General features: G+C 47.2%; 4 protein-coding genes and 1 non-coding gene across 9 annotated transcripts; 2 read left to right on the top strand and 3 right to left on the bottom strand.

The window, feature by feature from the left end:
- Window positions 1-31,850: 31,850 nt before the first annotated feature.
- LOC119210228 (bromodomain-containing protein 1-like) lies at window positions 31,851-44,305 on the bottom strand. Of its 3 annotated transcripts, none has more exons than XM_037460015.2 (13): window positions 43,558-44,305; window positions 41,045-42,446; window positions 40,640-40,796; window positions 40,218-40,349; window positions 39,986-40,114; window positions 38,858-39,170; window positions 38,401-38,766; window positions 36,357-36,974; window positions 35,976-36,117; window positions 35,709-35,842; window positions 34,726-34,835; window positions 34,042-34,196; window positions 31,851-33,477 (listed from the first exon to the last, which is right to left on the bottom strand). In XM_037460015.2, the coding sequence occupies exons 1-13, from the start codon at window positions 43,574-43,576 to the stop codon at window positions 33,294-33,296; spliced, it is 3,861 nt and encodes a 1,286-aa protein (XP_037315912.2). In that variant the 5' UTR covers window positions 43,577-44,305; the 3' UTR covers window positions 31,851-33,293. The 3 variants fall into 3 exon arrangements, with proteins under 3 accessions (XP_037315912.2, XP_037315911.2, XP_037315913.2); XM_037460014.2 differs by having other exon boundaries at window positions 36,357-36,977; window positions 43,558-44,301; XM_037460016.2 differs by lacking the exon at window positions 43,558-44,305 and adding an exon at window positions 43,169-43,533 and having other exon boundaries at window positions 36,357-36,977.
- trnak-cuu (transfer RNA lysine (anticodon CUU)) lies at window positions 39,347-39,419 on the bottom strand. The gene has a single exon. It is a non-coding gene; the product is annotated as a tRNA-Lys (tRNA).
- Window positions 44,306-44,364: 59 nt separating the features above from the next.
- Window positions 44,365-51,331, top strand: zbed4 (zinc finger, BED-type containing 4). 3 transcript variants are annotated; one of them, XM_037460017.2, is made up of 2 exons: window positions 44,365-44,541; window positions 46,514-51,331. In XM_037460017.2, exon 2 carries the CDS (start codon window positions 46,698-46,700, stop codon window positions 50,517-50,519), a length of 3,822 nt encoding a protein of 1,273 aa, XP_037315914.2. In that variant the 5' UTR covers window positions 44,365-44,541; window positions 46,514-46,697; the 3' UTR covers window positions 50,520-51,331. The 3 variants fall into 3 exon arrangements, with proteins under 3 accessions (XP_037315914.2, XP_037315915.2, XP_037315916.2); XM_037460018.2 differs by lacking the exon at window positions 44,365-44,541 and adding an exon at window positions 44,568-44,669; XM_037460019.2 differs by lacking the exon at window positions 44,365-44,541 and adding an exon at window positions 45,336-45,620.
- A 55-nt stretch (window positions 51,332-51,386) lies between these two features.
- alg12 (ALG12 alpha-1,6-mannosyltransferase) lies at window positions 51,387-54,536 on the bottom strand. Its single transcript, XM_062560303.1, has 9 exons — window positions 54,351-54,536; window positions 53,828-53,960; window positions 53,571-53,744; window positions 53,282-53,476; window positions 53,072-53,174; window positions 52,705-52,929; window positions 52,345-52,514; window positions 51,906-51,981; window positions 51,387-51,814 (listed from the first exon to the last, which is right to left on the bottom strand). The coding sequence occupies exons 1-9, from the start codon at window positions 54,507-54,509 to the stop codon at window positions 51,586-51,588; spliced, it is 1,464 nt and encodes a 487-aa protein (XP_062416287.1). The 5' UTR covers window positions 54,510-54,536; the 3' UTR covers window positions 51,387-51,585.
- Window positions 54,537-54,811: 275 nt separating this feature from the next.
- creld2 (cysteine-rich with EGF-like domains 2) lies at window positions 54,812-58,527 on the top strand. The gene is made up of 10 exons (XM_037462521.2): window positions 54,812-55,192; window positions 55,353-55,435; window positions 55,714-55,824; window positions 55,912-56,003; window positions 56,126-56,302; window positions 56,433-56,531; window positions 56,643-56,726; window positions 56,852-56,947; window positions 57,803-57,943; window positions 58,198-58,527. The coding sequence occupies exons 1-10, from the start codon at window positions 55,049-55,051 to the stop codon at window positions 58,254-58,256; spliced, it is 1,086 nt and encodes a 361-aa protein (XP_037318418.2). The 5' UTR covers window positions 54,812-55,048; the 3' UTR covers window positions 58,257-58,527.
- The last annotated feature ends 11,795 nt before the right edge of the window (window positions 58,528-70,322 follow it).

Here is a 70,322-nt window from a genome sequence, read left to right as displayed (position 1 = left end):
CTCTATTGTGGATGGGAAATTAAAACCAAACACTTACATTTGAACATGAGCTCAATTGACCATTCACTAAACTAATCCCTGCCAAATGGAGATATTACAATCATAGCTTCGTGGATTGCAGGCCCGCTGAGCCCTGGGTTTGCCTTTTTCACAGTACACATTTGAGCTTGTCATAGTAAGAAAAACACAGATGCTACTCACATTAGTGATGGATCAGTTCTATTCAAGTCAGAAAATGTGCTGAAGCTTTTACCCTGCTGTGACCTGCTGTGTTTGACTTCTAACTCTACTGAGATACATTTTCTAAACACATTGGCAAGTGATTATTCTCTAAGCCTTTAACTGTTACAAACATGGTAGAAAACAAGCATTGATCGTTGTGTCTATTGCTCTTAATATTTGGGGTAACTAGTTCGTACCTGCAAAACGAAGCTAGCAAGCTAACAATATAAACTGGAAAACTAGAGCAGTACAACAAGGTGCCGCAATGACCATTCAGAAAATTCCCCCAGCTTCAAGTTGGGCTCCCGTCACTATCGTTAAATGAAACATAGAACAGTAAGAGTTTCCTTTTCGCATGTCAAAAAGGAAAATACATACCGGCCTCCCAACCCTTACAGCTGAGGGGTCTGCGCCGTGTCCAGGGCCAGCAGAGTGACTGCGCTGGTTATGACACTCATGCATAATAGAGAGCGCTCCGGGCCCGGAGGAAGTGACAGACATCGAGAACCAGGCACGGGGAAATGTTAGGGTGTCTGGCCGCCAGGACGACGTCGCGCGCTCTGCCCCCCCATCCACTCTCCTTCCATCTCAGTCCGACGCACGCGCCACATGCAAGGCCAGATCAAAGCTGTAGTGTAGCCCTTATGAATAAAACAGAACAAACCATCTGTGCGGCTGCGGACATAAAGAGGGGTTCTAAAGCATGATAAAAAGCAAGCAAACTACACATCGGGGAGGGTTTTTGGCCACAGTGGTGCCACGGCTCTCGGCCCCTCGTGGGACCCGACGAGCATGTCGAAAGCTGTCATGTCTGTCGGAAACCAGCGGCAAAATCAGTATGTTGCAGAAATGGAAACAAAGTATAGGAAGATTCTGGTTAAGGAAGTGATTTTGAAGCGGTATTTTATCATAGATTGAGGGAGATTTAGTAGGAGCTTCACGTAGAGGCAGCTCTCGTAATGAGGTATCTGAACGCTTCTGTCTTCTGTATTCTGCTCTGTGAGCTTCTGGAAATGGCTACATTTAATGTACGGCAAGTGATGTAGGAGTACTAAACGCCGGACTTACTGCTGTCTCCTTTCTTTTTTTCTTTTCAACCTACGCCTTTGAAATCCGCCTTGCCATGGGAACAATAAGTGGGCTTCATGGACACATGCCCAAATCGTACATCTTCCACCACAGAAGAAGACTGGGCAAATCATTTCTTGTTCCGTTCTTGTTTCCTAGCCACTATGACTGAAGCATGGAGGAGAATGGTTTATGATGCTAAAGAACGCTAATCACGGCCATGCCAATTTTCCTAAAAAACAATTCAACATATCTTGACAAGGCTCTGCGTGATTTAGACTTGGCAGGAAATTCTCACGGTTGGCAAAAACCTGCCTCAGCACCGCTGATGTATTTTTACTGTGTGCCAACTGGTGAGGACATGAAAGTTGGTTGAAGGATGAACTTGTAAACACTGTAAAGCACTATCAATAGCAACATAGTTTGATTTTTTTTTAAAAAGGACAAATTTGGTGATATTTCAATGTTTCTTATGGTGCTTTCTAAGAACTATAAATTGATAATCAACGTCTGTGCAGCCAAGCATTATGAGCCAAAAGCTCATTTTACTATGCTATTATTATTCACACCACTGAGCCATGCTGTTGCATTGGGTTGAATTGTGAATATGATCGCTGTATTTCCTGGAGCATCAAATGCAACTCAAAATAGTGCCCAACAAATGCGCTGTTTACGTTTGATCACCTTTTGCTTAAGATTTTAAATTATTAATCAATATTATTTAAAGATATGTTGATTATATACTTTTTAAGATGGTAATCCTTTGAATGCGGTTGAAAGTTATTGCAATGTTTTTCCTGAGAAAGACGCGCACAAATGTTTTGATAATATGTTGTCATTATCATGAATAAATGGCTTCAAAATTATTAATACAGAATATTGGCTTACCTGACAAAAAACATCTTTTTCTAGATGGCTATATTTATTCAAAGATATACATTGATGATATCCATTTGAACCACTATTGCTATTTCATTTTGCTGTGAGACATAAAGACGTAGTAAAATGCCTCAAATGTCACAAGGTGCATGATTTTCCCACATTGAAAGCAAGCTGAGACGCAGTGCTCTAATATTGGACTCAACATCACATCACATTAGCTGTCATATTGTAATAACCTTGGTTTTCTAGATAAAGTTTCAGCTAAATATAGCACAATGTTGTGCAGTGATTGTGCCATCCAATATTTGACTCCATAACATTTGAATCCTGCCCTGATATCCTCAGGTTGTGTGAATTCTATCACTGATATCACACGATTCAAACCTCATAATGTTTTGTCTCTAAAAGGTAACATTTTGCACTTTTCTTTTAATGTCCTACCAAATAGTGATTCCCCAGATAAACACCATTACCAGAGCTTTGCTTTATTCTTACCCCGAGGAAACAACCCAAGGCAAGGAAATACCCTCTGATGTGTTCCGCCCAGCACATTTACAGCGTGTTATTAATCACTGAAAGATCATTTTCTCCTCCGAGCCGCCCAGGAGCTTAATTTCATTTGTTCCCATCGATTTAATGGCCATTTCAGAAACGGGAGGGATGGTGTTGGGAGTGTGCGCTCAATACAAGCTATTGATCAGGAGCTAAATGACCTTGTGTACACAGTGACCGGTGGAGAACCGACCCAGGTGATGCAGAAGGAATGGCATCGTTGGGCGGTCTTGGCGGGTTTAACGTGGCGCCGTTGTGATGTAGGAGGTTGTGCGTGGTCCAGACTTCCGCTGATTTGCACATGGACTCTTGGAAGCACAGATGGGCCACGACAACACACACACACACACACACACACACACGCGGGCGAATGAGCAACATTCTACATTTACACCTGCCCACACAAGCGTCAACACTCTTCTCCTGAGCACAATTCTATCAATTAATATTCACGGTCTACGCCACTGCAACCCCCCCAGGAGCATCGCCATGACGACACATTCTACCCCAGCCAGTTATTTGCCACGCTCCACCTCCTACTTGGGACGGGGAGTCAATTATGAAGACCTTGCGACCTTTGGTCCTGTCGCACACAGACTACTATTCCCAGGTACGCCGCAACATCACAACTAATTAGGGCCTTGGGGAGGGAGGGGGGGGGGGGGCACTCGCTCTCTTGGTGCTCAAACAAACATTGTTTACAAGAATTACATGCTATAGGAAATGATTAACTACCCAGCTGAACCCAGGCACTGCTTTGGCAGCAGTCCCACAACCCAATTTATGAGGTTCTGTGCGTGTGCGCGTGTATGTGTGTGTGTGTGGTTGTGTCTGGATGGGTTAATAGAATACTAAGACTGCAAAGCTGTGAAGCCACCAAGTAGGAATTAGTGGCTCTAAATGAACCTCTCTTTTGTTTGAGGCCGTTTGATTACTTGGGTGGCAGCAGTGGGTGTGATTTCACTCATTTATAATCCTAATCTTGTTATAGTATAACCCACCACCACAGAAACTCTCACACACACACACACACACATGTAGACAAACACACCCATATCCACCCTCACACACATACCCACATTGGCAGGTAAGCTTGTCTGAACTTGTGACTGTGGGAGCAGTAAGTAGGTGAATGATGGATATATCTCGTTGCCTGGCTTACCTTATCAGCAGAAGGGCCAGTGTGGGTTTCATTGGGAGGTTGATGAAGTTGGAGATACAGGTAGACCAGGCAGCTTTTGAAGGGAGGGAACACACACACGCACACACAAAACAAGATTGGCTTGTCTTCACAGCAAAATAAATGGTGTTGTTGAAGCTGAGATAGTCAAAGAAGAAAAGGGGAGACTGCTTTTAAGGTGAAGCCCACTTGATAAGGGCTCCGGTGTGATTAAAAAAGGGAAAAGGGGATAGGCAAAAGTTAATGGTGTTCTCACTGAACACTGAAAACTGTCGAGAGCAAAAACTGCGCAGTCTTTGAAAACATGTTTGCACGGCTGCAGGAGAAGAGTTGTGAGCAGAAATAGTTGCAGGTATGAATTTAGTTTTTGAACTTTTTCCTGATTTATCTTTTTAATGATTGAAAATGTTTGGACATTTTTAAATATATAGTTTGGCAATCGCCATCTGGTTTCAGGCCATTACCATCATGTCTGTTTGGCAAAAAATAGGGTGGAGTACAACTGATTCGCCTGCACCTTTTTCAATAGTTTAGTCTAGATGCCTCCAATGAATGGGCGGTGTGGGTGTGAGCTCTTGTCCATGTGTGCGATTTTCTGCATCCAGACTACTTCAAGAGACAGTATACTCCATTAGAATTGTCCTTCAGGTGGTTGAATAGTTTTCAGACAAGCTCGGAAAAGACATCGTAAGAGTTTTGCATGCCCTGAGGTCTTGAAGGGAGATTAGTGAAGAGTGGGATACTGTCCGACAGAGGTGGGAACAAGTCACTGTTAGTCACAAGCAAGTCTCAAGTCATTGCCCTCGAGTCCCGAGTCAAGTCGAGTCAATGACGAGGCAAGTCACAAGTCGAGTCACAAGTCAGAGCCAACAAGTCTCAAGTCGAGTGACAAGTCTTGACATTTTAGTTTCGAGTCATTTCAAGTCTTCTGATTATAGTGGGGACGGGGAACCCTGGGTGATGGTGCGCTGCCTCACAGCCCTAGACTACGAAGGGAAGGGTAATGGTGGATCGACTGTGACTGTGTTATAGTACTGTAACGCTCACCCCAATGCTGCAGCGTAAATAAGGAGGCGATGACTGGCTTGCAACTGCGCTGCATTTATTTATATAAAACAACTCAACTTCGGTCACTGTTGGCCGTCACCACGCCGAACGAACACTTCCGCATTCACGGCCCCCCAAAACTCGGGTTGTCTCGCGTAACTACAGCTGGTAACAGAGCATAACGTGAACACATGCAACATCTGCATAACTGATTAACTAATAACTTTAACTCAGCTCATTACACTACTTTAAAACGGACGTTGACATAATGTTGGCGAGGATTTCCATCGGAGTCTGAATCCGGGTTCAAAAATCCCGATTTTTGTAACCATGAACGAGCTGTCTCGTTGGTACGGTCAAATGGACTGCAGTGATTGGATGTCGTGCAGGCAGCGCGCGCTCTCTGCATACAGGTGGCGCACATTTTTTTGACAGATGCAGATAAACAGAGCGGCGCGGTGGTGTGAAAATGTTTTCCCCCAGTTTTCATGCAAAGTAGCAAGTCTTCTCGAGTCAAAAGGCTCGAGTCCAAGTCAAGTCACGAGTCATCGGTGTTCAAGTCCAAGTCGAGTTGCAAGTCCTTGTACGTTTTGTCGAGTCGAGTCTCAAGTCATCAAATTCATGACTCGAGTCTGACTCGAGTCCACACCTCTGCTGTCCGATGAAGGCCGTGACTTCCTGGTCAAAAAACGCAACCTCATGAATGTCTTCATGAAAGTGCAGTCTGCTAAACATTTATTCACGGAAAATCTGTTGCACAAAGGATGTTCCTCTCTCATGTGCAGACCTTCATGTTTTGAACCGTTCTACATCATTGATTTTACATTATGTTAGGATCTTGCGTTCCAGCATCCCTCCATGCACGCGCACAAGATTCATTCTTTCATTTCATTCTCACCTGACAAAGCCTTCCACCAGCCCACTCTGCTTTTAAAGACACCTTAAAAAGGTGCCATTTTGGGGAATATGTATAACTGTCATGACCCAGAATTAAAGCGCTTTAGTGTTGACATCAGAAAGGAAAGGCGACGGTACTGCTGCCCTATTCCGTCTAAAACAGAGCGTTTGATTCGGACAAACAGTGGCTGATCAAAGAGACTGTCCATAATCCAGCAGACCAGACAGGTGTTGACCACATGCTATAATTTTGTGCCAACCGCTCCAGAGCTGCCATTCCAAGGAATGACGCAAGAGGGCCAGATGAGAGGTAGAAGGGCAGAATGAAAAGGTGACACACATTAGAGGTGTCAAAGAGCCAAGGCAATACAGAGAATAGAAACATTGAGGCTGAAATAATTGAGGAAGGAATTAGGCATGGCAAAGGAAAGAGAGGGCGCACAAAATTCAAGCAGACGGCTTCAGAGTGAGTGGAAAAGAGGGAGAGTAAGACTGACGTACTTCAGCTGACACAACGTCTCCTCATCTTGTCACGGGGACATAGAGGCATGGCTGGGGGAATTGGGATGAGTGGAAGACGCTGGATCCCAGGCCCACAGCGCCTATCGCTGTCACTCATGTCTGGCAGTACAGCGGATTCCAGTGACATGCGGATATCCCCAGAGTCTGAAAATGGGACAAGAGACCCTCTCTTTTCTCCCCCTCCCTCCCACACCGCTTTCAATCCCCTCGTCTGCTCGCCGAAATCCGACTGTTTCATCGTCATGTGAAATCCTGTCCAACTCATTCGGAACTCTACTCCTGACAACCGGCCATCCTTTTACAAAAGCAGCATTTGGGACCATGTCCAAGACTTCTGAATTACTTTTTTTAGTGCTTTTTTCTCTCTTGGTGCCCCCCCCCCCCCGCCGTATCGACGACAGCGCGGCATGCAGCGTCCTCCGGCTTGATCCGACGAGCTCGTCTTGGCGCGTTTCTCGTCCCACGCATGAAAGTGTGAACTAACGCTGCTTGTCTTTGTACGCCTCGGTCTGAGTATCTGTGACGTTCATTCAGGCCGACCGGTGGTTTCAGTGTTATTAGAGTGCCGCTAGATTGAAGGACCCAGACCTGACCCTTGAGAGCAGGAAAAAGGATGTTGGGGGGGGGGGGGGGGGGTGGTGCAGCCGGAGTAAGAATGAACAGCCAGATTATCACATTTCCTCCGGCTATTTTCCAATTAGCTCGCTATCGATCAGCTTGCAAACCCTCTTGACGCCCTGCGCCTTTCACTGACTGGGCGGGAGGCCACTTTCTGTCAAAGCTGCATCGAGATTTCACCACCCTGCCGGGGTGGACAAGCACGCCTTCCAGGGAAACCATCATGGTATGCTTGGATGGCATTTTGGTTGAAGCTGGCTCTGAGATACCCTGTATTCATTGCTATACCTTACTCTATGTTGCCTCATGGGAAAACACTTTGAAGCATCATAGGCAATGCTGTGAGTATATGGTTAAATCTGGTCTTTGGCTGTGAATGTTCTGATACGTGTTCTTGATATGTTAGATTTGTTTGTGGTTGTGTGTGTGGGCTTACAGCGGCCCTTCCTTGGATGTTTGTTTATGCTGTAAAAAAAGTATTATTTTGGACTGCACTCTGAATGTTTGTGTTGTCTTTATTTTGCAGTTTCACCACAGCATGGTGATAGAAGAAGGGGTAAAAGGTCAACGCCTACTGTCTTTATTGCCTGGGTTTAACTGCAATGGTTAATTGGTGTTGCAACACACTGATGAGAACACTACAATTAGTTCTGTATAAAAAGGCACTGCTTCTTGCCTATCCTGTGTTGATTTTGCAAAATAAACTCACTTTTTAGAGGACAAAAGAAAATATCCACGGAAAAACTGTTGCTTACCAAGGAACCTTATCCCGCAAGACATTTTTTTTATCTCACGGATGTTCTAAAAAAATAACATTCCTCCACCAGCTCCCAGACGGTTTGAGTGTGAATGTGTGTCCCAACCTTTGAGTCAAAGGGCAAGAGAGAGAGGGAGGGTTAAAGCCCAGTGATGAAAAGAAGTGATTGTGCTGAAGACCCCATCACACTAGGGAGGACAGGGAGTAGAGGCGCTAATCTCTTGCTGTGCCCTTTCTGTAAATATCTTCTATTCGCCATATCTCATCTTGGTTCGTCAAAAAGCAAAGCTAATGGAGATATCAAATTTTAAAATATATTACAACTCGGCAAAATTTTGTCAACAGGTGTTTTGTATTTAAATCAGCAAACGCTCAGGATCCCATTGTTTTTTTCTCCAATATTTCACATCAATATTGTTTGTGCTATTACTTACAGACAAACAAAAGCCCAATCGATGTACCCTCCGACACACACTCATAAACACACAATTTCACTGTGTAGAGGGCATTTATCACGCCACATTAGTAGATTTTCTACACTGTGCCCGGGAATGCCGGCTTTGAAGAGCCATTGCCTGAACAAACAAAGCCATCAGACATTATCTCACCGTTTCATTCTCTCGAGCCTTTTGTTGTTTTGCATTTTCTCACAGGGCAGCATGAAGCTCATAAGCATGTGAAACAAAAGCTCCCGTCAGTGAGGATCTGGTTGTGCGTCCCGAGCGAGCTGCACCCTCTTATCTGAGCTCAGCAAAAGTTCCCATCGATTGGCCCGCTGATTGTGCGTCTGTCAGCCTACCTGTCCATCCCCGCCCCCCTCCTCTGCGCCCGTCCTCACTCTCCCGTTCCCCTCTGCCTCTGCTCTCATTGATCAGCCGTGCCCTGGCTCCTGCCCGCTGATCAGTCAGCTTGATGTCTTTTGTGTCTGGGTGAAGTGAATAAACTATCGGGCCGATCGAACGGGAAGTGCGGGGCCAGGGGAGACGCTTCTCGGCCCTTGGATGGGAGACGAGGGAAGGTAAAGAAGCGAGGAGGGAAGCGGGGAAACAGGTGGTTAGGGAAGCAAAGAGAAGACGACGGGGGCGGCCAACTCGACTCGGTTCTCAGCGAGATCAGAGAAAAGGCACGCACATGAGGATGGGAAATGGAAAATAAAAATAAAAAAGCGGTACAAGAAAACGGAAGGAGAGACGGAAAGTGGCCCCTCCCGCGGGGCCCGAGTTCACCGAGCTCAGCAGGGCTCCCCCACCGAGGCGGGAGCAGAGCATCCATCTCCAATCCACACACACTGATGACAAGCTCCTCAGATAAACACCAGAAGCGGCTTCCAATCCGTCTTGAGACTGTGACAGTCCCAGCGCCTCTTTGCGACTGTGGACATAGGGAATAATTGCATCCATGAGGCTGCATAAATAACCCGACAGTTGTAGCAAAAACCATAGGCAAGTGGGTGAGGCATAGCACGAGGATCACCGGCTCTTACATTTCTTAGAAGAGCTTCCTCTTAAATGGGAAAGATTGATGGGAAGATAAACCATAATTTCCATTCCATTCCTTTCAATAAGCATTTGATAATGAGGGGTAAAATGGGAGGAGGAAATTTGTTATTATAATAACTGGGGCCTTTATGCTCATATTTTGTAGCAAGGTGACAGACAATTGCACTGATGGATGCGTAAATGGGTGATGCCATTGCGGAATAATATGGAAAATTGATGGAGAAAAACAGTGGAGAGAACATATGATGGCTTAAAACAGTAATGCAAGGAGCGATTTTCTTTTGATATTTCCCAAAGAAAAAGAAAAAATATTACAGTTGAAAATATTCAGTGTTCAAAATCGACTCATTTCCATGACCGGGCCGTGGCAGCGGATGCATTTCTAATCATGCTTATAAAAGCTGAAGACATAAACAAACATTTACCCCTCAAAGCCCCTGGTTTGCTTGGGGATTGCTGCAGTTTCTTTCTGTCCTCCATGTTTTCAGTCAATCGGTCCTTAGATAAAAAGAGCTTAGAAAGATTATCCCCCTGGCTTGCATGCCATTATCATTAATCAGTGTGTTATTGACTGCTCTGTCCTTTCCTGTTTCAAGTTCAGGCCTCCCTTAATCCACACATTTTGCCCAGAAGACACACACTCAACTCTGGGAGGCTCAGTGCAGCTTGAACCATGCCCACCCTTGCAGGCAGCCATTGATTTGCAGTGAGGCTACCGCCTACCGATAAAAAAGCCCAAACGTTGAGACTGGTGATGCAAATTCCCCCCTACAGAACCTACAGATTATTTTTTTTCTCACTTTTTTTCCAAAGGCCAAAAGGATTTAAAGCAAAACGAAAAAGCTCAGGATTCTTCATCCAGTTAAGCATCAAAAACTCTTAATATATTGCAGATGATTAAGGCTAATTATTTGTATATTCATCTGTTTATTTTAAACTTTAAAATCATATAAATCTGACTTTTTTATTCTTTTCAGCAATAATGAAAAACACACTCATTCACTTTAGAAGTAGTTTGGACCACAAATACTTGTCTTATTTACATGGAAGGGCTCAGGAGGGTAATTAGCAAATAGTTTGTATTGCCTGAACATTTGAATGCTTACTTTGTAAAACTTGAGGAATGTCTAAACTTAGTTTGAGGCCCTTGGAAACCACGGATCCTCAACCAGTGGTACGTGTATCTAAAAGTTGATGACAAAGGAATGCGTCCACATCTTACTGTTAAAGGGGTGAAATAAACACAAATATGATTCAACACATGTCGTAAAACTGATCTTGTGTATTCATATTGCTCCAATAACCAGAAATCCACGTTCAAATCAGACAAAATTAACATGACACGTGGAGTCAACTCAGCGATATGACAAGATCATCTCGTTGCACTGTGAGGTTGTGTCTGAGGGAAAAGGTTGTGAACTGCTTAAAACATTAAATTCATACAAACCGGTCATTCAGGCTCAGCGACGTCACCTGCAAGACGTAAATATATAAAGCGACAATCAAACAAAAATGCTCTTGAGTGAGATGTAGAACTCGTGGAGGCTCACCGGCTCCGCGATGCTCAGCAGCTCAAAAACAAACAAAAACACACACACAATCCCAGGCTTCCCCGGCCGTACTGTGGGGAACCCACGCTGTCGAGAATGTTTGTGCCGAAGTACAAATCATGCTGTCAGTATTCAGTGCGCCTGTCAAAGAAGCAAGACGTCAAAGCCGCCGGATGGGGACAACGGGAAGCCAACTGACATGGCACGAGTCGATGGGGAGGCAAGAAGCCGGGAGCGCGGATCGGAGCCGCGCATTTGCGTGTGTCAAAGAGCTTGTGCGCATGCATTCGGGCGGCTTCAACTCTGTGTGTGTGTGTGCGCGCGCGCGTGCTCGAATCTGTTTCTGGGTCTGTTTGGGCGGGTCACACTTTCGGGAACCTTTCGGTAAATAATCCCAAGCAATGAGAAGCTTGAGGAGGTTCTACCACATTAACTCTAGGTCGTCCGCATCCGTTGTCCCCCGCACCTCCTCCTCCCCCCCCCCGCCCGTGCACGCTTGGGTTCTTCGTGCACAAACATGTCCGTATGAGCAGGCAAGTCCGTTTACAGGCACGGTTGTTTGCTTAGCTGTGTCTGTGCGCACGTGGCTCTTCCTGTGTGCATGTCGCTTTGTATGTTCTTGCACATACGTTGGGGGGGAGGGGGGGGGGGGCGGTAGGTCACGTACGGTGGAAACTTCCCTTTGGTTCGCCGTTGTTGACTGCAGCTTTTTGCCGACGTGTGCCTTACTGACACATGCAGCCTGGTCAAATAGCCTGGGATAATCTGTGCAAATGTAACACACTGTTTTCTCAATCAAAAGCTGTTTAGCAGCCTGTGTGTCTTTGTGCACGTGTTCATCGAGGCGGTTCCCAGAGGGGCCTCCAGTGGTGCGGGCGTGCTGAAATGAGACTGATTAAAAACATTGTAAAGTGGTTTGTTTAGCAGAGAGAACGCCGGGCAAATTTGTGTTTCTTTTCATGCAGTGTCACAGAGATGTGTGTAGCTCGTTTCTTCATTTGTTAAGTTGAAGCTGCTCTAATCGATAGTATCACGACAACGGCGGCACAGGTGGCCGTGTAGTGTGTGAGGTGTCGCTCGCAGTGATGAACCCACATCAGCCCGCTTCTGCAGTTTGTTTCTGTTTCAAAGCAACATTTTAGAAAAAAAACGTAATAAACAAAAAAGGAAATCAAAGGCAGAGTTTTATATCTACAAATACGTACGACTGTTTGGATATCTGGGTGACATCGCAGATTCTTTCACGAGACCGCTGCACTAACAGCGAAGTTGGTTTTCATAGCGCCTTTCATCTGAGGTTTACTGCTGCCGTCGCTCCAGCAGCAGCACGCACTAAAAAAAGCTCTGATAAACACACGGTGTACCAGCGAACCGACACAAAACAAAACGACTGGTGAACAAATGAGAGCATTTAACTAAAAGGCTGCATATTTCCCTCGGGACGGGGGGGGGCTAATATAGATTAAATCAGTGTTTTACCACAGCATTTGATTCAATCAGCTAAACCTGTAGAAGAGCATGTTTTGTATGCCGAACCGCTCGACATCCCACAGGATTCGGGCGCTTTTTTGCTCAACACAACCTCGGCCAGCGAGCGCTGTCCGTGGTGCCGGCTCCCCGCTGCACTGTCCATGTGGGCTGTGAGTGGCCGCTGTCCGTGGTGCTGAAAGCCCAGTTGCTCCTCCGGACTGTCCTCTGGATTGTCACTAGCGCTTTTATGCCACAGAAAAAAAAAAGAAAATCTAAACACATTGGGTGATATGTTTTAGCTTGAAGTTGCATGGTTTTCAGCACTCACTGCATTTCGCTGTCACAATCATCCTGAGGGATTTACAGGGATTTGGTTTGGTGTCTTGGTCATGGTCATCGAAATGGTCTCCGATGGGCCTTAAACACCCCTCCTGCATGTCCATGTCGCTTTGCATCAGCGCCGTAGTCTCCTCACCGCCTGAAACCCGTTGACGTCATTACATTGTGCGCGGCGGAAATGATTTCTCTCCTCCCTACTGTCTATGCACATGCCCTCTCCTTAGCAAAAGGCTTTGCTCGGAGCCAAAAGCCTGTTGCCCCCCACCCCCTTCTTGGCACCCTCTCTCTGCTTTCCTCTCCCCTCTCCTTCCCCGGCTCTCCTGCTACAAACTCAAAAGTCGCCTAATTCCTGTCATGCTAATTGGAGCTGACAGACACAGCTAATTATGCGCAGATAATCTGCTGCATCTGACTAATTATAATTCCCATTAGCTGCCGATAATGCTCATTAGATTAACTTTCTCCAGGATAAATTGGAAATAATAGACTGGGCTCAACGCCGCATCTTTTTTTGGTAATCACGCAGAGGGGTGCGTTTGGCAGTGGAGGGCCCGTGTTTGTTTGGTGTCAAGGAGGCCGGCTGGTTGCCTGCTATGGCCGCAGTGGAAATAAATACACTCTCGGATCCAAATTATATCGGATTTTCTGGAATGCTCGTACCCGGAATTGAGAGAGACAAGGAGGCCCCCGAGAGGGCGGATTGCGACCATGTGGGTCCATGTCAGGTCAGAAGTGACAACATTCCGAAAACACTATATTTTTTAAAAGCTTCAAGGCACTTGCAAAGACAACTTTGGAAGTGGTGGGTGATCTAGCTCAAAAGACCTTTCTTTGTGATGAACATTGCAGATTTGAGTAACAGGAAGACGGCGGTGCAGTTGATCTTTTAATGGCGCCGCTTGTGGCAATCACACACATGCCAGCATGTATCTGTAATGAGACATTAATGTTCAGCCAGGAAGCCCAAGCTGGCTGCAGTCCATTATCTCACTCTGCGGCACAATCACTATAAACCCCCAATCACATGCTCCTTCCCCCGAACAGAGCAAAACTATTTATTTGTTACCCACTCAAGTCTACTGCTTCGCATTCTGCTCTCGCTGTTTCTGCGTGATATGGCATTTCTGCTGCTTTACCTCACCCACCACCACAAATTACCGCCGCCTTAGATGTGCTTTTATGTGCTGCGGAGAGGGATATTATTTACCCTCCGGTGTGCACCGCTGACTGCAGGGAGAACATAAACGCAGCTCCATTCACTGCCGTCATCTTAATCTTGAGCCGCCATGTCATCTTATTTGGTCATTTCTCTGTGCTGAATGCGTAAGTTGTCTTGGCTGCAGCTTAAGTGCACTGGCAACGTTAAAAAAAACTCATGCAGAAGGGGAAGGATCTGTCGAACGATTCATTTGTTTAAGCGAGTTAATCTGAACCGAATTGTTTTTCCAGGCTCACGATCATCACCTGAATGGTGTGGGTGCGCAAAATGAGATTGTGGAGAACTAAAACAACCGATTACAGAAAGTGTTTTTTACAATTAATTAAACCCATAGTATGTCATCCAGCGAGCATCAATGCTGTTTGAATGCAAGAAAAAGCTTGGAGAGCCAATGGAATTTCAGAATTCACAGAAATCAAATGCAATTTATTGATGCAGTGTGGGACCGAGGAGTACCAAGCCTGGGGAGCACACAGGCCCTAAAATCCACAAATGGGATATTGATTGCTTTGAGGGTGGGGTGAGAAGAAAAAAAAAAGTTATATTTAACCATGAAGTGCTTCACTTACTCTATTGACTGGTTAACATCTCTGTGCTTGCTTTCTCTCCCACAGCCACTTACAACCCCCCCTCACACACGCACACACACACACACACTATTCAACAGCTTTGTGGCATTCAACAGTCTATGTTCCTATGACAACCTATCAAATCACCTATTGGGAGCATGGCTGAAAGCACCTAAGGGTGTTTAAATGGAATATCTGGTCTGAACTACACAAGAGTCTATAGTGGATATGATGTGTACTCTACTGTACTCTGTGATAGGACAAAAATAAGAGCTCAGTGTTCTTTGCTCCAGTTGAGTATATTCATCTCTTTATTCAGCCCCCGGGGCCAGTCGTAATCCAGTGTCTGTGTGTGTGTGTGTGTGTGTGTGTGTGTTCGTGTGCATGTTTGTTTGTGTGTGTTACACATGTGGCAGCTCGCCTCTGCACATACGTACCCCCGTTTGCGATGTGCTGAATTTGATCAAACCCAACCAGCACGTCTTGTAAACAAAAGGTACCAGACTGGAAAAAAGAAATAGCATGCACTCTTTGTGAGCGCTATCCAGCTACGAACAAGATAAGCTGGCTAATCGAGAGCAGAGCCGCTTTGATACCACATTCATGGGCATATATTTTTAAAACACAAGTCAGTGCTGAAACCATAGCAACTATGAGGAATACAAAAGCTCAGTTATTGTCTGCTATGAAAACGTACCAAGCCCACCTAAACACGGCTGCCTCCAATGAGAGGTGTTCTCAGGAGAAATAAAAACAATGGGAACAAATACAAAAGGAGTTTGATTTGATTCTACATTTCATATTTAGGTAGCTTCAGGCTTTCCACTTCCCACTTCACTGGTATAAAACAAAAAATAATCTGGTGTGTATGCAGTAAACTGGAGTTAATGACAACAATCTGAGTCAAATTTGAACAATAATTCCCCTCAATATGTTATCTGGCTAATAAAAAGACACTTGTTTTTCTTTCTGCTTGAACAGACGGATCAAGTTAGCAGCAAGCGTACATGAAGCTTAAAGCAGCTAAATACCCAGGCCTTCCTCTCAGGTGGTGGTGGTCAAAAACCAAGCTGAAAGGAGTGGAAATATCGGCATCACATACGTATGACGGCTAGCAAAATGAATATGTGTGCTTACATTTAGTCCATATCAAATTTTGAATTAAGTAAGGTAATACAGATTTAACATTCAAGATGAAATGTGGGGATTTATTCAGAAGTGATATTTTTTTTTAATAGAGTCCCCTGTTTAAAGTCTGTATGCTAAGCTAAGCTAATCGCCTCCTAACCAAATGCAGAGAACACCAGAGTGATGAAGAGCAACTAGAGTGGAATTCTCCTTTCATCCTACAGTCTGCAAAAAAGGGAAAAGGCTTGTTTCCCTAAATCTTGGTCTTTCAAAATCGCGGGTTAATTTTTATACATTCCTGCAAATAGAATAATTACAAACACTTTCTAACATATCAAAACAGCGAGTTGAGTAATGAACCTTGAAATACAAAGTCCCAGTAAGGTAGTGTGGTTTTAGTGGATCCTGCACTAGAGACATTTCTTACGTCTTTAGATTAAACTTTAGATTAATCAGGGGTGAAATAAATAAGGACTCTCGTTATCATCAGATTGGGGGGGGGGGGGGGGGGGGGCATGGTTAACAGAGCAAGCAGCTCATTCTTTTCTTTAAGTAGCCAATGAATTAAATGCACCACCAATATTTAGTGTCTTAACAAAAGCGCCTGGACGCTTAAAGAAAGAAAGAACAGGTGGAGAAGTTTGATTAAAAAAAAGACCCAACATTTAGAAATAATAACAGACCAATTTATATCATATAAAAGTTTTGATGAAAAAGAACACGAAGGGTAAAAAGAGAGTTTACTTTCTGAAATGACTATTTGGACCCTAAATGCTAAATTTCTTTATATTGCGAGTCCCTCTCGATAAAGCAATAGGACAGACTTGGATGTTGGATCACTGAAGTTGCGCAACGTCAGGGTGGTTCAGAACAGACAGCAAAGTGTCCCCAGAGGATGACGTACCCAGGTCCCCTTCCCAAAGAAATGTATCATTTTGTGTTGCGTTTTCCCGGCGACGCTCTCATCCCGACTGATAAGAGCACGAGAGGAGGCCAGGTTTCAATTTCTTAGTCAAGGGCAATTTAATGGGACATGTGACATTTGGCCGCTGCCTGTGAAAACTGCTAAACACTCCCGCGTGAGCGAGAGGGAGAGAAAGGATGCGATTAGGAGAGAAATTCCATTATTTTTTTTGCTTTTTCGATAGTACAAAAGAAACAATAAATAGAAAAGCACTCAAATAGAGCAACTTGTGTTGAACTGGGGGGGGGGGGGGGGGTCTGGTGACTGAGATAACCACCACAGTGAGGTTTCTTTTTTCTCATCTGAATCAAACCAGCCGGTGATGCCCTGGGGAGGAGGAGGGTTACTGAGCTCCTGCAGCAGGGAGAAACAAATACACATGCTTCCTTCTTCTGGTCCTTTGTTTTCTTGTGTCCCTCCCGAGCGGCTCTGATCATTCATGGATCAAGGGGATGGTGGCCCCGAGGCTTTCATTACACACTGCGGCCGGCTTTTAAAAGACGTTGATCCAGGAGGTTTAGTCGGTTTTGAGCTTTCAGGCTCCGTGGAAGAAAATACTTGGTGCATAAAATGTCTGTAGACAATTTAGTAATTGTGAAATTCTGGCTTTTCTAGAGCTCATGTAGAGGTCTTCAAATTGTTTTGTCAGGTTTACAGTGCAAAACCAACAGCTTACCAGGCCATGCATCAAATGTTACTAAGCGGATGAAAATACAGAATGATTATATGATCTAATAAGTTATCTACATCTCCTCCTCCTCCTCCAAAACTATTAAAGTAAATAAATATTCAATTAATACTTTTTAATGGTAAAAATCTACTGCAGATACATTGTAAAAATCTGCACACCTTTACCTCGTAACAACACTGTAACTTGAAGACATTACGTCACAACTCAAGCAAGATTCAAGATACACTGCTTCTTTTTTTGGTGTCAGGTGGAAATTAATACAAATCAATGGAGGCCTGCAGCAGCAGAACAAATCCCTTCTGGATGGGGGGGGGGGTGGGGGTGGTTGGATGGATAAAAAGCCAATGATATTTGGACAAAGGATCGCAGTCACATTTAAGCTCTACTTAAGCGGCATTTCCATTCCCATAACTGCCGAATTAGAGGCCTCTAACCACCGTGTATCTCTCTGCTGTTACAGGCTACATAGGAGCACTTTAAAGGGCAGCTGTCGCTTTTATGCAGAGCGCTGCATGAATACGAGCCCTCATCATTGTCATTGCAGGGCTGGGGTTTGAGCCAGCGGTGCTGCTGTGCTGGTGGTGCCCGTGTATAGGGAAGCAAGGCGAGGGGGCGGTGGGGTGGGGGGGGGGGGGGTGTAGAAGGGTCAATGAGGATGTTTGAAGGTCCAAGCCGTTTGTCCGCTCGACCCGTGTGAAGATGTCGGTTCACGCTTGAGTCGTACCTGAGGATTATCGCCGTCCCTGCTTGGGGGGGGGGGGGGGGGGTCTTTCGGGGGTCGTCGTGCTGATGAGAGGCGCCATAACCACCTGAAGAGGTGCTTAGCGGCTGGAACGATGAGGCTGACAGAGCGGCTCCAGAAGAGGACGGGGGGGAGGGGGGGGAAACTAGCTGCGGGAGGGAATGTCTCCAGCCATCAGAACTAAGCAGTGTTGTTGGGAAGGGCCACATTTTCAGTCAAACATGCGTCCCCGAGTGCAAACAGAGCAAAAGTTGAAATGTTTTCTCTCTATAATTCTCCCTTCTCTTCTATCCCCACCAACCTTTAACCCACAATTCTCAAGAGTAATGTGAGAATAATTAACGCACGCTTTCCAGTCAATCGCTTTCTTTTCTCCCGGCCGATGCAGCGGGATTTCAACAAGAGGAGAACAAGACGGGGGGACTTTTTTTTTTTTTTTAAAAGCGGCAGCTCAACTGTCGGAAAGCCAGCTTCCCGCACGAGAGGAAAAAGACTGGCGCGTCTTATTTGCATGAGCAGACAGAAGGTTAATAACACAAGCCCTGCTGTGACAAAGGAGAAAGAGAACACAGAGTAGGCAGGAGGGATGGAAAGTGCTGATCCTCCACTTTTGACTCATGAGAATCCACCTAAGACACGAGGGAGGAGCGCGGAAGTAATTAGAGCCCTGGATATATGGTGGAATTCGTGCGCAGCGCAACCTCCCCCTATTCTCTGCAGCACCTCATTTCCCAGAATGCATGTTGAGACGAGAAAGCAGCAGCAGCAGCAGCAGCAGCAGCCCCAGCTGCCACCATCAAATATTGTGCGTGTGTTTTCATGAGCAATTACCAGCCAGAGGTACTCGTGTCCCGGGTGTTACCAGGGGGGGTACATGGAAGGAATCTAGAGTAGCGCAACCGTTTTAGAGAAAAATTGATGTGATTGAAAAGAATCAGCATATTTGTGTTAAGCTGGAAGGCGTTGGCATAATTACATGTGGCTGACTCGGCGTTACGTTCAACATTGAGTATAGACAGGATAAAATAGTTCACTTCAATGTGTTTTCAAGCCGTAGATCAAATAACATTAATTTACATTGATTAAATACACCGATCCTGATGCAGGGACAAAGGTATGAGTGGCATATGCTTACTAGGTGTAATAGTACAGTGTGGATGAAGGACATAACTTAACTCCCAAAAAGGAAAACACGTTTTATTTGATTGCCTTATCTGTAATGAAATATCTTCCTATTAATTGGTCAAAATAGATCTTCGTGGTGTCGATGTCCGACAAAAAAAAAGCGCTGGCAACGGGAACCGTTGTGCTGCACGACATGGAGGAAACTGACAAAGACCGAATGTGTTGTTTTTTTCTTCCTCGCTTTCCTCTGGACAAAACGGAATCACTTCCCAGCGATTGAGCGTCTCCGGGCTGAAACCGGCACGCAGGCAGTCAAGTCAAGACTTAAAAAGGGAGGAAAAAAAAACCATCAACCCGACGTCTGTTTGTGCCGCGCAAACAGGCGACGCGGCTCACGTGCAGAAGTCTGAGAGAGCGGCGCTTTGCTCTCCCGTCGTGGCTGAACAGTGCGGTTCACATGTCACCAGAGGGAATTGATTATCAACAGGCGGGGGCCTTTCCTGCTGGGGCATAATGAAGCTCTATTTCGGGGGCCTTCAGGTGTTTTTTAAGCCGCCGTGTCGCTATTCCGAGGCTCTCCCTGCTTTATCTCTGCATCCTCGGATCTCACTAGCCCAGATACGAGTGCACTGGGAATACGGCATGAATACACTTTTTGAAGTCTAATTCAAAGTTACAACGCTTTTTTTTGTGTGTGTGTGGGGGGGGGGGGCTAGGAACAATGGGGCCGCAACTAAAGCCGCAGTGCGATATCTTGGCTCAGACAATGTTTCTGCTGCATGACTGCAATAAACTTGAGGGGGAAGAAAGCTTATATGGACTTGTAAATTCACACACCCAAGTTCCGAAAACACACACACACACACACTTGCGGGCGCGCGGGTACACGGAGAAGAGTACAAACGTGCTCAGAGACACACAAACAAAACCTATAAATAGCAAAGATCCATGGCAACCTGAGATTTGTCGTTTGCCGTCACATGCTGCTGAGAGCGAGAGGAGAGCGGGGACTTAAATAACGCCGGGAGATTGGTTTGTGTGAGAGGCAAAGTCAAAACAAATTACGCCTTTTCTATCACTTTGGGCCCACTGGTGGAGCATCTGAAATAGCTTTGTGCCTGGGGACATTTTACCACTGAAAGAATACGGTGGCAATATCCTCGGAGGACCTCAAGAAACAAAAGGGGACGAGGAGAGGGCGGGCAATGAGAGGGTTTGTCTTTGCGGCGGATCACAGGTGGCGCTTTTGAACCACCTAACTAACGCGGCTGACTATTCCCCCCCCCCCCCCGCCGCCTGTCTCTTCCTATCTCGCCGCGCGGCGCACCGCTGTCACGCCGCGGGTCTCCTCCACTGAGCGATGTGAAGTATCATTAACCTCGTGCATGCTTTTATTTCCTTTGTATATTCTTAACAGCGAGTGGTCATGAGCGGCCCGCGCCGCCCAGACACGACGAGTACGGAACCCATGCTCTCGAGAGGCAGACCGGAAAGGTTTAATGCAATTTCTATCAACTCCTGCTTTGTTGATTTAGGCAAACAAGACATTTCTTTTTTTTGCCTTCCTCCGTTGGAAGTGACCTTCAGCAGACCTTTTACTTTCCGCTCTCACCGCTCATGCAAATGAGTTGGAAACCACATGCCCTTCCTTTTCCCGGTGTACCACCGTGAGATATACATCAGCCTTTAATTGATTTTTGTTTTGTTTTGCGTGAAAAAGTAATTCGGTGCAATTGTTTCAGTTTGGTGGCGTGTTTGCACGCGCTTCCACATGCTGTTCATTCATTTGCAGCCTGTGGGTGATTTATCAACCTATTACACTTGACACACAAAAGGGGCGCATGCATTCAAACACACACACACACACACACAGTTTTGCCCCCCCCCCCCTCCCGGTATCTTGCGGAGCCATACACGTGGCTACGCTGTGGTGGCTGGAGCAGTAATGGCTGTGCTAAAGGGCTGGGAGACCGCCAGACCCCGTCAGACCGCAGATGGATGGACCCATGGCCTGCTCACACACACACACACACACACACACAGTCTGACTGTCCTGGCCCAGCGCGTCCTTGACTGGCCCGGACCTGCTTTTTGAGCCACAGCGAGGCAAAGTGGGGCAACTGGGACAAAGCTCACGTCAAAATGCTAATGTTGCGAAATTAAAAATCACTGGTAATTAGTAGATTCTACGACACGCACAAAAAATGCCCGCCTCTTGTTGTGCTGCATCGACTAAAATGCTATTTGTGAATGCAACGTAAAGTGGCTTGAAGTTCTGGGTTCTTGAGGTAATGCAAGACAAAAATCCATATGTTTGAAACAGTGGAAAATATTGAGGTCGCCCAGTATCTGCATGAAAAAAACAGACCCAAAGCATCTGTTATGAAAGCTTTTGCTCTCACCTACACTTAGTTATGAATCAGAAGTGTTACTATCTCAAAGCCCTGGTCATAGGTGGTGTGTTTGGCTTCATGTTGTGCTAACTACTACAGCAAAATCCAATGCTGGTGTTTGTGAGAGGCCCTGATAGGAGAGGCAGACAACATTTCTTTTGTTATGATTGCCTTAGAGAGCCCCCTAAATGGATTGCTGGGGCAGGGTCGCTCTTTTTTTTTTTTTACGAACTGCGGCTGCAAAATTACAAACAGAAACAATAAAACTGTCTGTGGCCGCAGTGAGCTTCCCACATTTTTTTTGTATTTTTTTTTTTGCACAATGTGACATTGTGAATTTCAACCAGAATATGCCACAGCAGACCCGTTTGTTGGATCGGATGTCAACGCCGACTGCCAAGCGTCTGCAACAGTTAGAATTCAAGGAATTGAGATGCGGCCCCCGTATGAAGGTAATGGAGTGAGTGAGGAGAGTGTCTGTGTTATCGATTGTCGGTGTGAAAGGCCTGAAGTCTCGCCTCCTGAGTTGGCTGATCTTTCCACAGCTGCCTGCGCTCCTTTACCTCGCCGCACGGCTCAACAGTCGCCGGGCCAAAGAAGTCCCCTTTCTGTCGAAAAGAGCAACAATGTGTGTAAAACAGGCCAAACGTCATCTTTCCTCCCCTTTATGACCAGAGTTTTAATTTCCTCTTCTTTCGTTTTTTTTTTTCTTCTTCCCCTTGACACCTTAGCTCGATGTATTTGTTTGTTGAACTAGACTGTGGCCTGACATCTTGGATTCATCTTACTTCACAATAAACGCAAATAGCGTGCAGAGAGAACCAGGACGGGGAGAGAGAGAGCATCTTAAATCTCCACTACATCAATAACCATTCAAACGTCACTCGGAATGTTCAAACCGCTCATTCGTTTGTGTTTGTGTGCATATTTTTGACACGTCTCGCCAGCTGAATAGTATTCTAGCACTCCCGTTTTTAACGAGAACCTTTATGCACATTGTTGTTAAAAAGTAACTAATGAAATAATACGATTACTGTGGCGAAGGAAATAAACAGAGAACAGACAAATGGGCATTGGATGTAGCAGAAATGAGCATTGTGGGATATTAAAAGGTGAATTAAGAGTGTGAAACTATAACAATCCAAAATGCACACGCTCATTCTGCTTCAACTACTGGTTTAAATGTGCCATTTGATTTAAGACATTTTTACGCCTTAAATGTCTAAAACTTAATCTCAGACTTTTTTTAGGCTCCACGGGGGAATCTGTCATTACTTTCTAACTAACTCAGTAAGCTTTCCTTCATTGCCGGGCAGTAAGACCCCCCCCCCCCCCCTGTAGCACCTTAAAACCCAGCCAGTCAAATCATACAGCCACACAAGCACAGCATAAATCCATAAGCAAAGAGACCTAGAAGCCGACGGCGCTTTCATTCCCCTTTTCTGCAAAGTACTTGCTTTAGTTTAATCAACGTTAATTAATTTTATGCAAGTATTTCTACTTAATGAGCTATAACATGCAAAACCATTACCTCCCCCCCCCCCCCCTTCCTCTTAAGGAATCAATATTACCACTAAAGACTTTTCATTAGCCAACTTTTACAACTGCCTTGATCTACTTATCTAAAAAGGATGTAAGCGATGGATATTGTAGAGCTAATCGTATGCCTAAGTACAGCTTCCCAAGCTGGATAATACTTCCTGTTTCCTGCGGGCCTCACATTCAGCTACCGATGCATAATACAGAGCAGGGTTGAGCCCCCCTAGGAACACCTGTGAACACACACACACACACACACACATAAACACACACATGCACAGACTCAAATCACAGCCGACAAAACGCACCAAAGTGAATAAACTCTATTACAAAACCGATGCTCTTTTGCCTCATCGGCTCGGCCGTGGTTTTGTTTAACGGGGAGAGAGAGGGACGGCAGAAGGGATGCGAGGGGGGGGGGGGGGGGGCGCTGCAGGTAATTAGACTCCACGCGCTTGTAATCTGGGGGGTCAGCTCGAGTCGCTCCCCTTTGTTCTACAATCAATAGCTTCGGAAGGAGGTGGCAAATGCCAGGGAGGACAGACAGGGAGGAGGCGAAGGCATGGAGCGGAGCGGGGGGGGGGGTTGGTGGGCCCTTAAATTTGGCATTAGTCATTTAAGTGGCAGAGAGAGAGGAAAAAAAAAAAACACAGCAGAACACTCTTAAGTAGTCAGGTGCAACGGGGAAATATCTGGAGGTGTTAACAGGGCCCCACGGGGGGGGCGGGGGGGGGCAGGTCTATGCCCTGCGAGAGGGAACGCGTGGAGGAGGAGCACAATAAACGAGGTGAACGACGCCGCAGAGAGAGAGAGAGAAATTATCACTTTTACTTAATCCAGAAATCTGTGGGGAAAGAAACAGTGGGGGTTTTATTGTCACCATCTAGAAAGATAAGCTGGTGAGTTTATTCGACAGGAGAACGACACCAAACCCAGCAGTAAAAACAGCAGCAGAGCAGGAGGATAAAGTACATCACTATTTCTTCTCTAACTTGTAAGACAGGCCGTCCTTTATTTCTTTATTTCCTTTTTACAGTCTCCAACCCGAGCGCTGTGTTCCCCTGCAGCTGCACTCGGAGCCACAACCAGGAACGGTGGGGGGGGGGGGATATGGATTTATATCCTTCCTGAAATAAGAGCCCTCTGGAAATACACTACAGACCCACATGTGTATGTATGTGACCGATAGGGCTGCGACTAAGTTCCATGTTCGGTTTATCTTTTTTTGGGGGTATATTTTGTAGTATAAAACTACATGAAATAATGAAAAATGTCAATCACAACTGGGATCCAAAATGGGCCAAAGTTCATGGCAAATATAATCAACAGATTGCAACAGAAGGCAAATAAACGCCAACCAATCTTCACATTTGTGAAGCCGATCCCAGCGAATTTGTGACATTCTGATTTAACGTGATGAATGTTGACAGTTTAGTGTCTGTCTGTCAATTAATTCACTAATTATTTAAGCCCTAGATTGTGTGATTCAGCCACAGAGAATGCGCGCCCTGCTGTGCATAAAGAGATCCTTGTAGCGGCATGTCCGCCTACTAATCAGCACGAGCCACGAGGGAATTTTAAATCCTTAATCGCAGGCCCGTCTCTTTTCTTCAGATCTGACGACCCCCACATCTCCCCCATTTCAATGCTCCCCAACACGTTTCTGCCGCTTTGGGTTTCCATGTGTGTGTGTGTGTGTGTGTGTGTGTGTGTGTGTGTGTGTGTGCAATGTTCAAACTTTTAAAGGTATCGTTACTACGAAGCTCCGTCGGACACCGTCGGGGGGGTGGGGAAATAGAAGGAAAGAATTGCCCAAACCGACTGGGTTGTTTTATTGCATAAGAAAGAGTCCACTTTGTTAACTTTTAAAAAAAGAAAGAAGTTTTGCTTTACGTAGCCCGAGGGAGGCGATGCCTGAGAAAACATTTGCTGAGGAAACAAAGTCCTTCCAAATGTGGAAATGTTGGTGGAGGATAAAGCTTAATTACCATTGACCTTTGCTTATTAAAAGCGTGCAAATTCAAAAAAAAATTTGGGTGTATGAAAAAAAAAAAAACTGCATCCCGACCCCCAAAACAACAATGCCCGCAACGGCGTGTTGAATTTGGGATGGAGTTAAAGGCTTTGTGTTGGCGCGAGGCTTCCACCTAAAGGCGTCTTTGAGAGTCCTTCACTCCGACTGAGTCGATGTTCCACAGCCATGCGCATCGCGCGTTGAAAGTAAATATATCACACCCAGTGGGAAGAAGGCAACGGACGTGGCAAGAGGACTAAATGAGGCCTGGCGAATGTTCTCGATGATGGCTGAATGTCACATTGATTCGGACTCCAGGAGAGACAAATAAATGCTCATGGAACGGTAAATATTTATGAAGCATTTGTATAAAAAAAATTTAAAAAACACCGGATAACAAAGAGCCTACAGGACACAAACACAGATCATATCCCAGCACATCACACTGCGTTTGTCCACACATGTATGAATGGATAAAAAGGGGGGGGGGCACTTCAGCAGCGTCGCCACACGGAACCAAAGATAGAAACTCATTGTCTGCTTCTCAGCCGAAATGGGCATCTGTCTTGGTCTGCATTCGCGCCCCCCCCCCCCCCCCTCCCGCCCCCTCCACCCCCTCCGAGCCTCAGACACAGATAAGACGGGATGCTATTGCAGTAATGTCAGTCTTCAGCCCAACGGGTAAACCTGGATGGCGGGCTCTTTCGCCGGCGATAAGGACGTCGCTGCCACAGATCTGTAGGAGACAAGATGTAGCTATCTAAAAGCCGGGGGAGAACAGGTGGTGGTGGTGGTGGTGGTGGGGGGGGTGGGGGGCGCTCGCATGCCCACGGCCTTCGCAACACGGCGAAACCGATGCTACACTTCTCCGAAGATTGGAACCGCTCTCACGTCGCCAACGCCGTGCGTGCTGCTGACAGCCGAGGTCACCGCGGAGGGACGCCTGAGACTCAGGCCCACTTTTATTTTGGCGGGCGTTCATTAGGCCTTGATGTATGTGAGGTGGGAAAAAGTTTACCCAAACCACAGGAGGGGGGGGGGGGGGGGGGGGAAGTCGCATCGACCCCAAACGGAGCGTGGTGTGGCGCCCCTGACAGGCCCGCCACAAATCATTGTTTTGTTCCATCTCATCAGCGCTTTGGAGCGTGAGGTGCCAGCAGGGGAAGTGCGATTATTCAGCTAAATTCTGCGAGGGGGGAAATTATAGCTCTGCGGCAGGCAGCAGGTGCATATACAATCACCTCCCTCCCTCCCTCCCTCATCCACCACCCCCCCCTCTCTTCAGGCACAAACAGGCGGGCCAAACTGCGGACGCATATGCTACAACACACACACACACACACACACACCTGTACATAAAAATACAATGCGCACGCATCACAACAAGCGGCCTTACAGTCGCACCAGCCCTTTTTCTTCTTTTTCGCTGGGACAAATCCTCCCCCTACCCCCCCCCCCCCTGCGTCCCTCCCACAATCACCCAGCGACACAGATCCAGGATCTGGCCACAAAGCAGCGAGCCGGGCAGGACGGAGACGCTCCAGGAGAGAGGTAATTCTGTTTCTGTTTGTCTGACAGAGGGAAGAGAGGGGAAGGTAGGAGTAGGGGGAGTGGGTGGGGGGGGGGGGGGTTGCAGAGCCCCCAGGATCAAATCCAATTCTGGCGAGATACACATTAAGCTCTGTCAATCACAACAGTGTCCTTGGAATGTGGCAGAATGGTGATGAGAACGGCGGGGGAGTCTCCTCTCCGCGAGTGCTCGGGATGAAGCCACTTAAGACACACACACACACACACACACAAAGACTCGCCCCGGAGGCTTCACCGCCTCCAACCCCCCCCCCTTCAGACACATCGACGCAACTGTAGGACATGATCCACAAGTGATCATCCCTACTTGAGAGTTCTGATGCTCGGTGGATTGGTTTGAATCCCAGTTACGTATTGAGTATAATGAAAATGAAAATTGTTTATTCTTTTTCAACACTTATATTTTTGCTTTATCATGTACTGTTTGTTCATGTGTTATTCTTGCTGTGACCTGTTAAGGGACTACGGATAAAAACATCAGCGCTATTATGTGGCCCTTTTATACATAATAAATGAACTAATACTGAAAACAGCATCAATCAGCATTTAATCAGAGGTGCCCTGTTTGCTATCCCACAAACTCTTCCTCCCAGTCTTGGGCACTACGTTACCCACCATGCAACTTGGCCGCCTGAGACTTCACAAAGCCCCCCCCACCCCACCCTCCCCTTGGGCCCCACCAAAGGCTTCATGCCACTTTTCACTTTTCTTTTAACACGGCGGTTCTCCCCAAGTGACCCGTGAACAAACTGTAGCGGACATGAAAATTAAAACCGCTGGCAAAAGCGCATCCTCGATTGAATTTAACTCTCAGCAAAGAAGAATAAACAAATAAAAGTCCCACGCTGTTTGACTCGCAGCTTGAGTTCATTCAGGCTACAGCGGGAGCGACAGTTTGCCTATTTACTTGTATTCTGGACTTCTGCTAATGATCTTAACTACACGAGTAATTATCTTTCACATCAAAGGGCCACGCTCTGAGGCCTGCTGTGGCCTGACATCTTTGTCCCCTCCCCCACCCGCCCCCGCCCCCTTCCAGCCAGCCAACCAACAGGGCACACACACACACACACACACACACATACCATCACAGTTCCGGAGCCAGCTGAATCATGACATTATCGGATAATTAGAGAGTCGCCTGGCTGCGTTTGACGGGTCCACATGTGACGAGTCGCAGAGAGGTAAACACACTGATTTGACCGCAGGAGTGAAAGCCCGTATGGTTGGTTACGGATTATCGGCAAATGAATGACACCTCAAGGGACCCTTGATGATTTACTAATAAATATATATATATATATATATTAATTTTTTTCTGGCTCAACCCTTGCTGAGCAGCCCTTTCATGGCGTCCATTAGCGCTGCTCTTTCTCACCGCCGCTCACGCTAATCGATGGAGCCGCCGGTCTGAAGGCGGCCCGGGAGCCGCTAACGCAACGGCCCCAGCGACTGCACGCGGCACGCGGCGGTGCGCGAATGCTTCTGGCTCATTGGCCAATGCCCCTGGGCTCCCGTTTCCGCAAAACACACAATAATCAGGTCATCTGGCCCCCGGCGAGAATCCTTTCATTAACCAGCTAACGATAATCTCTGCAGAAACATGTGACTGTGGGAGAAAATGTAAATGAACTGCATTTAAATTCCTTTGATGTTGTTTGTTTTGCTCACCTTGGAAACACACTATTTCTACTTCTCCTCTGTGGTAAGAAGTAAAACACACCCCATAAATATTTATCTACCTAGGGCCTGTGCTATTCTGGCCCAGTGTTTTGAACATGGCCACTGGAGATTGGGCCTATCAGGGACCTGCCGAGGGGGGGGGTGCAGGGGGCACAAAGCGAGTGAAAAAAGGAGAAGGTGGTACGGAGGAGCGGTGCAGGATAATAATATTTTTTCTTTGCAAGTTCCAAAATGAAATGGTTTGCGTGATGTTTAATGCAGGAGGAGGGGGGTCAGGGTTCAGAGTGCGTTGCTTTTTACGAGTCATCTCACAAACCTCCCAACTTTCTGTCACAGTGAAGCTGAGTCCCTGCAGTATTTTAAAGAGTTTGTGTCCCTGTAGGGGAATACTTTCTTGTCTTCACTTTCTTTTGAAAACATGTTAAACCCTCCGATTCAGGTAGGTCCGATTTGAGTTAACGTTAAAAATGTTCCCAATCTCAAAGTTAATCAACAAAATCCCCACATCACAGCTTTCTGTGACAAACTCAAAGATATTCAGTGTACAACAACATTCAACAAAAAAAAAGCTGCAAATTGACATTTCTTTTTCAACTGGGTTATTTGTCAAGAGAACCAACAATGGTCTGAGGTGCACAATGAAAGCAGTCTCGTGCCTGTTGGTCCCTCTGCTTTGGTGATAAAAATAAATAAAGAGATTCTATGAAAATATTCTACGAATCGCCAAAATCTCTGGGAGAAATCGTGGGAATTAGTTTCCACAGCGGTGTGCCACCCAGGCAAAGCCCTGCTGTCACCTCCTGACGCATTGCTGGTGCTCCTAATAATCGCATGCATGAATATGGTAACAAGCCCGCACACACACACACACACACACACACACACACACATACACTCAGCTATGAACACTTGCTGAGGCGTTTGTGTGACATTTCCTCCCTGAACCTTGGTGACGCTGGTGCAGGTGGATTGGGAAGGGGGGGGGGGGGGGGGGGTGTCTACGGCCCTGTCACACACACGCGCACATGCACGCACACACACACACACGTCTTACCTGGTGAGCTCTCTGCAGGCTCGCATACTTTCAGAGGCCTCCACCCGGATGTTATTGCGGGCCTGCGGCACCCGGAGCACCGCTCTAATGAGATCACCTCCAACTCGGTCAGAGTCATCCGATGCCACTGATGAGGGTGGATGTGTGCGTCAGTGTGTGTGTGTGGGGGGGGGGGGGGGGGGCGGATTGATATTCACGCTTGACTCGCCGTCCTCTCCACTTGACTGCAATGTTTACCTCCCCACGCAATTAGTATCTGGTGGAGACAGACAGACAAAAGGAGGAGAGGTGGTGATGGAGTCAGACGGTGCCGTGCCTCTCTGTGCGCGCGACTACATTAGCCGCGACTGTTTATAGAGATGGGGAGTTGTCTTTCAATGTGGTTTGAAGGTGGCTTTTTATATCAGTGGGGGGGGGGGGGCGGCATTACTAGCTCATTTAATCCCCATAACGCTTTGCATCTCTGAATGTCAATGGCTCAAAATAACAAAAGATGGATTGGCTTAGGTAAAAAATGCATATTTCAAATGCTTCCATCAAAAAAATTTGCATCCGAGACGCGGCTCGCTCAGGCTCTTTTATTATTATTATTATTTTTATTTTTTAAATAAATAAAGCCGAAGAGCAAAACGTCAAAAGTGCGGAAAAGATGTTATGGGTTCAACTGGCTTGTGTTCCACCTGCAGCCTCCCATCCCAGGTAGCCCACATCCGTCTGCACACCAACACATGAATACATACCCAAAGTTCTAAGAGCACGAGTGTCTGCCCACGCTCCAACACGACAGGAATAGCGAGGAGGAAAAGACGGACTTTCGGAGCCGGGGTCTTCTGATGGATTTAGCAATAATTGACATTCTCTCTAATCGCCATTTGAACACAACGATGGAGAAGGTTTATACGCTGAATACTGATGGCTACCTGATTAGTGTGAGAGTGGGGGAGGGAGGGAGGGAGGAAAGGGGGGGGGGGGGTGTTAGGCGAGCAGGTGGACGTTCAGGTGTGCCTGGTTTGTAGACGACATCCCCGAGGGGGAGGCGTGGCGTGGAGCCACAGCGCCCCCCGGTGGACATAACGGGGAATAGCCAATCTGTATTTGACTACATACTGACTGACTTAAGAGTACTTTTTACTTAACTATAACTATTTGGAACAACAATTCCAAACCTAAAGAGGTACAAGAAAAAGAAAACACGTAATCCGACATTAATACAAAGCCTATTAAATATGTTTAATGTCTTGGTGTTCCTGCGGCATTACCTTATTGATTGATTGAGATTACATATTGTTAACATCAGTAACTTCCACCTTCAGTTCATTGGGAAGACTATTAGTATTCGGGTGTGTGGGAGACAACTTACTTTATCATTTTGATAAAAACAGATTCTCTGTAAAGTTTCATTTGCGTAGATTAATGTCGAAGACACAAAGCTGAGATGCAAAGGGCCAGCTCGGAGGATGCGGGCTGAGTGCCGAGAGGCTGCTGCTTGAGGAGCAAGTGTTCCCACTCGAAAAGCTGCATTCACGTGGGAAGAAGCAGGTGTGATCGAAGACCATTTCTCAAATGTAAATGTCCTTTGGCACAGCAACGATTCACACAATAACGATGGATCAACAAGAAGCTCCGTGCCAACACTTGAGATAGAAATGAATTACTTTACAATTACAAAAAAAATCAGTTGAAAATTCAAGTGAGCAGTTGCCACATAATATTTAAATTACATTCATTTTTCCAATAGTCTTGAATAAGAAAGAAGTTTTGCAGAATCAAATATGAGCAGAACACTAACATTACGATCATCTATGTCCTTAAAGTTTGAATGCGGTCTTTGAACTAAGGCTTGTGGTTCCAGGACTTTAAAACAATATTCAAGGAAGCAGGAGCCGTTCGTTAAATCGTTTGAGGGGGAGACGGGATTATTGTCAGATACCCAAAACCAAACTCATGACCTTATGGCTTAAGTTCTGATGCTCGCAGAGTACAAACAGTGGGACCGACAGCATCTCAGAGCATATTTTCTAATCGGAAAATAAAAACCAAAGAAAGAAATCAGACCGTTAAAAGTCCTGTGAACCGATTGTGCAGCCGCACGCCGCCTTGCGTTCAACGTGGCGTCGGATCCTTCTTCCCCCAGACTTTCATTATGAACCCGTGATCTTCAAAACTTCACACAAAATTGCTGGAATACAGAAACTCGCATACCTGGCAACCTTGCGGGACACAATTTTCTATTTAAGTGGACAATCATGGGCCGAGTAGATGAGCAGGGTGCGGTGCCATATGGCAGGTTGTAGGTTGAATTAGAGTCTGCCCTCTGCCAACCATGAAGGAGGCGCACTTCTCACAAGGGACATTGAGGAGAATTTGGGTCCTGCTCGAGCCCCAGACAAGGCTCGGGCATTGTGACTTTTTTTTTTAGCAGCGAGTTTGAGAATGCTTGAAACAAAAAAGGAGAAGAGTGGAATAAGCTTTGAACACTGAGGTGAGACAATACATTAAAAACAAAGCGAGAGTTCATATTTGTTTGTCTTTTATTTTTTGCTAGAAAAAAAAAAAAAGAGCCCCAGCAATATTTCATACGACCCGATTAAAAAGAAGAAAAAAAAATGAAAAGAAAACTACGACAGTTAAATACAAAAAATGAAATATATCAAAGCGGGCCAATGCTAGCCAGAAAGAAAATAGGCAATTATATGAAATTAAATGTCTTGAAGTCTACAACTACAAAAGAAGTTTAAAAAAAAAAAAAAAAAAAACTACTCAAAAAGAAGGCAAGTAGCCACCTTAGAATGTGCCGCTTTACCACAATCACCTCGCACGTCTTTCCTTGGATATAAAGTAATGCAAATACTTTACAATAAGTTACTGCAGCCCCAACTACAGCAAAACCAAGTAACAGTCAGACGTATCACAGAAAAATACACTCTACTGTAATATCTTCTTTTTTGGCAATAATTTCACACATCACACAGGAAATTAATCAGCAAGAAAAAAAAAAAAAAGAGAAAAAAAACCTTTAGCGACCTTTTTGGTTTCTTCAGTACAATATACGCGTTCTGGGTCCACATCAGACTGTATGAGCTTCAGAGACTTCAAATCATATAAATATATATATGAACAAAAATATACTAAAACTATTTGGAATACAAAAAGGATTAATGCCAAATGGAAGCTTACAATGATAAACTTCAATAACTTAAAAAAAGGAATACATTTTAGCCCTAATCTCCTTTACACTAAGGCTTTAACCATTTTATTCTCGTTGATCATACACAACTGTCAAAATAGCACTGTTAGTGCCAAGAATGCATCGAGTATAAATACTAAGAAAACTCCTGTACAGTACTCATTTCTGTCAAAACTACAAAATAAGTTAGTGTCAGGCATCTGTACAGATCATTTACAGTTTAAATACAAAAGGAAGGTGTGTGAAAATGGACATGACCAGTATGACGTACGGTGATTGAAGGCAACCACTGACTAACTTTCAGCTATTTCACCAGCGACTTATTTAACAGCTGGACAGAGAAGTGATGAACTGGCTGCCCGCCAAGTCCACCGGCCCCTCGGTCAAAACGTAACGCTCGGAGCCAAGCGCTCGTCTCACCACAAAGTCCCGACCCCCGCTGGCGAGTTCGGGCAAGGCTGCCAAAAAACATACGGGGCCGATCACGCTTTTTTTTCTTCTTCTCATTTGAAAGCACAATCGTTATTTTTGGAGGCGGGAATCGGAGTCGGGCATAAAAGGAACGGGCTCTAAGCACACGGGGTGGAGAGGGTCAGATGGACACATTCATTTGAGCAGCAGCGGCGGCGGCGGCATCCCATCGGCACGCGATAAGAGGGCAGGGGAGGGGGGGGTGAGCGGGGGACCCCAGTAAACATTAGAGTCTCCGGCAGAAACGGGGGAGAGCCGGGGGAGCAGGATGGAAATTGGTACAGGAGAGGTAACAGGGTGTGTGTGTGTGAGCGGTCAGAGTCAGTCCACGTCGCTGAGGTCGCTGACCGGCTCGTCCTGCACGATGCTCAGGTGGTTTATGGCGCGGCTGTAGGCGATCTGGACGGCCTTGCGAATGCTGGATGTACGTCCCTCCATCATCTTGATCTTGTCTAAGGTCTTGTCCATTCCCAGGGGAACCATCTTGGATCTGGGAAGCCACTGCCTGAGGGGGCGAGAAGACAGCGTCCACGTATCAAACACAAGAGTTTTAATTATTAAAGAGGTACTACTAGTACTACATTCTTGCATTAAATTCAGTTGAAAAAAAATCATACAATAACATAAAATGATTACTTGCGTCAACACTTCACACAAAGAAGAGCAAAGGTAACAAACTGAATTCATACTAGTGCAGTGATATTTGGGAGGGAAAATGATGTGTGTGGGACCTGACAAAACCAATAAAATGAAACAAAAGGAGTATTTAATCAACTGAAATAACATTTTAAAAAGCATACTTTTGTTTATTATTGGAACAAACAACAATTACTGGTCCAAGTAATTAAGCCTCCAGTACCATCCTCACTGTGAAGGACGGACCACCATTCTCCCGGGGACGGGAGTCCAGGTGGAACTTTACAAACGCCTCTCTCGGGCTGAAGCAATTTGTCGTCTCTCGACAGCTGTTGTGATGCGGCCACAGGAAAATAATGACCAGCGCAATGGCGCGTTTCACCCTCGCTTGGGCTTAAATCACCTCGACGCCCCCTGGACGGCGTCCACTCACCAGCTGCGCTTGTTGTCGAAGAAGAGGACGAGGTAGAGTTTCTCTTCGGCTTTGTACTGCATCTGTTCTCCGATGCGGAGCACGTCCATGGGGGGCATGGGGATGGACACCCCGTTGTGCTGGCAGCCCACGCGCGGCATGTGCGGGTCCACGATCTACGCACGGCGAGGAGGGGGGACGTTACACACAGATCTGCACTCATGAATGCAGCGGCATGGCTAAGCAGACATCCGCCCACGGACTTACGTTCGAGCATATGGCAATGGCAAACGACACACACACACACACACACACACACACACACACACACACACACACACACACACACACACACACACACACACACACACACACACACACACACACACACACACACACACACACACACACACACACACACACACACACACACACACACACACACACACACACACACACACACACACATCCTTTAACTCTGAGGTCAAATCATACTGGTTAACAGTAGAATGCTGCCATCTAGGGGACAAACCAGGATATGACACCCAACCTCACTGGACACCTAAAAGGGCAGCTGGAGTGAAGGCATTGCTTCCTCTTGTGGGGACAGGAGTGTCAGAATTACATTCCAACTTGAACAGAGGACAGGAAAAACGTCAGAGAGAAGGGACTTCAGTCATGCGCTCTGTCCAAACAAACACTCACCAAGGCAGGGTAGGAAGGGTATCCGCTACATTTGGCCCAAACTAGCTTCAGGGGTTCCAATGCAACTGTTGCAGCACTAGCGGGCATCCAAATATTGCTGTTGCCAACCTCTATGGGAGCAGGGAAAACACCAAACGAGTCACAAGTGGTTTACAAAACAAAAAAACAACCCCCTCCCCCACAGAAACGCGTTTCAAGAGGCCCACGGCAAAATCAGGGTGGGAGATCAGCTTTTCCCTTTAAGAGCCTCACTGAACGGCAGATGTTGAAATTGACCCGCCTATTTTAGCTTTTATCGACTAAATGGGAACTTGTGACTGGGGAAGAAGCTCCAGCCGCTGAGTGGTGGCAGACAGAGAGTAAAAGGCTCACTGCTTATTAATTGTGTGTCTGAGAATACAAAAGTGTTTTGTACGTTCCATGAACTTTAACTTTAAGGAACAAGTTCACCGGGGACAAGATTTTGCCGACATCTTGAAAAAGACACCACTGCTCACTGTACTGTTTTCACCTTTTGGCCACACTCATTTCTGGTCGAGAACGAGAGCAACAGGTCGCGATAAATGTGGGGGCTTGTTTGAAATGCATTAGTTGTCAAGCTCGACTTGTATATCAGCAAGCCATTCTCATTCATCATTATCGGTGTAAATACGCTAGATGGAACTGCATTCTAATGTATTTTTCACTTGTGACGTTTGCAGTTCTCAATGTAGTGTATTCCCATTTTTACTGTTTTACAATTAGATATTCTTCTAAATAGCCAGCATCGAGTTAAATACACTATCGTTCACATCATTCAGGCTCCCACTCAGTTCCTGCTTTCAGATGAGGCACTCTATTCTGAAGCACGGAATTCAAAAGAATTAATTATCACAGTTTCACTCGGAAAATCCTCTACATTAACTCAAAATAGAGTATGAATTGCGTGGTTTGTGTACATAATTTAAAAGACACTCTTTGGAGACACAATGCAGCCAACTCACCGGCAGCGATTCGAGCAGCTTTTGCAAAGTTCCCGGTTTCGATGCAGGCAATTAATTCGCTCTTATCGTCCACAGTGTTCCTCCGGACCAGGGCGGGTTTTCCCTTCCCACATTTTGGAAGGCTGAGAACAGTGCTAAAGAGACATGAAACAAAAGGAGAAAAACAACTATTGAGGCAAAACTGCTGGGAGCCGTACACAAGAGACCTGTTGGTTTTGCCAGCATCATATTGGGTGCTTTTGCAAGTGTTCATTTCACGTGGGCTACCTGTTGCTCCCTGGCAGGCTGCTGCACGAGGACATGGACGACTCCGAGGCGCAGCGCCTCCGCGGCTCGGCGGGTCGACCGGCCCCGTTGGAGCCGACCGGCTCCTCCTCCTCGACCACCTCCAGGAAACCGCTCAACAAGCCTGAGACACAGCGCGACCCCAGAAAACGTTGATGACAGATATTCAAAAACGCTTTTCACCACGAGGGCTAATTGCGATGCTTTGACTGTCACTTCCCCCTCCGGTTGGCAGCACACCTGAAGCCTGCCGCGCTAATTTACATCAATGCGTTGAGGAGACGCCATTCATGTTCTGCCATATGGCAGCTCAAAGGGAAACGCAGGGATCGGGGGAACCCCTCTGTTGACACTCGTTCTTACCGGTGTCGAGCCGCTTCACGGGGGACTCCCCCTCCTTTTCCTGCTCCCCCTCTCCTCCCTGCTCCTCCTCCTCCTCGCTGTGCTTCCTCTTCTTGCTGTGCAGCAGCGTCTCCAGCCTGGGTATGACCACGGACAGGAAGGACTGGGAGCCCAGCTGCGCGCCGCCTTCCCCGGACTCCTTCTCCTCCAGCCCCACCTTCTCTTCCCCCTCCTCCTCCTCCTCCTCCGCGCCCCCCTTCCTGTTGACTCCGCCGGGCCCCTCGCCGGCCCTGCTCCTCGCGGGCGCCTTGTGGGGGCCGGCGGCCTTCGACTTGCGGAAGAGCACGGCGGTCCGGCGGTTGACGCTGCCCGTGGGCCCCGCCAGGGTCGACGTGGCCACCACGCTGACGTCCCCGTCCAGCTGCGAGCCTCGGAGGCCGTCGCGGCAGAGGCCATTGAGGCGGGAGGGGGCGGAGCACAGCAGCGCGGGCGCCTCCCCGCCGAAGCCGCTCGGGTGCCCGTCCTCGCAGTCCGGGGCGGCGTCGACGGGTCTGAGGGTGGGGGGCCCGGGGTCGGTGCCAGAGTGGATGAGTGGGGGGATGGAGTCCGAAGGCTCCAGTTTGGGAGGAAGAGACTTGTCTACTGTTGGAGGAGGGGAGAAACAGACATACAGACAAACTGCTTATTGTCTTCATTGGGACTAAGGAGCGAACATGAATCATTCAAAATGCAACTAATAAGCACAACACATATTATTCATCTTATATCATTTAATTCCTCTGGATACAGGTGGGTCAGTTGTCTTTTTTCCCCCATGTGTTATTATTCATGTGCTCTTTCATCCTCATTATTTCCTCGTGGTGATATAGGAATAGAAAACAATACGTTTTGTCGTGGTAAATCATTAGCAATGCATTCCTTGGCATATCTTTTGGGAAGAACAACAAAAAAATAAAGTCATTCATAAAAATAAAAAAACCATAAACAATACAACTGCAAGTGCAGCCATGACAAAGCCCACCAAATGTGATCTGTAGTATTATGCTATTACCGACGGTAAAGCGCTGCAACACCCACACACTTTGTTTGGAGAAGTGCTGACATTGCACATTCTGGAATGGCTTTTGGTTTATCATAAAAGTAAAACAAGGCATCATATTAGCATAACACCGAGGCGCTTTCATGAATAAAAAAAATAAGAGCTAAATGAATTTTTCCTTCCCTAGCAACCTTAATGTGGCTGATTAAGTGTGCCAGTTTAAACTGTAGGGCCCACGGCCGTGGCGCGGTGAGATGCTGTAGCACGGAGCACACCACGCCATCCATGTGGCTCTCTGCTTCTGTGATCAGCAGCTCACAAAAGGTTATGTGTGAGCCATTTGTTATAATAAAACACAGTGATGGAGGAGGAGTTGGGAGGTTTTTGGACACAAAATCGCCAGTTGCGACACTGGCCATGAACTTTTTATGACAAACTCTCTGAAAATGATGTCATGGTGCAACAAGTATTAAGTATAAGTGTGTGCTGCACCCACTGATCAATCTGATAAGACTCGCTTTTGCGCCCACATCAGGTGTATTTGTATTTGCAATGTGCAGGTAATAGCATGGCGAGGTATGTGGAAACAAGCCGCACTGAGGCAAAAGCGTTGACTGCCGGTCACGGAGCCTCTGTTTCCTCCACGTAAACCAGAATGCGTGTTTCCTCACATTTGCCTCCTGGTGAAATGACAGCAGTAACCCGAGCCAGACGACAACATTCCAAGAATCGGAAAGGAGGAAAGAGATTCAGATTTCTGGAAGCACTACAGTGATGTTTTACTAAAAAACTATGGCGATACGACCATGTTTCACAAACCACTGGTAGGAGACATGACATGTGACATTGCTCTGTAAGGCAATGATCTGGGTTGGGAGGGGTTAACCTCTGACCTCTGGTCTGAGCTTCAGGATATTAAAGCCACGTTGTTGTCTTTAAAATCTCAAAGCGAAGCATCAAACAGAAAAAGAAATAAGTAATAATAAAAGAAAAAATAAATATAGCCAAATCCAGCCCAATACATACCCTCGTCATCTGGAAAATGACCATTGAGCTTCATTCTGTCTTCTTTTGGAGTACTCAACACCGTGTGCGAGGCAGCTGATGAAGAGCACGCCGAAGTGGAGGGAGTCGAATGGTGGTGGTGCTGATGATGGTGGTGGTGGTGATGGTGGTGATGATGGTGGTGGTGGTGGTGGCCGGAGGGCTGCACTCTCTTTAGGCTCATTTCATTGCGCACGTCGTTGATGGTCTTTTTGAGTAGCTTCAGGCGCTTGCTGCGAGAGGGGCTGGACTTCATGGCGCAGGTCAGGTCAAACTTCTCCAGGAGCTGCTGCAGCTGCTGGTCCAGAGGCAGGTGCTGCCGATTTGCCGGCGTCAGTAGGCGGTCGACTAAGGAGAGAAACGTGGTTTTGCTCAACAAATTCTGGGACTATTTCTTATCCCCCCCCCCCCCCCCCCTGACACCCAGTGCATCCCTTACCGTCCTCCCACGAAAACGATGTTGGCACCTTCATTTCCGGCGCTTCGGCCAGGTGCACGCCGCTCTCGGAGTCAAAGCCTATTTTCTCCACGTCCCGCCGGGCCTTTCTGAGCAGGGACCCGCCCTGGTCTCGGAGGCGAACGGCAGCCCGGTAGAAATAGGTGTCCTTTGAGTTGTATTTCATGCAATTGTCAACAATGAGGTTGAAGTCGTTCTCAAACTGGTCAAAGTTGTTGTAGGACTGTGTGTCGATGCGCTGCCGCATGGTGGAGAAGTCCATCGGGTGCTTGATGTGGTCGAGGTAGTCGGGGACCTACAGTAAATGGCAGATAGTACATTTAATACAATTACTTCCACAGTTAAAAACAAAAATAAACCACGTCAACCAAAAATGCTTGAAAAATATATAGAATGCACTTCCGTAGTTCAATCATTCAAAACATGACATACCCAGACCCACAAGAGTGTAGACCCAAAAGTCAAAAGGAGTGCCCAACGTGGGGCTCGAACCCACGACCCTGAGATTAAGAGTCTCATGCTCTACCGACTGAGCTAGCCGGGCTTGTCCTTCGTTCCTTCCTTCACATATTTTGTCACGTGTGCTGGTGGACCTTAATCTCTAGTTACACATTCCACACAGTTGTCTGCTGTCCATCGTCTTTGTAGTTTGCTCGGGTGTTTTTTTGCACATCAGGCAAATGGTAGTTAATATTTACAGTGAGGAAAACACAAAAGAGTTCAAATCTCTGAAGCATTTGCATGGGGCAGAAAAACTGGTGGAATCAGATGCACTGTTTATCCGGTAGTGTGCTTTCATTCCGTTGAAATGTGAAAAAGTAAATCCAGTTTGTCAAGCAGGAAGTCTGCGGGTGGAAATTGAAGTCCTCTGCACTCTGGACTCATGGAGAACCGCCATCAGATAAAGTAATAATAGTTTACCTGTCAAAAAAAACTGTAGACCCAATGGGATTTTTTTGCTGCACTGTCTTAACTTGTTAGAGCTACAACACTGCAATTTTTCCACTATCGGAGAAGACCAATAAAACAGTGCAACTGCCTGAGAGGATGTAGATTATGTGTGGACAAACTCGACAAAAGAACTGCGCTCTGGTACCAACTGTACTTCACCTCATTGACATCCACCGCCTGGGTGAAGATCTTGGCTTGGTCTTTTGTCTGCAGCTGGTCCAACAGGGCTCTGAGCAAAATGCTGAAGGGACTCAACTGTATCTCTAGGAGGGTCTCCTGCAGTTTGATCTGCAGCACAAGCACAGAGGGGAATCCATGACTGGGTCAGACGGTTTCATTCCTTTCCCAAGCAGAACGTATCCGAGCTGGGGGGGGGAGTCAGAAGTCCTACCTCTTCCCTCTTGAGCTTCTCCCTCTTGCGGATCAGCTCCAGCAGCAGCCGGGCTCGCTCCAGGTCGTGTCGGAGACGGTGCCACTCCTTCAGCTGGTCCTTCAGGGCCCTGCTCTCCTCCTCGCACTGCCGCTGGAGAACACGAGGAAACGAAAGAACGTACATTGAGACTCTGGGTAGAATCAAAGCGTAGGTACAGGGAGGTTTTTCTGCCACAAGGATCCACATTTTTCTAAACTAGCACCTACACATATCACATAGTCAACCACCTTGTTAATGGCGGGACGTGTTGAAAAGCTGACTGGGAAAAAAACAAATGTAAAAAGTGTTGACATTTTCAAGTTCAGAAAACTATGGGCAGGTTTGTAGAAGGCAAAGTGAAGACTGAAGGCCTTCTGTGGCCGACTGACAGAGGAACAAACCGGTTGTGCGTTCTTCTGAGACAGCATGCTCGTCTGAAGGCGTCTGATGAGGGGAAGCCCATTCCTGGACTGCCTCTTTAATGTCCAGTAATTTAGAACTAGCTCCACAAACGCCCTCTTCTTCTGAACCGACACCTGGTTCAGGATGGTCTGTAACCTGTGGGGAGCCAGGAAGACGGATGTTAGGAGAGCAGCGCCAGGGGAGACACGGCAGCCACTAGCACACCTTCAGGGGCCACTTGTTGTTTCCCTCCGAGGGCACCATGGTTGAATTAAAAAGTAATATTGACGTTGACAGCCGAGGACGAGCTTAAAGCCGCATTTTAAACAGCACTCGATACACACGATGCCGAAGACGCCATCCCGCCGCTCCGCCCTCCCGTCATCAACACAACTCATGCATACCTGTGAACAGGAAACGAAGGCACGGCGGCGAGGGTCGCGGCTTCGGGTTCAGGCTCGGGCCTCTTGCTCTTCTTCTTTCCTTTGGACTGCCCCTTGCCGGCGCCCCGCCCTTTATCCACCTTCTTACACAGTCCATTTCTGGGTTTGGCGGCGTCGTAGATGGTCAGCGGCCTCCTGACGCACCCGCTGGGGGTGTGGGCTCCGCAGTAGGCCGTCTTTTTCACCGAGAACGTGTGCTCCCCGGCGTCCGTCACGTCTTTGATCGGCTCCATCTTCATGAAGAGGCCGGCCTTCTGGGCGCAGCTGACGTGGAAGGCGGTGTAACAGTTGGCTCGGTGGCACTGGATGCACGCCCCGACGCCTTTCTCCTTGCAGAGGTAGCAGGTGAGCTTCCAGCGCGCCGGGGGAATTTGGCCGACGCCGTCGATGGGCTCGATGAAGGTGGTGTTGGAGAAGCCCACCTCGGGGACCCAGAGGGCGCACACCACGTGGCCCCAGCGGCCGTCGTCCGTCTTCTTCACCGCGCCGCCCTTGTTGGGGCAAAGGATGCAGTCGGCGGGCCGCGCGGGCGCCTGGAGGCAGTGTCTGCACAGCCACTGGCCCTCTGGGATGTAGGGCACGCCGTAGCACTCCTGGTGCACCGCCACGTTGCACAGGTCGCAAAACAGGATGGCGTTGTCGTTGTGGCACTCGCCGTCCCCGCAGATGCAGCAGACGGCGTCCTCGTCCACGGGCGCTTGCTTCTCGCTGCTCTGGTCCAGGCTCTCCAGGTGCAGCTCTTTCTCGAAGCGGTCGACGAGGAACTCAAAGACGTTGTGGGAGACCTGACTGACGCCTTCGCTCCTCCGTTTGTCGTTGACCAAATCCAGCCAGGCGTAGTCTTCCTCGTCCATGTCGTACTCCGTCTCCTCGTCCAGCTCCTCCTCAGTCTTCTCTGCATATTTGTAAAAGGCAGCGGATGGTTTGGGAACAGCGGGAAGGTTGTATTCCACCGTGCGGAATTTGGGCTCTTGAAGCTTTGGAACCGCATTACTGGCCGCCTGGTGTCCGCCTCCATCTCCATGAACATTGATGCCCAGGGCAGCGTTTCTCTTCTCCTGGTTGTTTTTTAGCCGGACTGACCTCACGAGGACCTGCTGCTGTGGTTTCTCCGCGTTCTCCTTATTGCTGGTGCACTCCATCATCTCCTGCACCATGGGGTCGTCGTCCGAGACCACGTCCAGCTGGTCGTAGATGCTAATTCGATGGAGGCGGCCGTCGACGGCGAACTCCACCATGCGCTGCGCCTGGGCGTAGGTCAGGATCTGCTTGTTGGGGGAGGGCTTGATGGGAGACGGGGGCCTCTGCGGCACCGCCACTCGGTGCTGCCGAGCTTTCTTCTTCATCCTGGCGCTCCGTGTTGCTGCGGACAGGCGGGAGTGGGGAAAATTTATTTTAGTGTGTGTGTGTGTGTGTTTGTTTTGAAGAGTTCCAGGGGGTCTGGGTGAACAATGATACAGTTTTTTGAAGGATTTGACAGACACTCACTTAGCAGGCCCCTAAACATTATAAAAACAACATAATTGACAGGTTTATTGCTTATGGGGGGGGGGGGAACCCCATTTCATTTTCAAAAGAAATGGTTTTAATCAACTTTCAACTGGAGGTGTAAAAATACACACACGAGACAAAGAGGCCGCAGGAAGTGAGAAAGTTCCACTGATGCCTGGACCTACAGGAGCTCTGCTGTAACGTTAGCGATGGCAGCCAGCTGGACCTTCAGTTCAGCCGAGCAGCTGAGGCATTTAAACGCGGCGGGAGGCGGTCACACGGGGCACTTTTGAACTGCGCAGGAGTTAGCGCTTGCCCATTTGGCGCAGAGACTGAGAATGCCCTCTCCCGAATAACAACTCGCAGTCAAAAGTGGCCCAAGTTGCTAACAACAACAGTGGCAAGCCAGCTAGCTAGCCACGGGAGCTAGCCACTCAACCCTCCCCCTAAAACGAAGCAAATGGCGTCAAACAAAAACGAGAGCTATTTTAAAAACAACGCATGCCAAGCCCTTTTTTTTGCAGATGCGGGGATTATTTTCTTCAACAAAAGAAGGGACAGAAGGACGCAATAAAACAGAAGAAAAACACATACCTCGGGTTCACCAACAGCTTTGCTAGCTTAGGGAGACCGTAGCAAGACAGCGACCGTACAAAGCAATGGCGACACGGCCTGCTAAGAGGCTCTAGTTCCGCACACAGTGTTCTCATCCAACGGGCGATACCGGGCCCCCCCTCAGCTTCTAGTAAAATAGAAAAGAGGCCCCGTGGGCGCCCGCGAGGGTTTCGGTGTTGAAATCTAAAGAGAACATACAGCCGTTTTGCATTGTGGACCACTCATAGGGCCGCAGTCACTCGCTAGCCACCGCCGACCGGGAGCAAGTAGCTCCAGCAGCAGCAGCAGCAGCGGGTTACGGACGGCTCATCCCCCAACACAACAATGCGTCTCAGCAGACAACTCCCACCCGCACGCACGACCCTTACGTGTGACGCCGGAGGTCATGTCGGTGGCGAGTCGTGGATTTCGCACAAAAGCCCCATCTGTCACACGGGCAACGCGTTGTCTTCTCTTTTTTTTAATCTCCAATGTGTTTCCTTACTAGCTGGGTGAAAGAACAAAAAGCCCCGGAGACAATAGCGTGATGTTTTTAGGGGAGGTCGCGGCCCCAGAGACCGCCGCGGACCTCCGGGTTGCAAGAAGCGGGTCTTACAGACTCTCCGTGCTATTCATTCACGCATGTCCTGCAATGGTCAGGACCCTGAGTAGATCAGCGGACCCTTACTATTCCCAACCATAGGGACCACTTGGCCCCCTTAAATATGGCCCTTCAGGACGTCGGGTTAGACGCTGTGATAAAGCAGTGTTGTGGAAAAACAAGTGCGATCCTGTTTGGGTCCATGTACCTTTTGAGTGCCTTTTACCGTAAAAACATAAAACAAAAACCAGCTTGATTCCCTGTTATTTCGGAATGAGCGTGAACGCAACACACGCCACCAGTAATTCATGAATTAATTAAAAAGTAGTTATTTGGTTGTAAATGTGTTTCTTTATTTATTTTTTGGAATAACTAGCTTTCCAATGAATTCACCCATAAAAACAATTTAGTTCAACAACTGCTATAGAACTAACAAAGACCCTTGTGAAAGACTTAACACTTAATACAAAAACACAACGTCACTTTTACAACACAAACTCAGTAAAAGTAGGTTTGATGCAGGATGGTACGTGACATATTGGCTAAACGCGTGACACCCCCCCCTCCTCCCCGGGACCCTTACGCCCGATGACATCATTAAAACATGTTCCTTCCGTCCGACGCTGTGTGGAGCTGCTTCGGCCGAACGTGAACTGCGAGCAAGCCAGGAGACAAAAGCAACAAAGTGAACCCCCCCTCCGGATCAATCAAATGTGTCATATTTAACCGTCCGGGAGTCCGAAACCCAGTGATCCCACCGCGCTACTTCGCAGTAAGTCTTCCCAGCACACGCGGGCGTCCGGGGAGGGTTTATTGCGGCCGGGACGTCGTGGTGAGAGGCGGTCTCATTCGGATCCCGTGTGGTTCGTGTATCGCCGCGGCTGGGTTCTGCCTCGCCAGGTTAGCTACTGTGTGTCCTGTCTGTGTGGCCTAGCTGGCAGCTAACCAGCTAGCCTCCGTGGTGCGGTCCGAAAGGAGGGGGGGGGGCGGCTTGACGGACCGTCGCGGCGTTTCGTGGGACAGTTGCGGGACATGCGTTTTCCCTCCGGGATTTGTGCCACGAATCGACGAGACGACGCGAAGAAAACGCGTGTTGTTTTTGTGTTCATTAACCCCCGATGCTAGCCCGGTTAGCACCGGGGTAGCCGCCGCGGTGTTTACTAACGATTCAGCCTAACCGATGCCAATGTTTCCCAAACACGTTGAATTCTGACCCGCTCGCGGGCTGCCCGGCTCTCGGGTCGGGCACTACTTGCTGTTCACCTCCGCTGAGGTGAAAGCCGGTGCGTGGAGGCTCATTTTGGAGCCGGTGTGTGGGTGTAATATGTGACGTTGAAGGCTAGCCAGCGATGGCTATTTTTCTGCTGCCCTCTCTCGCCTCTGCGTGTCGAACCCGGAAAAGTGTTTGTCATTGCTCACTTTAGGAAGTGTCCCAACGTCGTTTGTTTTCTTCCGTTCACCACTAAACTTTTGAAATGAAATTAAAAAAAAAAAAGAATATCGCATTGGGTAATGTTTCACATTCGTGAGATGTATGGGACATTATTTGAATGAGAGTGCTTCTGCCTGAGGGTAATGTTAGCGGTGCTTGAGTCTCGGATGAACACTGCCCTCTAAACCTTTTACAACTCAACGTTCGATATATTGGATTTATATCTGCATTGCAACTACAAACACAAATGTGTGTCTTTTAAGGACTGTTGCCTCAACTACGTGTATAACGACGCTTGAACTTGATGGCATCGGTCCTTTTATATCACTTACTCACTAAAATAATGACGCATGGACTTTAAGAAGCGTGTAGAATGAGGCACCTGTCGTTCTTGGCAGACAAAATTGGACCCGATCAAGGTACAGAGAGATTTGTTTACCAAATACACACCTTATTCCTATAGTTACCAGCTTTATTACTTATAAGAAACGCAGTCTCGTGGATGTATTATAACCTTTTTGTGCAGGTTTGTTTTATAGGATCTGAGTATTTACTCCACAAACCACATCACTGGGTTCTTTTTCAACCAGATAATACTGCAAAGCTGATTAATCCGCTAATCGTTAGTGTTTTAATGCTTAAGAGTTGTTGCACATTGTCAGTCACACATAGATCTAATGTACCATGACGCAGTGATAGATTTACAGATGCGGTTCTAAAATTAAAATTATAAATATTTTGGTGTTAAGTATTATTTTAATTCATAGGAACCATTTGCATTCAGTTTAAACAAGTGGCAAAGGAGTATTCGTGGGCATGATTAAGTACAGGGCTTTGCTTTTGCTTTCCAGAACGGTTACATAATTAGGCAACACTTCTGTGCAATACGTTAGGAATCTATTTGATGGAGTTTTATGATAAGCACATGACACACGGGAGCTGCGCATGAGCCTGTTCTTGGAAGGGCTGCAGAAGTAGAGTTCCCTGTAAGCTGACTCTCATTCTGCGCTCGGGCGGTGCTTGTCAATTAGCAACTTTTTAACATTTCTAGGTGAGCGTTAAAGATGACGATACCTGCAGTTTGTAAAACTAGATTTTAGAGCTGCAGTTGTGACTTTTCAACGCACTACACTGTGTGTGTGTGTGCCCGCAATACCCGGCACAAAGAGCCCGTTCAATCCGATTTAGAAGATAGGAACAAGACGACACGGATGTGTTACTGCAGAATACCGGTATTGCCGGTTATTTCTACTTACAGTTTGATAATTATTTTTTTTCTCTCTCTTTCTCTCTCTTTCTCGCCCTTCTTTAGGTCGTGTGGGAGTACTTCAGTCATAAATGGAGAGGGACAAGCGAGCACCCCACGTCCCGGAGCAGCGCACACTATTGACGACGCCTGCTTGAGAGCTGCAGCGTCGATGACTACGCCTAAAAAAAACTAATCACATTCGACAAAGCAGACCTGACTGTTCTTCGAAAACCCTTGGGCTGCTGCCATGGATGGGGAGGAAGAGGTGTGTCACATGAGTGAGGATATAATCAGCGAAACCAATGGCTCCATGGAAAGTAAAAAGAGAGAGGCCAAGGGGACGTGCCTGAAAATTGAGGGCCAGGATGGCTACGTTTTCAAATCCTACAGCATCAAGCCGCACGAGGCCACGGATGCAAAGTCGCCTGCTTGCTCCTCAGTAACACTGGATAGAGACTCTCCCTCTTCGCCCCCTTCATCTCCCCCCGATGACAAAGAGTTGGAGTCAGACAAGGCGAGTGAGACGGATCCCACTTCTCCCACTCTGTCAAACACATGCCTAAACAACGACACTGAGGGAAATGCGGAGAATGAAAGCTATGAAAATGGGAATGAAGAAACTCTGCATATCAAAGAGGAGAATGAGGACACCAACGGTATGGAGGAGGAAGCCCAGGAGGATGAAGGGCTCGGGTTTGGCACCTCCGTTGGCCCTTTCGTAACTAGAGATGGTGACGAGTACAGCAATTTATTTAGTGGATACACAAGCACCCTTTATGATGTTGCCATGGACGCTGTCACGCAGAGCCTCCTGTCGTCTATGAGGAGTAACACCAACCCGAGGAAGAAGTCTCCTGCGTGGAATCATTTCTGCATATCGCCGCGAGACGGTACCAAAGCAATCTGTTTATACTGCATGAAAGAGTTCAGCCGGGGCAAGAACGAGAAAGACCTCAGCACAAGTTGTTTGATGAGGCACGTGCGGAGGGCTCACCCCACCGTGCTCCTGCCGGACGGCGCGGACGTGTCCTCGAACCATCTGGCCAGCTCCTTCGCCTCCTCTTTGATACCTCCATCCCCGAACTCACCAAAAAATGGAGACTTGGCCAACAGCGTCATCTCTTCTGCCTCAAAGAACACTTCGCCGTCCACCTCCTCGGCCGAAAATTCCGACCCGTCATCCAAAGAAGTGTTGCCCGAAGTAGAACCAAAACTGGAACCGAATGCAAACGGCGGCGACGACGGCGGCGGCGGCGCGCTCTCGTCCTCACATTCCAACGACAACAACCTCGAAGACGTGTGCGACGGCGGGCCCGAGCGCGCCCCGGGGACCCCGAAAAGCTCCAGCTCCCGTCGGCGGTCGGCCGTGTGGAAACACTTCTACCTGTCGCCCGCCGACAATTCCAAAGCCGTATGTATCCACTGCATGAACGAGTTCAGTCGGGGGAAAAACGGGAAAGACCTCGGGACGAGCTGCCTCATTCGTCACATGTGGAGGGCCCACAAAGAAGTGGTCATCGAGGAAAACGGACTGGGCAACCACATTCCCCCGCCGTACACGAACCCGCCCTCACTGCTGTCCCGCACACAACTACAGGAGCCCCTGGAAGTGAAAAAGGAATCGCCCCTTCTTCCATCCTCCCCCGAAACCGCAGCCGATGAATTACCCCAAAGCACAGAGGAAAGCATGGATATAAAACAGGAGTGCGAGGAGGTGCTGAATCTGTCGGGGCAGGAACCCTCTCTCGGTGTGCCCCTTAAAGCCCAGGGGGAGGACACGGCCCTGGCCGTCTCCCCGTGCGGCCTCTCCGAGGGCCCGAGCCTCAATCCGGATCACTCGGTGTTCCAGCAGAACAAGATGCTCATGAAACGGGTCAAGTCCGAAGTGTGGCACCATTTCATCGTGTCGCCGGTGGACCAGCTAAAAGCACTGTGCCGTTACTGTCCATGCGTCATCAGCCGGGGGAAACGGGGGGACTTTGGCACCAGCTGCCTGATGAGGCATCTGATGAGACGCCACCCAGACGTCCTCAAAAACCAAAAAGGCGCGGATGAGACGGACTCCTCCCCTCATCCCTACGCAACGCTCCCCGCGGCGGATGCAGTTTCAACCAAAGAAACTGAAAGCCCCACCAGTAAGAAAAAGCCACAAACACTGCCAGTTTTCAGCAAAAAGACGTCAAAACTGTGGAACCATTTCTCCATTTCGCCCACCGACCCCACCAAGGTGGTTTGTTTGCACTGTGGCCGCACAATTAGCAGAGGCAAAAAGACTACCAACCTCGGCACCAGCTGCCTCTTCAGGCACATGCAGAGGTTTCACGGACATTTTCTTGAAAGTAACAATGCTATCTCAGGTGACGTGCCGCCCGCGGAAATTCACATCAAGCAGGAGCTCATGGACACTTCTGCTTACGCAGTGGAACAGAACGCCGAGCGCTTCGACGAACACCACCCGGTTGCCAAAAAAATCACCAAACTTATCGCAGAAATGCTCGCACTGGATCTTCAGCCATCGGCCCTGGTGGAGAACGCTGGACTGAACCGACTACTCGAGTACCTCCAGCCGCAGTATTCTCTACCCCTTTCCTCGTACTTCACCAGCACTGCCATACCAGACATGTACGAAAGGGTGAAGGACGTGGTGCTGACCCACCTGAAGGAGGCGGAGAGTGGCGTCGTCCACTTCACGACGAGTATTTGGGTCAGCAGCCAGACGAGGGAATACCTGACCCTCACTGCACACTGGGCGACGTACGAGTCCAGCGTCAGACCCCCGGGTCAGGACTTCCACTGCTCGGCTCTCCTGAGCGTCTCGCAGATCGACTGCGACCACGATATGCACGACATCCCAAAGCAGCTGGAGTATCTGTGGGAATCCTGGGTCGCCTCCTCGGGGCTGAAACGGGGGTTCACGGTCACCGACAACACCACCGTCCGGAACACCCTGGAGGACTACGGCCACGCCACCCTGCAGTGTTTCGGACACACCATCGACCTCATTGTTAGCGAAGCCATAAAGAGCCAGCGGATGGTGCAGAACCTCCTGAGTATCGCGCGGAAGATCTGCGAGCGCGTGCACCGCTCGGCGAAGGCCAAGGAGAAGCTGGCGGAGCTCCAGAGGCTGCACCAGCTGCCGGAAAACCAGCTGATCCAGGACGTCCCCTCCAAGTGGCGGACGTCCTTTTTCATGCTGGAGCGGCTGGTGGAGCAGAAGAAAGCCATCGACGAGATGTCGGTCGAGTGCAATTTCAGGGAAATAATCAGCAGTGACCAGTGGGAGGTGATGTTGTCCATCTGCAACGCACTGAAGCCTTTCGAGGTCGCCTGCGGCGAGATGAGCAACCGCACCGCCACCCTGGGACAGGTGATCCCGCTCATCCACATCCTCAACCGGAAGATCGACCTGCTGTTCGACGAGACCGTGGGCATCGACAACATGCTGGTGTCCCTGAAGGACGCCATGGTGGGCCAGATGTCAGAGACCCTGCACGACCCGCGGTACACCTGGGCGACCATGCTGGACCCGCGGTACAAGACGTCGCTGTTCACCGAGGAGGAGGCGGAGCGGTGCAAACAAGACCTGATCGGGGAGCTGGAGTTGTCCTCGTCTACCTCACTCGCGGAAGCGAAGCCGCCGCTGCACAACGGCTGCGGCGAAGCAGCCGCCGCCGCCACCGCCACCGCCCCCTCCGCCTCCTCCTCCTCCCCCCCGCAGCCGAGCAAGGACAGCCTGTGGTCCCTGATGGCTGACATCCGGCAGAAGATAAAGCACGAGGAGAAGCCAAAGTCCTCTGAGCTGGCGGTGCTGGAGTACCTCGAGGAAGACATATTAGATCAAAGCTGTGACCCCCTCGACTACTGGAACCTGAAAAAGTTCCTGTGGCCCAACCTCGCCAAAGTAGCCGCCCGTTACGTGGGCTGCCCCCCCAGCATCGTCCCGGCGGAGACGCTTTTCAGCACAGCCAGTGTCAACTGTGCCCTGAATCAACACAGGCCTTTGCTGGAAAACATGGAGGGTCTGCTGTTCCTCAAAGTCAACCTCCCGTTGATTTATTTTCAGTACTGATCACTGTGGAGCATTAACTCCCTCATCGAAGGACCAAGTTGCAGAGCTGTGAAACGGGGCTTAGCCGCCGGGGGGGGAAATATGTAAAGAAAAGTGAATTTATAAACCGATTCTCACTGCAAAGGCCAGATTTGGAGGATTTATTTTATTCCGTGTACTACTGTTAAAACACTTTGGAGCTGTTGTGATGAAAAAGTCTCAAGTGTATCAGGGAGGGAGGGTTTTTCTAGCTGTAGGGGTTGGTTGCTTGTTAATCAATGTGGGTTTTTTTGTTTTTTTTTTCCTGTGTCGACTCTCTCCTTGTGCCTTATCCAAAACTACTTCAGGTCAAAATGCTGTAAATATTTTTGTTAAAATGACACAGATCACGTCAGGATGCTTTTTGATTATTGTGTATTAAAGATGGATGCAGAGTTGTTTTCTCAATGAAAACATGGCCCAAAAATAAATGCTGTGACTGAAAGATGTTTTAAGTTAATGTTATTTAATTTTCATTGTGAAATTGTAGCTCATGGTACTGTCATTTAGAAATAGATGTTTTTTTTACTTGTTGAAATGTTTTAAATAAAATTGTGTAAAATATTGCTGTATTTTCAGAATAAGCAGTTGGTTTGGAATATACAATTTGTCTCTTAAGCACAATTTAAGTTTATGTCCAGGGGATTAAATTATGGGTTTATTGAGTAAAAATGTACTGTACCTTTTTTTTATATCAAATGGCTTCTGAAACTAATTTGATAAATGTTTTAGCATTGAGACTGGAACCATGGAAATCTTGGTCATTTTTAAATAAAGGTTTTCCTTATGCAATATTGCAGAGTTTTCTTTGGTTGGGGCTATAATTTAATGTACCATTGATGACACGCATGAGTTTCAACTGTATTGGTTTATAAAATATCAAAAATATTCAAATAACACCTGCCAGCAATACAAAAATTCATCATATGCAATCCAGCGTAAGAAGACTGAAGCAGAATCCGTAAACCTGTCATATTATTACTCTACATTGGTAGCACTCTGTTGTGGTCACATAGAAACACTAACGTAGGAGTCCCTCTCCGTGGCGTTAGGTTGCAGTCTTTCTCTCCATGAGCACAGTTTTTCTCGCTAATTGCACGCTGACAGGCGGGATGTGAAACATGTTGAGGGCGATGTTGCTGTAGCCTGCAATGAAGGCCAGAGGCTGGTGGGTGCCCTGGAGCCGTTTTATCTTGGTGACGTTAGCCTCCATCACGAGGTGCGTGTACATTTTCATGTCGGCATTCTTCAGAATCAGGTCCTCACGTTTGTCATATCTGTTGAACAGAATACAGTGATGATTGCAATTTGAATTTTGTGTACATTCTTTTGGACAGATTTCTTTGTTCAAAAATTAAATTCCCTAACCTCCAGTTTTTGTTCTGCTCCAAGAAGCGAGATACTCCCGTTTCAGCAGAGTAGGTGTCAATGTGAACAAAGACATCTGAGTGGACAAAAGGTAGTGTGACAATGTGAGAACCAGGCCTTCAAAGACTCAATAGTCTATGTATATTATGATTAGTGAGAGTTCCAAATGAATACAAATCATCATTCTGCAGCTGATTGGCTGAGTGCTATCAGCTAAGTGGGATCCATTGAATAAACAAATACTAATATGGTTTACAGTGACATGCTCATCATTAATGATGTTTAATCAAGAAAAATGTAATTAATTAAAGGGCCATTTAAAAAATAGCTTCAAACTTGCATACTACATATGATCATTTTTTAATAAGAAAAAGGTGGTAAGAATTAAGTTTTTTAGAAGATTTATGCAATTAAAAAATATGCAGAAAGTGATTTCAACCTGTTGTGACTGGCAACAACCGGTGCAGCTCCAGCATTCCTCGTCCCCCTGGGTAGTTGTGGTGGGAAACATATAGACTAACACTGGAGTACGCCGCGTTGATAAAAAGCTGGCCAACCACAACTGCAGAGCCCAGTTTATACATCCAGGATTTCTGGTAGTTGCACAGACTAAAGAACAAAAGAGAGAGAGGGAACTGTTGATAATGATCAACATCTGGAAAATAGCTACTCAGCATCAACGAGCCAAGTCCGATAAGTCGCTGCTGCCGCTTTAACAAGTCAACAGATACCAATACAATGAGTATTTCCCATCCTTTGTTCTTAAAAGCAAGCATTGGGGTAATACGCTTTCGCTCACATGAAAGAACAGCCTCGAGCAGCCACCAGGCTGAGCACGGGGAACGTGTATATGATGAAGCGCAGCTCCTTGTGGGGGAGGAGCGAGTAGGTGAGGATGAAGCCCACGGTGGGCAGCAGCAGCAGCCTCATCCGCCGGTCAATCAGGCCGAGGGGGACGAACGGCAGCGTGCAGCCCAGGCCGCGGGGCAAGGCAGAGTAAAAGTACCACAGAAACGGAAAGGTTTACTGGGGAGAAGGAAGTCAAGGAGAACCGCGGAGTGACGATTGCTCTTTTTTCTTTTCTTTTTTTTTTTACCATTTTCAGTGAAAGTAAAGTGAAAGTAAATTCACACACGTGGGTGTATTCGACGAAATGAAAGGATATTCCCCAGTTGGAACTTTGGTTGAGGATAGTGTTGTACCACAAAACCTGACCTTCAGGCCACAACAATTTCCTCCAAAAGATGGTGTCAACGGCCACCGTCAAAGCTGTAAAAAACACAAAAATAGTAAATGGCTCCTTTGATTTCCTCAGTGTGTTATATTAATATTATATACATATTACATTGATTAATATATACATAGTAACTACTCACCCAGTGACAAGACCCCAGCAGGAACAGCGTAGTAAAGCAGCTGCAGTAGCCCCAGCTTCCTGCTCAGCAATGAGAGGAGTAACATCAGACCCAGGAAGATGCAGAGCTCCGCCCGGAACACGATGATGACGAAAGCAGAGAGGCCGACGAACCGGCCATGTTTCTGAGCCATCCAAGATGTGAACGCCACGAGAACTGAAAAGAAAATGAGAAAAGCACTTATTTTGGAGGACAGAATAATCCAGAGTCTCGGGTTCATAATGACTCCGACCCACGCGCGGTCTCTTACCCAGCGGCAGTGCAAATATGTTAGGGAGCGTCCTGGTGCTGTAGAACATGAGGTGAAACTGAGAAGCACACGTCAGACAAAAGAGCCCTGCAACCGTGGAGCCAAACTGCCTCCTCGCCTCCTTCTGCATGTGCCACAGTGCAGCGACGACACACACTCCCAGGGTCGCCCGGACTGCAGACAGCACATGGGGGGTGGGGGTTTGAATCGTCTGAGATCACTTCAGTGACATTCAGTGAGGTGATGGAAAAGTCTACCTGTCAGCTGGGTGTAGAATTTCGGCGCGTCCAGCAGAGAGGACAGAAACACGACTGGGGAGCAGAGCACTGAGAGGACCAGAGGGCCGAGGAAAGTTCGAGGCACCACACCGGGAAACTCATGATGGTCATACTGGAAGACAGCGAGGGCTCTGTTCTCAATGACGTCTTAACAGCCCGACCCGATACAGCAAATCTGGAGCTCTCAATCATGTGACATGGCTTTCAACAGCGGTGGGAGTTCACCCAGCTGTCATGGAGCTCAATATGCCCTTGATGCTCTATACTTTCTAAAAGCAGTATGATTAAATAATATATTAATTATAGAAGGGATAATTTTGCATTACTATCCCTACACAATACATGAATAAATCAGAAATGTACCCTGGTGGTGTTTAATGGATTTTACAATAAAACACACAACTGCGGAGCTCTAAAATACAAACATACAATCTAGTTAGCCTGTTAGCACGCTTACTACCAGCATCAAACAGGGATGCCATCGATTACCTGCTTACCTTACCTTGTCAAAGTTGATTCTGTGATACAGAATGTCGTGTGCAGCTTGTAAATTAAAGCTTTCCTCAACTTTCGTAAATGGACAAATTAGTAAATGCAAAAGAGCCACTGTTATTAATAAGAACAGCAGTGGCAGCCCCAAAACATTCTTTTTTTCAGCCATGATAGCAGAGATCTGTATAACTTCCGGTTAGTACAGGAAGTGAACTGGAAATTCATTGTTGTCATATTGCTAAAAATACAAATTTTCAATATTTCTTATGGTAAGTACATTTTTAAATTGTATTTTCAAAGTCACAAAACAATTCTAATTAAATTGTGTTAAATACTGCAACTAAACATCCACAATTTCCCGCATGGGAAAGGAGGTTACAAAAAAGGAACGAGCTGCACGTCCCGCGCGTGTCGGCTTGTGATTGGTTGTACGTTTTATGACAGTACATCTCAGCCAATCATCACAAGCCACAATTCGAACAAGAGGCTGACGCGGAAGTCTAAAGCCGCACCGTTTTTTCAATAACCGGCATGTAAATACTACTTGATAGCGTTTTGCATCGACAACGCTAACGTGGATTTAATGTCAGCAATAGCTTATTTCGAGGTGTTGAACCTTGCTTAGCTTCAATATTAGCCGATAGCTGCCTTGCGTGTGGCTTTAATGTGTGTGCTCATATGAAACGGTGTCCCAATTGATCTGCTAAGATGCTGCCCAACGGTCCAAAGCTGCTGCTCCTGCGGCTATTTTCCTGTGTAACTTTTATTTTACTTTTTCAAGTCACTGACGCCAAGAAGGATTTAAAAAGCGCCTGTTCCACCTGTCAGCAAATCACCGATAATTTCAACAAGGTAAGCGACCATGACTTTCTGTGGTTTGCTTGTCATTATCTTGCTCTGATATTGTGAATGTGCCCAGCTGTCTTAATTTGAGCCAAATACTTGCCACTTCTTATTCACAACCTTCCCGATTTTTTTCCGTGGGAATAACAACACCATTTCTGTCATTTAGGGCTTTGACAGAACAGCGCGGCAGAACTTCGGAGGGGGGAATACCGACTGGGAGGAGAGAACGCTGTCTAAATATGAGACGAGGTGAGACAGTCCATCCTGTCCGGTCCGGGTCACCCTGCCACGGGGAGACCGTCCTCAGAGCTGTGTTTGCTTTGCACCATAGTTGCTGTCTGTTTGTACTGCTATAAGCTCATCATGGTTGTACTACATGAGCTTGCTCTGCTCGCGGCTCAGGCAAAAGTCTTTTGCCACTCTTTTGCAAGGCCCACAAACCTGTGCAACACACACAGTTCTCCATCCTTTTTTTTTTTTTTAACATGTTAAACTTCTATCCATTCACCTGGTTGCCTCTTTCACAGCGAGATCCGTCTGATGGAGATCGTGGAGGGGCTGTGTGACAGCAGCAGCTTCGAGTGCAACCACATGCTGGAGGAGCACGAAGACCATTTAGAGACCTGGTGGTTCAAGAGGTGGGTGACTGTCGATGCAAATGTCGTCAAAGTGTAACGCCCGGTTTGAAAAGTGTCAAATCTCTCCCTTTTTCCATTTTGATTCAGGAAAACAAAACATCCTGATCTGCGTAAATGGTTCTGCATCGACACCATCAAAGTGTGCTGTCCGACGGGAACGTTTGGACCGGACTGCAAAGGTGGGAATAGATGTCCTTTTTGTATGAAAGTAAAGCGTTAAACGCACGGACCTGATGCAGAAAGTGGTTGAATATGTTGTTGTTTAGTTTTTGTTTCTGATTTTTGTTTATATTTCTGAAAGCCTGTGTCGGCGGCTCTGATTCACCTTGTCACGGAAACGGACAGTGTGATGGAGACGGAACTCGCGGAGGCAACGGAAAGTGCAGCTGTGACGACGCCTATGAAGGGGAGTTCTGCCTGGACTGCATCGACGGCTACTTCAACGAAGTGAGGAACGCCACCTTCTCTCTGTGCACAGGTACACTTTGGACGCTCCTCAAGTGAACAAGCGGCTGCCCCAGCCCCACCGGCTTTTTCCTTGATGCCGACACTTCACTTCATTCGCACACGAGGGTAAAGAGCGAGTAGTGAAATCTGTTCTCGTACAGAATGTGACCCTTCCTGCAAAACCTGCACTGGAGCGACCAATCGGGACTGTGATGAGTGCAAGGACGGCTGGCAGGACGACGACGACGAAGCTTGTGTCGGTATGAGGACCAGTGTAAACGCACCGTCTAGTGAAGGACAAAAGAGGGTTTGGGGGTTATTTCTGGGTACACCACTGTCGACCTCACTGCAGTACATCTAACGTGTTACAGATGTAAACGAGTGCTCCGCAGACCCTTCCCCGTGTGAGGAAGATCAATACTGCCTTAACACGCAAGGCTCTTACTCCTGTGCAGGTAATTACTTTGGTTTGTTTTTTTTTTCTGTAAAATTTGGACAAAATGAACGATACTGCATGATGGAATATAGCTAGTGTAATGTGTATTTCTGCTATCATACTAAATGTCTTTGTCCTTCACAGCTTGTGACAAAGTGTGCTCCGGTTGCACCGGGGCCGGTCCTGATAAGTGCCAGGCTTGTGCCACCGGGTACCAAGACACAGAGGGCACCTGCACAGGTACAATGTAAATACTTGGCTATTTGAAGGCTGTTTGTTGACCTAGTGGAATGCATGCAAAAGACCCATTTTATGTCTATTGCAATATTAATAACAATTAAACTAGAGAAGGCACTGTCTGCTGAAAAGCAATCTAGTTTTTCAAAGCCAACACTTCCTTGGAGGGACTATTTTCAGCTGGAGACGGATTGATTTTTATTTATTTTTATAATCACATTGGCTGCAGTAAAATTCTTTTTGGTGCCTTTTTTAAACTAGGCTACAGTATTCTACGATGGCGGATTTTATTAACATGGGCCTGTTTGTTTCTTTTAATGCTGTGCCACAATAAATTGTGGGGCAGCGTTTTCTCAGAGGAGGGCCAGCAGTAGTCCGTACTAGTCAACAGTTGTCAGAACCTACAATACATAGACACGCAAGCAGAGGAAGAGGGAAGATATTTTCACATGTGTTTGAACTCTTTATAGATTTTAATTTGAAAACGGTTTTATAAATATATATTTAAATGATAATGAAATGGAGGGTTTATTTCAGTATTTTATTCGATTGTTATAAGTAACTTAAATAAAATGAATGAGAAACAAAAATAGTAATTCGCTCAGGTGTCTCAACTAAAGTCATAAATCATCAAACTTATTTTTCGGCCACTCGGCTCGCTGTTGTGACGCCTGCTACGACGTGTCCACTGATTTACCGGAGACTGTCACAGACCTGTTATTGCGTGCCACTGCCACAAGGAGGATCTCGCCGGCGCTCTCTCTCTCTCTCTCTCTCTTTCGGTCGGTGGGCAACATCATCGGAAGAGAGCTTGGTTTCAGTCAGGTCGCTGTAACGCCACGTTGTTGTGTTTTCCAGATGTTGACGAGTGTTCCCAGCCAGAGGCCGTATGCACCAAAGAACACGAGCAGTGTGTCAACACTGAAGGCAGCCATGTGTGCATCTGCTCCAGTGGTTATGAGAAGCAAGAGGGCGAGTGTGTCCAAACGATGCAGCCTGGTGAGGATCACTGTTGCTGTTGTCATAATATTTGTGCCTCACAGGTTGTTGAATTTAGCTGCAGACTTTTTGGAAGTAAACTCTTGAGAAAGTTTAGTCATGCCTTTTTTATAGAAATGTATGCTCTGCTCTATCCCTCCATTGACGAGACTGAAGCTTCACAAGAATATTATTAATATTAAAAGGGAAACCTTTTTAGGCTTGAAATATTTTAGATGATTAATTTATTTTATTTTCCTGCTTTGACTCATCAGAAAAAGAAGAGGAGTCAGAAGCGTCTGAGACGACCACGAGTGCACACCTGGAGCTTTGATTCAAAGACCGAGACGCATCAGGAACTCTGCACATCTGAAGACACGCATTTTTAATATGTCGAGTACATGTGCTAAATGTACAAGATGCACTTGTGCTGGCCAAGCAAGTTTTTCTCCAGCAGTGGATCATGGATTAATGGACAAAAACAGACATTTTATGCCCTCAATACCCAGGTCTTTGTTGCTTCCTGTGGTCTGATCAAAGTACCACTTGTTGTCTTTATTTTGTTGTTTTAAAAACAAAGGTCCAATAAAGTTGAATTAAATATACTTTAAGGTGAATTCATTTCAACAGGGGTGTGTATATTTCCCTCATACAAGTTTTATATTGTATGTAGTGCAATGGGCTAAGTTAGCAGGTGGAAATGACGCTGTGTGTGGCAGGGATCGACTATGACCACATGGTGGCAGTGTTGCCATATACAATATGGAGACTTGCATAGCCGAGTACTCTCCTGAAATGGACCTGGAGAGGACTAACTATTGTGTCTCACTGTTCATTCTTCATCCTCATGTCTCATAGCCATTTCTTGATAGTTGAGTGTGTTTCACTGTCGGGAATCATTCTGTATTAAGCACAGCGTTTTTTTTGTTTTTTTTTCAAGCAGAACTCACAAAAGCTGTTCTATCACCGACTTGAAAGTCTGCAGCTCCACTCGGGTCCACTCAAGTCTTTTTGGACCTTCCTGTGGCCCCGTCTGGATCAACGCATTTTTTTCTAACCCAGGTCTCACCTTGTAATCCGGCTTCCTGCGGGATGATGTCAGCTGTTCGGACTCCAGGCTTCCCAAGCTGGAGGAGTAGAAAGCCAGTTGAGACCTGACTGAGCTGCTGGTGAGGGAGCAAAGACCCCCCCCCCCCCCCCACCACCACCACCACACACACACACACACACACACCAAGGCATGGAAAGGTTTTTAATCAGATGTACAGTTATTGAAAACCATTGAGTAGAGACACATTTAAAATGACTGACAGCTAGTTTTGCGTCCTTCCAAAAGTAACTATTTGTCACTTTTGGGCTCACTCATTAACACACTTTCCAGCGTTGGTTTAGTAAAGATTAAACAGGATTTGCCGTCGGATGGAGCCAAGCTTGCCGTTTCCTCCCGTTTCCAGTCTCTTTGTTCAGCTAAGCCAACAGTCTGCCCCTTTTGGCGTAAAAAGATGAATTGGTATCAATCTTCTGAAAGATAGCAATCAACCAAATTAATGTTTTTTTTTCAACACAATTAAATAACAAGGGCAAGAGATGGAGAGAGAAACTGTGCCAAAGCAGCAAAATACAGTTATCAGTAGCTCAAGGATGAAAAGGTTTATCTTTGTATCTTTATCTTTATGAGAGAATATGAGGACCCAACAAGAGCGAACACGAGTCAGCATGACTAATGCATGAGTCAGTGTACTTACTACTGACGCTAGAACACCCATATAGGCGTTGTCTAGAGGACAGACCGGAGAAATGTCTGTTATGATGCTTCACGGCTTGGAAACGATACAGTCTCTCCACTTTCAACACCTCAGTGATAGAATCGGCTCAACCAGGGAGGTTTGTGATCAGGTCGCAGCAGGCCTGTGCTGAGTGGCCGGGTCTACTGTGAGTAATCCCAACAAAAGTCCCTTCTTTTAAGCAGTGCAGCGGCAATATGGTGATTCAAGCTGGAATCAAGATAATATACTCCACCTGAACTTGGACCTGAGCACAGTGCTCCAAGCTTTTTGTATCTTTCTGAGGCAACTCTCCTACCACAGTGCTCGCCTGTTTGTGCATTGTTTGTGCATCCTTACATCCCATAAAACGTGCACCGAGCGACCGGTGTGTGTGTGTGTGTGTGTGTGTGTGTGTGTGTTGGTCACGTGCGTGTGCACCGATGCTCTGCGGTTGGAAGGGGCACCCTGCTCTTTTCTCTTGACTTTGTGGTGGTTTTCTTCTGCCTGTAAATCTCAGCTGTGGAGCAGGAGCGAGCTCCAGATGGAGCGGGGTGACTCCGAGGACACTGACGGGGTCGCTAAGGAATCCCGGGAGCCCGCAGAGCATTCAAATGACAATCACCTCCATTCAGAGATACCCACCTTTTTTTCCCCCCCAGCAGGCCAAGGCACGCTGCCCCCTACTGCCTGGCTCGAAAGGGCGACCTCTCATCCTCATTCATCAGGTGTAAAATTTCCTAGCTGTTTTCCCAAGCCTACCCTTAGACAACAATCTTCTTTGTTCCGTTGAAAGGCGGTGGGACTGAGATGATCATAGTGGTGAGCAAAACTGCATGCTAAACTAGAAGCCAGATGTGGCACCATGTGCTTTTGTTCAGCTGTCAGTGGCCTGCACCGCCTCTGATGTCATGCTCTCCTTAAACTTGCTGCCCTTAATGAATCCCCCCTCCCCTCCCCCCTCCCCCCCCAGCTTCGGACGCTCGACCGCCAGCGACTAAGCCAGACAAATTGGAAACTCCGCAGAGCAGACCCCCAGTGCAGCAATATAGATTCTCACGGCGGTGTTCGTTGCGGAGGTGAATGAACCGACGCCGGCGCTCCTGCTCCAATGGGCTGGATGAAATGCAGACTTTTTGGCGGGAAGTGAAAGCGTCAGCTCGAGAACATCTGGGGGCCTCATGTGTAGCTTGAGGTTAAAGAGGGGAAATTGGGAATTTATGTTGCATGCAAAAGATAGAACGCTGGTAAATTTGCAGGCCTGTGTGACCTCTGCAACACGGAGGAACCCAAATGCTGGATTTCACAGACCTGAGCATTCCGTTTCAATTGCATCTCAAGCCTCCCTGTAAAGTTTAATTCTGATATACACTCTCCCATTTGCTCCATTTAGGTGTCCGCGTACTTTTAAGGGAAAAAATCTCACTTGTGATGTCTAAATGATCCATTAGGTTCACCCACCTAGCTTTCACTTTCCTTAAAACGTAATGGGGTCGAGGAGAGCTGTGAAACTGAGCTCAAACTGTGACATAGCAGGGCAAACAGTGGGCTGAAAAACACTCAAAGGTTTAGTGTCTGTTGATATTTCTACGGGGGTTTGTCACTAAAATGCTTTTTTCATCTCCGTTTCAGTCGGGTATCTTTGGTTTCCCGAATCAAATCATCAGCTTCTATAAACATGCAGAGATGTTGAGCTGAAACTATAAAAGATTAATATCAATAGTACTATTTAAACAACTTTTGATCGTCTGAATAGTAATGGAAAAAAAAATTGCATAATTACTAAAGTATGTTGTTCATGTTGTGAGATATAACTGCCGATTCTCTTGCTACGCATAAAAGATAAAAGTACATTAGGGTTGTTTAACTCTACTGAATCAAGCATCATATTTAATTGAACATGTGTTTGGATTGATTAGCTGGGAGAAATCCAATTGCCTTTTAAGAGGAGCAAACAGGGAGCGTGAATGTTAATTATTTACGCCATCCCGATCCTTCTTTTTGGTCGAAGCGGTGGTCCAGCTGCACTGAAGGCAGCAGGCTTGAGGCGACACAGAAATAATGCATGAGAAAAACCCCACTGTTGTTCTCCGTCATGAGAAAATGACATTCTACCTGGGACTCTTCGGCTCAATACGTGTGTAAAACCAATCCAAACACTTTGAATTATTCAGCATGTTATGTTGCCCCGTCGGTTCGTTTAGTCACAACTAAGGAGTTGTTTTCTTTCTGCCACCACGAAAGGCCTATATTGTGCATACCTTCCACTGGATATATATACGTAGAACTGCTGTTTACGAGGCAGTGGATGGACAGGCATTGTTGTTAAAATGTACCACAGAGGAAAATCATCCCGCATTTTGCCAGCTGGCACACTCTTGGTTGCACACAGATTTCACAGACAGGTAGGACGGATTGATGTTACTCACCTTTGTTTGAGCTCAAAGCCAGCGCCCATGTCTGTGTGTGCGTCTGTCTGCAACGAGGAGGCATATATGTGTGTGTAAGCCGGCTTGACAGCATGATGAGATTCGGCATGAGCGTGTGCGTGTGTGTGTGTGTGTTTGGTGCTTTAAAGTAGGACGGCATCGTCTGGCCTGTGGTCTCTTACACCCATCAGGAATGAGAAGAGACAGGGAGGGCGACTTTGATCTGCCTCTAAAGCGATGCCGCAGTCCTGCCTCCTAAAAAAAATCATTGTTTTGATGGAAGGTAAGGTGGGAAGGTCAGAGGAAGAGTAGCACATGAATAAATCACTTCTCTGCGGCGCATTGTTAGCCTTGTTTACTGCACTCAGGTTACAAGAAGCTTGGTTGAGTTTATTCGGTTTTCGTAGGTGGAGTTGGGGGATCAAGGAAACCTGATTTTCCAAGCAAAAATGAATCTGGGAGAGAGAGTACTTCTTTTAGTGGAGCAAGTGTACCACTACACAAAAATGAACCTCAGGGCAAGGGGAAGCGGCGCGGCTCAGTCTGCGTTTAACATGCCCTTAAACAGACTTTTGGGTCTTTGCCCCCAGGTGCCTCTTACGGAGACTTGGCCCCCGAGTTCCAAAGGCTTAGGTAACGGATAACATAACATATTTATATTCGGCCTGTGGTTGCAAACTCCCCACTGGAGAAAAGCTCTTGTTAGCCCCACTGAAATGAATGTAAGCCTGAAATGAATGTAAGCCAACACCTGGTGCTAATTCCCCAAAACAAGTACTTAAAAAACGGTGTCCTAGACACACTGCTTGCATTCCAGTCCTGTGAACCGACAAACAGTTGAGGCAGCTGCGCTTTTTGCTGACCAGCTTTGGGTCTCTTTTTGGTGCAATATATTTATCGTATGTCCTGTTTGAACTCTGCAAATTTGAATTTGGCATCGTCAAAAACACAACCAGACGTTGATACTCAACAGGTTCTGTGATTTGAGGCGTGGGCTTGAGGTTACGTACAGTGTCCTGCTTTTCTTATGGTCCTATTCCATCTAACCACAATAGGTGTATGTGCCACTGTGTAGGTGATAGTGTGACCTACTTCATACTAAGATTGTAAAACTGGATCTTTGGCTCTTAATAGACCTTTTTTTTTTACCTGTAACATTAAAGACTGGCTGGCTGCCCACATCAAAGGCATTGAGGCCCTCACTGTTGGACACAACTTCAAATGCTTCTCAAACCTCCTTCTCTACAACCAGCTGTAAAACCCGGGTGGAATCCGGGGGCCCGATTCCTCGTAGCGGTGTGTGTTGCCATGGTGCACAGGCGGTGTTGACACTGGCGGGTGTAAACAGACGGGGAGGAGAGGGGATGAGGTTACGGTGTGTAGGGGATCGAGAGGGTCTCATGCAGACAACACATGGACACATGGATAAGATCAGGGTTCGAAATGAGGGGGGTTTGGGGGGGTCCCGGACCCCCCATAAGCCATTGGGGACCCCCCATAAGCATTTATTTTTAGATTTTGGGGGGTCCCCGAAAATTATTTTTAACATTAAAAATGATTGTGTAATTATAGGTCTTTAGTGACGTTTTATATTTATAACCAAAAATTACTTTATTTCCTAGCGCGATTGCGCAGCAACCAGGGTTATTGAACGCGGCAAAAACGAAGCCTAAAGAACCCTAATGAAAATCCCGTAAGTGCTTCGATTATGTTTATATCTCCATAATAATTGCTTATTATAGTAAAATATTTGGAGTTGGTGTTCCTATATCATTAGTTGCATTAACTTAGATGATTAGAAGAGTGCGTTTGTCAACGTTTCTTGCTGTACGTGTATGAAGCCAAACTGCCAGCTAACAGCAGACAGTTAGCAGTTAGCTAGACTAGTTATTCAAAGCTAGCAAACCAACATAATTGTCCAGTCAGTGATTACGAAAGATAGCGAGGACTTAATTCAAGTCTGTGAGTTTTGAATGGGAAAATGTCATCCACGTGAATCGTGTAGATCCGAAGAGGTTTTTTTTTGGGGGGGGGGGTCCGAGACCCGGTGCTAATACGGTACAGGTGTCTTAACGGCTGTTATCTACCAGACCGAATAGCAACTCTGATTTCGGTGCCTTATTTAGATGCCACTTAAATGCCTCCCGCTTCTCCCTGATGCTCCGAAAACGGACGTTGGAGGGAAGTGAAACAGCGCCGCACGGGACGCTAGTAAACACTACACTGGACAGCAGGTAACGTTAGCCTACCGTTAGCTAGCAGCTAAAGTATATATATATATATATTTTAAATATGTCAATGGAGCAACCACGGTTAAAATACTGACAGCTAAACGGTGTAAAGTGTGTCTGTGTTTCACTGTAGCTGCCGTTGTCTGAAAAACAAACAGATGTTGCGTTCACTTGAAATTCGCTTCGCCAGCCTTGTGCTGCGTTCGAAGTTGTTGTAAAATACCCCTTTCCCATTGGTTTTGTCGTTTAACAGTAATTTACTGGTGAAATAAGTTTTTGTTATAAGTTATTGTAATTACATTATTAATAATTCATTTAATGTTGAGCTCACTATCGTTTACTTTTTTTACTAACTAAAAAAAAAGAAGCGGGGGTGCCCTGTAGGTCTTCTCTCCAACCCCAGTTAACACTGACCTGATGAAGTTGTTAACAAATAAATAAAATATGTGCCTGGTCACTTAACATGTTGATTTTGATTAATGTGGTTACTATTGGATTATTGTCATATTAATGGCTTTCGGTCATGTTAGAATATCGTGTAGCAAGGTAGTCTTCAGTATTTTTTATAGTTACATTTTAGGGGACCCCCCAAGAGTCCTAAGTCATTTCGAACCCTGGATAAGATGTCTTGATCAACCCCAGACCTCAAGTCACTTTAATGCCATTTCTTTCATGCACATTTGTAACAATATAATAACCAGTTTATAATGTTGTTCAAGCTTGTTTGTAAAGATATATACAGGTTGTAAAGGAAGAAAAACATTCAAAATGGTTTCTTATCTTCTCTTGAGTTAATTCCCTTTGGTCTCAGTCTACAACTCTTTTTCATTCTCATCTAAACTCTGTTTGGCTTTCTTTTTCTCCTTTTATTCTTTTGCAGGGCATCGTCATTTCTTTTTAGAAGAGCTTCCTGGACCCTCTTTTCCTCTTCTACTGCTTTTGGTCAACCTGTAGATCTTCCAGTTAGGAACTCATGGAGCTCCCGGTCTTCTCCCAATCCCACAGCTTTTCGGGGCAGCGTGGCCCGACAGAGGGGTGACTTGTCCTTCTACCCCTGGAGATCGTTGATGGTCGGCTGAGGCTCCACCTCCTTCAGAGCGCCCGCCGCTTTGCTATTGGTGACTTTCTGCTCGTCCAGTCGAGCCCAGCCAGAGGCTCCGGATTTCTCGGCCTCCTCTCCAGCACATCTTCTGCCTTTTTCCAGGGCTGCAGCGAGCTTGCTGTTCTCAGCTCAGTGTTCCCTCAGCTGGGCTCAATGGGAGGCCCGGGGTCCGGGATTCAGAGGGATTCTTCCATCTTGCTCAATCCATTCTGGATTTTTTTAAGTTTGAGCACTCTTCATATTAAGATAAATCATTCACTCCAACGCCACTGTGGTCTTAGCACTGCAAACCTTCGGAGATTTAACGTGTGCCTCCACTTCAATTCTCTCTCATGTCTCTTTCGCTTGAGCTAAACGCGCAAATTAAATTGGTCCAAAAGTGTAAGGTTCTGGAGAAAATAGCCACAACTGTTGGAGACTGGGATTGACTTGCTTGTCTTTCTTGAGGCCGAAGTGGAAGTCTCGCTCTTGGCTGATGTTGATGATGGGTTGCAAATAACGACATACCTCACGGTACAATTCCCTGTCCTGGCTCAATTTTCAACATAGTCTCGTCTTAAATGTCTGTCACGGTACTTTTTCAATGTCAATTTTGTCCGCTGCACAGTCCAGAGAGGGCCGACGGGGTAATCAAAGCATTCTCACATCTTGATCCGACTTTCGCAACGTGACTCCGTCTGAGTGGCGTTTTATTGGGCAGTTTAATGGATGTGTTTCATTGCAACATAATAAGAGAAGACATGGGTCTCATATGAGCCTTCAAAGCCACACGGCCACATGAAAGCGGCCAATCATGGCAACAGGCCTCGAGTCCATTTTACCCTTATTATAATGGACTGTATATTAAACAGGCCTTGGCTTCAATGGAACTCATTTCCTGGCGGTTATCAGCTCATTACGCTTTTTGTTTTTTCTGGACAGGGAACTGTGGAAAAGAGAGAGAGAGCCGCGATCACAGGAGGGCTCACCGGCCCAGCCACGCTGACCGACCCCACCGGTGGCAGTTATGCAACCGCCAGGGCTACTATGGGTCAGAGCGAGGGGGAAGGTAAAAACAACCTCAGGGGGAAAACAAACTCCTTCCCCTCGTGACGGCAGATTCTCAAGCGGACGATACTCTTGTTTGTTTGTTTTTTTCGTTTGATGGACCGTCGCGGGCCGTGCATTTTGTATTGAAGGCTGTGCTGATGAGTCCGCAGTCAGACAGAGTGAAGGGGGGACAGAGTGCAGCACTGCTGGGTCAGCTAAGCCGGGCCTGTCACCTCTCTGTCAGCTCAGCACTTTTGGATGTATATCTGCCGCGTAGAGCTGCTGGGCCAGTGAAACGCCCTCCGATCCCCACTGAAGCCCGCTCTTTCTTGTTTTGCATCTAGTTTGTACAAATTAGTAAGTTTAGACTTGTTTGTGAGGTGTCTCCACTATTCTATCCTCCCCAGGATACAATGTGCAGACGTGGCAGAAGCTTTCCAACCATTAACTTAATGTAGCAATAATGCGATGTTAATGCAGTCTCACATGTTTGCAGGTCATAAGAGTTCAAATTGTGTAATCAAAATCAGACGAAAATCTGAAAGATTATTACTTGGTAAAAGCAGAAAAGTGCATGTAGTTAAAAGTAAAGTGTGTCGTACTTGTTGTATAAATATTGTTTTATGCTAAAATACAAAATATAATACAGTACAGGTACAGTCCTCATGTAATATTCTCATTTCCACCCTGAAAAGCTTATTTTACTGACGTCTTTCCTACAGTCGTTACACCTCTGGCCACTAGGTAGCGTCCTTGGTGTGAGAGGCGATCAGGGAGTCGCCCCACTGCGGCCCACACGTGCACCGACTTAGCCAGAAACATCTGGACACACGAGCGATTCAAAGGCAGGGCCCAGCTGCAGACAGAAATCCTCCAGCAGAGTGTTTCCCTCCGGGCGGCCTGCCTTTGTTTAACTGCTCTGAGTTGTTGCCAGCGTGAGCTTCTTCGCCCCCGGGCCTGAACCCTTGAGTTTACGACAGGCCGCTAAGAGACATCACTCCTCACTGCAGTCACGTAAACAGCACCGCGGCGTCCCATCACAACGCAGCATTGGGTTTGTAATTGTGATTGTTTGCAGGATGGAGGAGCCTGGCCCGCGTGCATGACGGGCGGTCTCAGTTCCAGCTTTATGCTACTCCCTGTCTTTGATTGGCCTTGCTTGAAAGCCAACCAGTAAGAGGTTAAATGACAGTGGTGCCATAACACACCCTCTGTCCTTAATGTGCAAGGCTTTTACAGGTACCGCACAGTCTGCTGTCTTTGGTGAAGAGAGGACGGGCAAGAAGGGCTTCCGGCGTTTCATTCCTTCACAGAAAAAAAAAAAAATGTAAATGAAGCGTGTGACCAAGTGACTACACAGCTCGCTCTGGCAGGTTTACATAACGCTGGAACCGAGTCGGTGTCCCGTGGCCAAGCGATGGCAGCTCCGGCTTGGCCGACATCCTGTCTCTGGGGACACTGTAGTGATGGCCGTGAGTGGCTGTGCTAGCAAACGGCCTGGAAGTGTCTCTGGTTGCAGAGGGAACGGGAGGCAGTGAGTATCCCACTCGCCAGCCTGCCGCTGCCCCCGCACACACACCAAGACACACACACACACACACACAATAACGCTCGTACAGGAAAAAATAGCAGTGATTGCATTCAAATCGGAAATTTGATTTGAGCGGTTTCATTGAAAGGGAACCAGGCTGATACGCACACATGTACACACACTCACTCTCACATGACTCTTTCCATGTTGCTTTCGCCCACACACTGACACACTCTCACATGTTTGATGTGCCAATGGAGTGCTCCCAGATGGACTACTACCAGAGCAGGAGTTACGTAACAAAAAGGCCTGTTTCAAACTGCAAACATTGTGCCATTACTTGATGGTATACTTTCTATTGCAGACCAGTTGCCACCAGCAGTAATCAGCACTACTAGTGGTTTTGACCACCATATGGCGACAATTGATTTCAGATGAGACTCTCACAATGGTGAGAATATTGGTTGCATGAATAATGCTAGTGGTGTTAATATTACAAACGTCCATGTCAGCCAAAATGTCAGCAAGTAATGTAAATAAGGAGCAGCTTGTTATACGTATCGCTTCAAGGAGCAGTCTGTTAGATTTAGTGACATCTAGCCGCGATATGGCAGATTGCACTCAAGGGAAACATCCCCCATGTGACAGACGGGTTAGATAATATAACATATCTTATCTACAGCCAATATATGGTTGCTGTAGAGTACCTACTCTGTGTGTAGATGTAAACGGCTCTTTCTAAGCTAACAAAAACAGAGGGACTTTACGCCACACACTTCTTCTTTACGCCATTGCGTTCATAGAGCCAACACAACTGTATCCACTTCATTTCATACTGTCATCAAACTGCTACTGTTTATTTGTTTGGCTCTCACAACGGCACAAAGAGGGGAGCTGACTGAAACTCATTAAACCCCCCCCCCTTAGCAGGAGTTTGAATATGTGCTCGTCTCCACTTTGAATGCAATGAGGAGGATTTGTAATGGTTTCGAACCCTCACCCCGTCAAGGACCTAGTTTCACAGCTGGAGGTCGCGAAAGAACAAGAATCGACTGTTAATCAAACTCATCTTGCCTCATCTCCCGCCAAGAGCCCCTGCTCCTCTCTGACCCACATGGCTGGTAGAATGCTACCATTTACAAGCAGGGGAGGAAAGTAAAAGGGGGGGGTGAGGGTGGGAGGTAACTGGGAACAGATGTAACTTCTGCCACGAACACACACACACACACACACACACAGACAGACACATGCTCTGTAATCCTGCCCTCATTATCTCTCCCTCACTTATGTCATCCGCTTAAGACCATGTTTTTCAATGTTGCTTCCCTGATTTTACTTTTTTTATCCCTCTACACATCCAACCCACCTCTTTGCCGCGTGGACACACACACACCCACACACACACACACACGCACACACACCTCACCGTACACCACCATGCGTCACCTCCCAACCCTTACCCTGACTTTACCCCTTCCAACAACAGGCTCAGTGTGGCCCACTGGCGTCACCTTGCTCCTCCACCGGACACTGGCTGCTCTGTCTGGACGGCGGAGGGCCTACTCGAGATGGTGGAGGGGAGGGAAAGGGGGGGGGGGACTCTCAAATCACCAAATACCGCCGCGATCAACGCAGGCACAGAGTTCAAGTATGTTGGCACAAGACAAGGAGAGAGTTTTGACTGCTATTCAGGCGGATCTTCTGTTTCATCTGTCCTGTCCCTCAAACCTGTCTAAAACTTGAAATGTGTGTCACGCCATGAAAGACTCCTGTTGGGTTTTACTCCAGGAGCTTCCCCATCTGGCCAAATCACACAGAGCGAGCAGCACAATAGACTTGTTGTGCCGGTGATATTGCTCAGGAGAGAAATAAGGACTGTGCTCCCCCTTCCCTTCATTGCCCCCCCACCCCCCCCCTGTAGTGTTTGACGATACATTTTGATGCAAACAGCAATCTGAACAATAGTCCCTTCATGAAACCCATAATTCCCTACCGCTCAGAGCTGGACGGTAACAGTCAGAGTGCATGTTGATCATGGGGGGGGGGGGTTACTTTTGGGCTCTCTGGATTGAATTAAATGCATCATGCACAGCTGCAGGGTCAGTTCAGGTCTCTTTCAAACGGGGAGTACCAGCCCTGGCATATGTTGCATTTCCACTGAAAGTCATTGTGGGCAGAGAGTTGCTCTGTTCACGAGGGGCCCTGATGAGGTAAATGTCATTACCCCCCCCCCCCCCCCCCCTTCACTACAGAGAGAAGCCACCACAGCCAGAGGCTGCTGGAGTTTCCGTTTGGTCTTGAGGACGGTTTGTTCT

Source organism: Pungitius pungitius, chromosome 2 (assembly GCF_949316345.1).
Source record: "Pungitius pungitius chromosome 2, fPunPun2.1, whole genome shotgun sequence".
NCBI lineage: Eukaryota > Metazoa > Chordata > Actinopteri > Perciformes > Gasterosteidae > Pungitius > Pungitius pungitius.
This window is presented reverse-complemented; position numbering and strand designations above follow the sequence as displayed.

Excerpts from the sequence above, each read along its gene's own strand:
- creld2 (XM_037462521.2), top strand. The coding sequence starts at position 55,049 with ATGCTGCCCAACGGTCCAAAGCTGCTGCTCCTGCGGCTATTTTCCTGT. Across the intron at positions 56,532-56,642 it reads CGACGACGAAGCTTGTGTCG|ATGTAAACGAGTGCTCCGCA; the intron begins GTATGAGGACCA and ends AACGTGTTACAG. Across the intron at positions 56,727-56,851 it reads AGGCTCTTACTCCTGTGCAG|CTTGTGACAAAGTGTGCTCC; the intron begins GTAATTACTTTG and ends TGTCCTTCACAG.
- LOC119210228 (XM_037460014.2), bottom strand. Across the intron at positions 38,767-38,857 it reads ATCGTTTTCGTGGGAGGACG|TCGACCGCCTACTGACGCCG; the intron begins GTAAGGGATGCA and ends TTCTCTCCTTAG. Across the intron at positions 34,836-35,708 it reads AGCTGCTCGAATCGCTGCCG|AGGTTGGCAACAGCAATATT; the intron begins GTGAGTTGGCTG and ends CTGCTCCCATAG.
- zbed4 (XM_037460017.2), top strand. The coding sequence starts at position 46,698 with ATGGATGGGGAGGAAGAGGTGTGTCACATGAGTGAGGATATAATCAGC.
- alg12 (XM_062560303.1), bottom strand. The coding sequence starts at position 54,509 with ATGGCTGAAAAAAAGAATGTTTTGGGGCTGCCACTGCTGTTCTTATTA. Across the intron at positions 53,961-54,350 it reads ACAGAATCAACTTTGACAAG|TATGACCATCATGAGTTTCC; the intron begins GTAAGGTAAGCA and ends GCTGTCTTCCAG. Across the intron at positions 52,930-53,071 it reads AACCAAAGTTCCAACTGGGG|AACCTTTCCGTTTCTGTGGT; the intron begins AATATCCTTTCA and ends TTCTCCCCAGTA.